Below are 72,089 nucleotides of genomic sequence, written 5' to 3'. Positions count from 1 at the left end.
CACCCAGTTCCTCAGGTCTCCTACTCAGCAGCTGCAGTACCACACTCCAGTCCGGCTGCCCACAGACTTTGGACTGGGCGCACAGCTCACCCCATCACCCCCAATTCTGTCCCCCTATACTGATCCCCGTGCAACTCCCCCAGTGTTCCAGCCGGCTGTGCACATTACCATGCCCCCTGTCCTCCTGCCCCAGACCAGTGTGCAAAGGCCCCCCACAGTCACCCTGCCACCTCAAAGCCCCCCATATCCCAACTTCCCAGAGACACAAGTCATACAGCAGCCCACCATGAACCAGCCAGCTGTCTCCCCTTATCCAACGCAAGTTTATCAGCCAAGCCCCCAGGTCCCCACCAGCGATACTGTTCCCTTACCTGCACCCCAAGCCCCCATGTTGAGTTTCCCAACACCACACACAATGAACACTATGAATAACCCCTCTACAGCTGAACAGACCTTCCAAGGCACAGACTATGGACAAATCCCCCAGTTGCACATGTCACAAGCTGCTGCACACCATGCTCAGATTCCCCTGCACTCATCTGCCACCAGTGCATGGGGCCCCACTTCAGCTGCGCCCACCTCTCTGAATGTTGCCCATGCTGCTTTCAACTACACATCTTCTCCCCACACCCAAGCCCCAGTATATCTACAGCCCCCTGCCTCAGTCCCTCAAGTCAGCATGTATCCAGATGCAGTCCCCCAACACGCCCTCCTGCCTCCATCTTCCATCCAGCACATGCTTGCACCTCTAAACGCCCCTGTCAGAGCCACAGCCACCCCAAGCCCCCCACCAGCAGCCTATGGCAGTTTCCTGCAGACTCATCAGGTGAAGAATGTCCAAGTCTTCACTGGTAACGCTGACAGCAAGATGCTTATAGAGGACTGGGTTCGTGACATGCAATATCTCCTGGAGGCAATAGAGCTCCCGCCCCATCTCCGCTTCTCCACTGTGGTACGTCACCTGAGTGGTGAGGCCAGGAAGCTGATCCTGAATCTACCCCCCCATAACCAAACCCCTGAGAAGGCATTTGAAGAGCTGAGGGCAGAGTACGGTGACACACAGGGCTCCCTGGACCCACTGGCCGACTTCTATGAACGTGGCCAGCGGCCAGGTGAGTCTGCCTGCTCTTATGCTATAGCACTAGAGGCAACACTGCGAGCTGTAGAAGAAACCCAAAGAGGGGGCAAGCTTTTCCCTGACCGTGACAGTAAACTCACCCGACAGTTTCTAAGAGGACTAAAGGAGGAGGAGGTGTACATGAGGATTGCTCCAATGAAACCTCGGCTTCTGAGCTTCCGGGAGCTGCAAGATGAGCTCAGAAATCTGGCAAAAGAGACAAAAAAGTTCCAGTCATTAAACAAGTCAAAGAAAACCTATGCACAGGTCCAGGTTGCATCAGAGTGTACTTTAAATATGAAGACAGACAAAGCTAAACATACATCAGAGTGGTCAGAGCTTACAGATCTCGTCAAGAAATTAGCCCTTTGTCAAGAGGAGCAGATGGCTAAGCTGACGCACCTTGAATCAAGAATGGCTGCTCCCTTCTCTGCCCCTGTCCCCCCACCAAGAGCCCGGCCGCCCCCCGGACCCACAACCCAGACTTCAGCTGTCACATGCTACCGTTGTGGGAAGCAAGGACATATAGCCCGGGTTTGCAGAGCAGTCTTCCCAGATCCCAATCAGATATGGGCCCAACAACCTCAGCCCATGACCCCTGCAGAAGAGACCACACCTCACCCCACTCTGCCTTTAAACGGCTAGAGCCCATGGTCACCGGGGCGACTATGGGCAAGCAGCAAGACCCCCCACTGCAGGTGAGCAAGACTGGTGATGGAGAAGAGGATACCCCTTTAGTGGGCCCCAGGAATGAGGGGGAGGTGGAAGTCAATGGAATGAAGTGCAGAGCGCTCATTGACTCAGGCTCTCAGATAACCAGTATTACACACCAATACTGGTGCAACCACCCCATCCTCCAGACACAAAAGCTCCAGCCCTCTAAAATTCCCATTGAAGGTGCAGCCGGTCAGAGTGTAACTTACCATGGTGTCCTGCGCATCAACTTGACTGTGTTGGGAAAAGAGTTCAAGAATGTGCCAGCTTTTGTTGTAACTGACTCTGAGTATCGCTCCTCTGTCCCTCTGCTTGTGGGAACTAATGTCCTCCGTGCCTCCAGAACCCATCTCCGAGCAACCTATGGCCAGCAGTTTCTCCACCAGGTCAAGCAGAGCCATCCAGAGTGGTACACTTCTCTGCTGGAGATTGGGGGCATAGAACATAATGATGTGGATGACGTGGTGGGCCCTGCTGTGTACACTGGCCGCAAGGTACACATTCCTGGGGGAAAAGAGATGGATTTAATGTGCAAGATAAAGGCTGGCCCACAAAGAAAGACTTACACTGCAATGATTGAAGGTCACTCCTGCCTGCAGCTCCCCCAAGACCTCTTACTCGCCAAAGTCCTCGCTGATGTAAAGAGAGGATGTGCCCCTGTCAGGGTAATGAACCTGTCCCAGCAGACTATTACCATCAAGCCTCACACACATCTGGCCAAAGTTTCCCTGGTGAACAGCGTGGTGGACTTTTCAGACAAAAAGCAGGGCCAATGTCACGAGAGCAAGAGCAAAGAGACGTGCATGAGTCTGGATCAAGTTGTGGCGAGCTGTGGAGTGGACTTGGGTGAAGCAGCAGTTGAGAATGAGCACCAGCGCTCCCTCCTTAAAGATCTTGTGGAGAGGAATGTAAGTGTGTTTTCCCAGCATCCCATGGATTATGGCCACACAAAGACAGTGCAGCACGACATCCCTCTAGTTGATTCCAAGCCTTTTCGGCTCCCTTATCGCAAGATTCCCCCAGCACAGTGGCAAGATGTGAGAAAGTTGTTGATTGAGATGGAGGCTACAGGAGTCATCAGGCCCAGTAAGAGTCCGTATGCTTCACCTGTAGTGCTTGTGACCAAGAAGGACGGCTCTTTAAGGTTGTGTATTGACTACAGAAAGTTAAACTCCTGCAGCACAAGAGACGCCTTCCCCCTGCCCAGAATAGAAGAGGCCCTGGAAGCTCTGGGGCAAGCAAAGTTCTTCTCTACACTGGACCTCACGTCGGGTTACTGGCAGGTGGAGGTGGCGGAGCATGACAAACACAAGACAGCATTCAGCACACCGATGGGGCTGTTTGAGGCCAACAGGATGCCCTTTGGACTGCAGAACGCCCCCTCCACCTTCCAGAGACTCATGACCTGCTGCTTCGGAGATCTGAACTTCACTCACCTGTTGATTTACCTTGATGACCTCATCATATTCTCCAAAACTTTTGATGAGCATCTGGAGAGGCTGCAGCTGGTGTTTGATCGGCTCCAGGAGCATGGCTTGAAGTTAAAACCCTCCAAATGCCAGCTGATGAGGCAGGAAGTGCAGTATCTGGGTCACTTGGTGTCTGCTGAGGGAGTCCGGACAGACCCAGAGAAGATCAACAGGGTTAAGGACTGGGTGAGACCCACAAACCGGAAGGAAGTGCTGCAATTCCTGGGGTTCGCTGGTTATTACCGCCGGTATGTGAGTGGATACTCCGCCCTAGCTGCTCCCTTGTACCGCCTCACTACTGGTGACCCAAGGAAGAAGAAAAGAGGCGGGAAGAAAAGTCTGGCACCTGACCCACCCTTCTTGTGGACTTGTGATTGTGAAGAGGCTTTCCAGACCCTGAAAGAAAGGCTGACGACCGCTCCAGTCCTGGGCTATCCTGATTACAGCCTGCCTTTTGTCCTTCAGACGGACGCCTCAGGGGAGGGGCTCGGCGCCGTCTTGGTGCAAGTTCAGAGTGGAGCAGAGAGGGTCATAGCATTCGCCAGCAGGGGTTTGAGTCCAGCTGAGACGAGGTATCCTGCACACAAACTCGAGTTCCTCGCTTTAAAATGGGCGGTGACAGACAAATTCTATGACCACCTCTATGGGCGTAGATTCTCAGTCCAGACAGACAATAACCCTCTTAAATATGTCATGTCCTCTGCAAAGCTAGATGCTACGGGCCAGCGGTGGGTGTCTCGGCTGGCTGCCTTTGACTTCGATGTCCAGTATAGGAGGGGCCAGAGCAACGCTAACGCGGATGCCCTCTCCCGTATGTCCAACCAGGAGGTCACCGAGGTCCTGCAAACGTGCCCCCAGCAGGTGAGGTCCAGTGAGCCCAGGCATGGTGTGGGACAGCCCACACAGGACCCAGTAAACCCCACAGCCAGGAGCACGTCTGCCTCAGAGAAACCCCAGTCTGAACCCCCCACACTTAATGAGCCCTACAGAGACATAGGAGTGGAGTCACTGCCTGCCATGACGAAACAGGAGATCCGCGCAGGGCAGAAAGAAGATCCTGTCATCGGCCCTGTCCTGCACTACAAGAGTCTCGACCAGAAGCCGAGCCGCAGCGAGAGGATCAGTTGTGGTGGGCAGGTGTGCCTTCTCTTAAAGGAGTGGAGGAGGTTAGTGATCAGAGATGGTATCATGTACCGCCGCATCCGAGACAGCCAAAGGGGAGCAGTGGAGCAGCTAGTACTGCCAGAGAAGCTGCGTGAATCAGTCAAGACGGCTCTTCACAATGACTCAGGGCACTTAGGTTTGGAGAGGACTGTGCAGATGATAAGAGAGAGATTTCATTGGCCACGCATGTTCCAGGAGATAAAGGCTTGGTGTGAGCAGTGTGAGAGGTGCTGCCTGAGAAAGACCCCAACTGCAGGAGTAAAGGCTCCCCTGGTCAGCATTCACAGCAGTGCCCCCATGGAGCTCGTATGTGTGGACTTTCTGACTCTGGAGAGGTCAAAGGGCGGCATAGAAAATGTTCTCATTGTCACTGACCACTTCTCACGCTACGCACAGGCGTACCCCACTAAAGACCAGAAGGCCAACACTGTTGCCAGAGTGCTGTGGAAAAACTTCTTCTGTCGGTTTGGTTTCCCTGCGAAATTGCATGCAGACCAGGGGCGCAATTTTGAAAGTGCTGTTGTGAAGGAGCTGTGTAAGTGTACTGGCATCACCAAGACCCACACAACCCCCTATCACCCCCAGGGCAACGGAACCACTGAAAGGTTTAACCGCACCCTCATGAACATGCTTGGGACACTGGAGCCTCACCTGAAGCCGCGGTGGCATGAATATGTGGATGCAATGACACACGCCTACAACTGCACACGCCATGACTCTACTGGTTACACGCCGTATTACCTGATGTTTGGCAGGCATCCCCGGCTCCCTGTCGACCTGATCTTCGGGCTGCAGACCACTAATGAGCCATGTGAGTATAGTGAGTATGTCCAGACTCTGCATGACTGTCTGTCACAAGCTTATGCCCAGGCTAATCAGACCTCTCACCAAGCCAAGGGACAACAGAAAAAATATTACGACCAGAGAGCAAAGAGTCAAGTCTTCAACCCAGGTGACAGAGTTCTGGTTAAAGTGTGTCATGTGGAGGGGCGGCAGAAACTCGGAGACAAGTGGGAGCCCCGGCCATACATTGTGGTGAAGAAGCAGCCCAGCATTCCTGTGTATGTGGTGCGCTCAGAAAATGGCAACACAGAGAGAGTGGTCCATCGCAATCTCCTCACACAGTGTATGTTTCTTCCAGTCGATCGGGCTGGTGGGATGACAAGAGGAGAGGTAGAACCGGACACAGAGGAGAACATGGAGGATACAGAGAACATGGAGATGGAGAATACAGAGGACATGGGAGAGCAAGCCGGAGAGGAGTCAGACAGAGTGGAGGACTTGGAAGTGGATAACCCGGAGGACAATGTGGAGAAGTGTGTACCTGGGACAATAAATGGACAGTGTGAACACACAGAACTGGAGGAAGTGGATACAGAGACGGGACGAGTGAGTGAAGGAGAGGAGGGACATTTAACAGCCAGGGGCACCAGCCTGCCTCCCAGGCCCAATGTTCCGAGGAGGAACGCGCCGAGAAATCGACGTCCCCCCAAAAAGCTGTCCTGTGAGCTACGAGTCGTGGAGTCAGAGGAGGATCGGCAGAAGATAGAGGGAGGATGGAAGTTGTGGCAGAGAGCCAAAGCAAGAAGAGCAGCAGGACACATGTAGCTTAACACAGCAAAAGCACCCACCTTAATGGGGGGGTACATGCACACATTTTCATCATAAAACACTGCACACCACACTTATTCATTCTTCACATGTTTATTTTGGCAGTTCTCTTTGTTTATGTTTAATAGGTGGTCCTTATTTTGCTTATTTTGTTATGATGACTGAGACGCCATCAATTAAAGAAGGGGTGGATGTAGGGTAGTTGCCTTTTCGCGACCATGGATGGCGCTGTTGTGTTGTTGTTGGTCCTCAGCGGTTTAGCGATTGTGGCCTTTTGGCCTTACAGGCCACCGTTTTGTTGCAGGGATTTGCCCGCGCAAGCGCCATTTTTGTCAGTTGTTTGTTTCTCTGCCGTAAGGTAAGCTGCATAAACGGTGCTCTGTGTAAATGTAAAGTACTTATGTTTTATCCGTATGTTTTGTGGTAGAATGCTAGCCGTAGGTGAATCCTTCTCTTCTTTCTTTTCTTTTTTATACTTATGTCAGTTGTTTGTTTCTCTGCCGTAAGGTTGAACGTTTGAGCTCTGAATGAGAGAAATAAACGGCGGCGTGGTCCGAGCCATAAATCAAGAAAACCATCCGTGTGTCCCTCCTTCCGCACCCCCCCCAACACCTACACCAAACACAACGCAGAGTCCGGGTGTGGAGTGGCGTGAGCTCGCACGGCCTGGGTTACATATGTAACAATTGAATCATGTTGAGAATACCGGACAATATTTTTAATTGTCAAACATTCCTAAATAATGCAAAATATACGACACTGCATGTGTGATATATTGCAAGCTACAGCCTTTGGTGGACGAAGTTGAATCGTATGGAGCCAGTATCCTTCCATAATTCAAACCTGAAAAAAAAAGTTTCAAAGGCTTGTAAGTCTGGGTTTGAAAACTCAACACCTTGTAAAAAAGGTTTTGCAACACTGAAAAAAGAGATTATAGCCGGAAAAAAAATTAAAACATCGGCAAACATGGTTTTGTGTTCTATTTTATCTTCATCATTTTCACCAACACATTTTCAAAGTTTCAAAAATGTCACCAGCGCATTTGCAGAGTTTCAAATCTGGCACTGTTCTAACAGTGTATTTCATTGTTTCCCGGTTTTGAAACCTTGTAAATGGGATTCTGCAAACAGGTGTTCATACATTGAGAAATAAGTTTTGAAAGGTTGAATATTTATTTTTAAAAACTTGTAAAGGTGTAAATTTACACCATTGCAATGTATTTAGCACTGACTTTTCAGAGATTTGACCACACAGGCGCAAGCTTTGAGTCACGTGATTATTGGCAGTGTTCTGTCGCGCATTCGTTTTGAAACTCCCTGACAGTCATAGGTCTGAAATCGTTGATCTGCAAAAAGAAAAAGAAAAACGTTCCTGGGGGCGGGACCATTTGGCTCTAAACCTATTGGTTGCTCTCTGCTGACGTACATTCCAATCACGTGTGCCGTTGACCGGGCTGTGCGTGATTGACAGTGCTCTGCCGATGACAAGAATAACAAGCGACCTTGCGTGGTTGATTTTGTTTTCCATTTTCTGGAACCATGGCTGGGTACGGAAAACCGTAAAGGGACACCGGGGAAAATAAATAAAAAATTAAAGTTTCTCGTGATTACCAGAAAGTGGGTCTGCTTATAGGTCGGAATATGGTTGGAATGAAGCGGCCACCGCTTCCTGACAAACTGGGAACTTGATTCTTACATACAACCGGACTCGTTCATTACTTCACTAAACTGACACGCACGCTTTCGCTCGCTCGTCCACCCCACACACACACACACACACACACACTGCCAGTGATATGCGCACGATAGTTCCCCGTGCTCATGAGATACTTTCTCGTGCTCACCAGTTACTTTCTCGTGCTCACGAGAAACGTTAATTTTTTATTTATTTTCCCCGGTGCCAATTACGGTTTCCGTACCCAGCCATGGTTCCAGAAAATGGAAAACAAAATCAACCGCGCAGGTCGCTTGTTATTCTTGTCATCGGCAGAGCACTGTCAATCACGCACAGCCCGGTCAACGGCACACGTGATTGGAATGTACGTCAATAGAGAGCAACCAATAGGTTAAGAGCCAAATGGTCCCGCCCCCAGGAACGTTATTTTTTTCCTTTTTGCAGATCAACGATTTCAGACCTTTGACTGTCAGGGAGTTTCAAAACGAATGCGCGACAGAACACTGCCAATAATCACGTGACTCAAAGCTTGCGCCTGTGTGGTCAAATCTCTGAAAAGTCAGTGCTAAATACATTGCAATGGTGTAAATTTACACCTTTACAAGTTTTTAAAAATAAATATTCAACCTTTCAAAACTTATTTCTCAATGTATGAACACCTGTTTGCAGAATCACATTTACAAGGTTTCAAAACCGGAAGCAATGAAATACACTTTTAGAACAGTGCCAGATTTGAAACTCTGCAAATGCGCTGGTGACATTTTTGAAACTTTGAAAATGTGTTGGTGAAAATGATGAAGAAGATAAAATAGAACACAAAATCATGTTTGCAGATGTTTTAATTTTTTTTTCAGGCTATAATCTCTTTTTTCAGTGTTGCAAAACCTTTTTTACAAGGTGTTGAGTTTTCAAACCCAGACTTACAAGCCTTTGAAACTTTTTTTTTCAGGTTTGAATTATGGCAGGACACTGCCTCCATAGAATCGAGGCACCAACCCTTCATTTACAAGGCTACTTACGACAAGCTAATATGGTATATTACAACAAACAATGGTTGTGTGTCCTGCTAGTCCACTACCCCAGGACGAATTTGAAATTCCGCCCGGACACATTTTTTTAAAAGTGTCTCAAAAAGAGGGCATGTCCGGGCAAAAGAGGACGTCTGGTTACCCTACGTACGGGGAACCCATTTGATTCCTACCTGTTCCACTGTTAAATAGCGGCGCAAATTGGTGGGCGCTATACTTTTAATTTCTCTGCGTGAGAAATACGAAGTGTGGCGTGTGAGCGTGTGCATGGGTTAAAGTCCATGTGTCTCACACCGAATGCGTGAGACTTGAGAGCCCTAACTCAGGGACTCATGCTGAAGAGTTGACTGTTTAATATTTCGGCTCCAAGCCATAAAAGGACATTGCATACTGAGCTATAACATGTGACTCCAACACCTAGGTCAATAACCTTTGCACTACATATCCAAGAGGCTGTAGCGCTCTCCAGTGGCTAACATAGAAACAGCCATATCAACTCACATCACAATTATTATTATTGTTGTAATTAATTACTGTATATTTGATACATATTACTTGCAAAATTATGACACCAAACAAAATAAATCAACATTCATATTCACCGTTCCATACATGCTTCACTTTTATATTTGTTAAGCATCTTATTTTTCAGTATTTTTTTAAGTCCTTGTACTGTGTTACACATTTTAAGGCATTCCACATGTTTACACCTTAATTTAAGTGTGTTTGAGTTTATAAATAATGTATTGGTTGGTTCAAGATATTCTGCTCTGTTAATGATTCTAATTGCCCTCTTTTGTAGAATAAATATAGGGTTTGTAACTGTTTTGTATGTGTTTCCCCAGATTTCCATTTCTGATGATGATGTGTGTGTGTGTTTGGGTGTTTGGCAAGGCGGTTGATGTGCTTGCTTGCATGTGTGTGTGTGTGTGTGTGGTTGTGGGTGTGTGTGTGTGTGTGTGTTTGTGTGTGTGAGTGCAGGGCCGGCGCTGGCCGTTTTGGTGCCCTAGGCGACTTGACATTAAATTGTGATAGGTTATACAATTAAGAATAAACAACGATGGGCATCTTCATAACTAATTTATATATTTTTGTAATTCAATAATGTAATTTTTTTTTTTTCTCGGAAACCTTAATTTTTGGTGCCCCCCCAGGTACTTGGTGCCCTACGCACTCTGCGTACTCTGCGTATAGGGAGCGGCGGGCCTGTGTGTGTGTGTGTGTGTGTGTGTGTGTGTGTGTGTGTGTGTGTGTGTCTGTGCCCCTGTGTGTGTTTGTGCGTGTGTTTCTGTCTGTGGGCTCCGTTGTTTAAAGGAAGTGATGAACCACACAGGGAAGTGGTTGATTACAATATACTGTAAATGTGTAATCTGTGTCATGTGTCAATTATTAGATGTTGGCATGTTTGTCTATTAGAGCCTGAGAAAATCATGGAGCAATCGCTCAGACAAGTCCATACAAGAAAACACTACCATGCAGTTTTCCATTGATATGTATACAAAATACTCTGCTTCCATTAAAGCAGTCAGTAAACATATGGATGTGCCATTCAAAATCTTTATAATGTAATGTTTGTATTTTATGTTATAAAAATATATTATGATAGTTCTATTTCAATATGTTGCTATATTTTGCAATATCCATATCAACTAATCCTGTGGACCATAACCCAGGCCTATAAAAGGTTGTAATGAATGTAATCTGGGATCAATTACAACTTGGGGAATGAATCTTGTTACTGTTGCTTCTCACAATATAAATACAGCTCTATATATGTGCTGAAGTTGGACGTAATACCTTGGCTGCCTGTGGGGCGAGTGGCAGCATGTCTATGGGCCGTCTTCCCAGAAATGATGCTAGCCTAAGGCTGCGGGGGAAAGCCACCGAGAATCACCACTCAGGCGGGGTGGGGGGGGGGGGGGTGGGGGGGGGTAAGCAGGAAAAGGGCTTGGCAAAAAGATATATGGGGTAAAGAAAAACAATAGCAAACAAAGGCAACTTAACATTACATTACCTCTGTCATTCAATACATGGCCGTCATCCAAAGCATCACTTGTAATCATGTTAATAATGTTTTTATATCACTTTACCATCACTTTTACATCACATGACACTTTCACATGCACGTGCCGTTTATGATACAAAAGTATAACCAGTTAATTTTATTTCAATAAAAAATTTTCAATTTTCTTCTGCATCGCTGCATTGCACTCTATAAGTCCATAAGTCACTCAATAACTTCATTTTTGAACAGCCACATAACATAACCAATATCCAATCATATAAACAAAATATATAACAATTGATTCATGTTGAGAATACCGGACAATATTTTTAATTGTCAAACATTCCTAAATAATGCAAAATATATGACACTGCATGTGTGTCATATGTTACCCTAACCCACGCAAAAAAGTCTCCTTTGTATCAGTATGTTTTGGGAATTTCCTCCTCCTTAGCCTAGCCCCTCCTACTTCCTCCACCGTAGGTTGTTTGCTCATCCAGTGACTCACTTTGGCTAGTTACTCAACACATCAGGGCCCGGCTGTGAAGGTATATAATGCCTGCCTGCGGTGCTCCAAACTCACAACTTAAGTCCTTCACAGCAAAACAACATGCGCGCTTTGAACCTGTGCATCTTCCTGAGCTTGACAGCGGCAGTGGTTTACTCCCTGCCCCTAGACAGAGAACAACCACCACAACAAATCACAGATAAAGATGAAAAATTTGCAGAAGTAAGTCCTTTTTATTTTTTACTTTGGCTTAGTTGGTATACTCTTAATTTTTACACATGGTATTGGTATCCACCAATTATCTTTTGAGGAAAAAAATGCTAACAGACAATGCTCTCTTTCAATCATAAAGGGTGAATAACTTTGAATTGGTTGTTGTTTTGCATGCATGTATACATGCTTAACAATCAATATATCATCCTAAACAGCCCATAAGTCTATAAATCCTAAGAAAATGTTCCTCAATGTCTGATCATTGTTTCACTATCTTCCACCAACCTTCCGCTCTCTCTCTCTCTCTCTCTCTCTCTCTCTCTCTCTCTCTCTCTCTCTCTCTCTCTCTCTAACAGAGCTACCTCAAGAGCTTCTTCAACCTCACCAAAGAGCGTAAGAGTTCTTTTGGTCGCCAGGGGGTCAACCCCATGGTTGAGAAGCTCAGGGACATGCAGCGCTTCTTTGGCCTGAATATCACTGGCTCAGTGGACGCTGACACCATGCAGATGATGAAGAAAGCCCGCTGCGGGGTCCCCGACACCCAAGTCGCCCGCTTCTCCACTTTCGAGGGGGACCAAAAGTGGCGAACAAAGGCCCTCACCTACAGGTAACAGGCACCAGAATGCATGCCATTGGGTGGATTCTGTTAAAACGTTTTCTAATACTGTGTCTTCACACAGACACAGACACAGACACATTATGTCAGTGCATACATTCTTAGCATGGTTGATCCCAGCAGGAATTGAACCCCCTGACCCTGGCAGCGCTCATAAGAGTGTCGCAAGAAAGGACTACCACCTTGTTTCTATCTGTGTGTTGGGGGTCTGGGGGTCTTGAGACAAGTGCGCCTGGGAATGATGTCTGATCAAACATCTACTTCTCTTTTTACCCTCACAGGATTCTGAACTACACTCCAGACATGAGCCGGGCAGAGGTAGACGAGTCCGTGGAAAAAGCATTGAATGTGTGGGCCAGGGTCACTCCCCTGACGTTTCGAAGGATCGAGCGTGGTACCGCTGACATCATGATCTCCTTTGCGAGCCGATGTAAGTGTGGACACCGGACTAGAGACTAACCCATCATTGTTAGATTCAACGTATGCGCCCTCTGGCTTTCTAGGGAATTAATGTCAGGTCAAACTATTCAAGAAAGAAAACAAAATACAGACCAACAACAAACCATATCGAAACATATATAGTATTAATATAATACTAATATATAATATATGATTTAATATCTAATCTTATCAAATAATAATATAGCAATGCAATTCTACAACATAACAAATAGTGCAAAAAGTGAGCTACCAAATTTGACTAAAATAGGCTGATAAATAGCTCATAGCATCATTAGGCTGACTGTCTTATTTCCACTGCCTCCCAAAACACAACAACCAATCCACTGCTGGCAGGCCAGCAGTGGACTGAGGATGTTCTTGCCAAGTTGCAAGTTGAAAGGATGTTGCGGAGATTCATCACAGGACTTCAATCATCTCCCTTTTTGTGCCATCTCTGTGTTTGGAATACCTGACATTAAAGTGCTTTTGACGTTGTGCCGACAGCGCATGGTGATTTCTACCCCTTCGACGGCCCCCAGGGCACTCTCGCCCATGCCTTCGCCCCGTCCACAGGGATCGGCGGCGACGCCCATTTTGATGAAGATGAGGATTTTACCTACCGCTCACGAAGAGGTGAGTTCGGCGCACAGAGAATCGCTGGAATATGAACCATTACCCGTTGAAAAACAGCACATATCAATATAGTGGGGCTCTCATGTTTCATGTTTGTGTTTGTGTATTTTTCAGGTTATGTTCTTTTCCTGGTTGCGGCCCATGAGTTTGGACATTCCCTGGGCTTGGGCCACTCCAGAGACCCCGGTGCGCTCATGTACCCAAATTACATCTACAAGAACCCTGACACGTTTCAGCTGCCCCGCGATGATGTCAACGGCATCCAGTCCCTTTATGGTCAGTGGATGGATTACTGACTTTAATATACTTTATTTTAGTGATACTTGCTTGCTAGGATAGCTTGCCCTACCTGTAATCCCAAACAAAAAGCTATCTAATGTAAGGAATAATGTTTAAGAATGTAGGTTATATTGATGCTGGAAGGGTTCGAAGACAGTTAAAGGTCAAAATGTTGGATGGCGGCGGGTGTTGTATCATTGCAGTCTTTCTTAAGCAAAGGAGATGCATTTCCAACCAATCACAGTTTTCAGGATTTGTCTGTGAACAGGTCTCGGAAACAATTTTATTCCTCGACTGATGATTTTCATTGAACCAGGTCCTAACGTGAACGTGAACGTAAATGACCCCACACCACCCACAACACCCAACTCCTGCGACGCAACCATGGTCCTCGACGCTGTGAGCACCCTGAGGGGCGAGATGCTCTTCTTCAAGGGCAGGTAGAGACCGTTCAAAACACGATTACCCTACACTACAATGACCTTTCATGGATTTATGATTTGCTGAATTCTCATACACTGTTTTATTGTTGTTGTCGTTGTCTTGCAGTTTCTTCTGGCGTAAGTACCCCCAGAGGCCCAGGCCCCGGCAGTCCCTCATCTCCAGCTTCTGGCCCAACGCCCCCGAAAAAGTCGATGCCGCTTTCGAGAGCCGCCAGACTGACCGAGTCTATCTATTCCAAGGTAAAGCAGCGCAGCGCAGCAATGAGCTGCTGTTGTTACACACTTTTTTACAAGATTTAACGAAAAATGGTAGAAAGGGCATGATGTTTTATAGCGCTTAAAAAAAAAGCAGTGTTACACAGAAAACATCTTTGCGGAAGAAAACTTTGCATACATGCTAATCCTGGTTCTCTTCCCGTGTCCCTCCAGGTCGTCAAGTCTGGGCCTTCTCCGGATATGATCTGGTGAGCGGCTTTCCCAGGAATATCAACTATTTCGGTCTGCCTAGGAGCGTAAACAAAATCAATGCTGCCTTGTACGATACCCATACGCGCAGGACCTTGTTCTTTGTGGGCGACCAGTACTATAGGTAAGAAAACTAACAAAAAACAATCACAACTACACTCCTGTCTACTGATAACTGACTCATTCAAAGGGGTCGATCGTTTCCGTCCGTGCCATTATACGAGCCTTGAGTCACAGTTTCACTCTTGTGTTTCCACAGTTATGATGAGGCAAGACGAACGATGGACACAGGATTCCCCAAGTCAATACAAACCCTCCTCCCAGGACACACCAGCAAGGTGACGGCTGGATTCCAGTACAGAGGTGAGTGATGACATGATGCCAATGGTTGTCAAAATAATGTTAACAGTTACGTGTTATATCACTAGACCCTTGAACTAGACCACTGCTGGAAAAGTTGTTGATCTAAACATATACTAGGAAGATTTTTAACTACAGCCGTCACAACTAAATGAATTAGATCAATTTAGCTGTTTTGGTTTTCTTGCACTCTTATTCGTTGAAATTATTTTGAATGAAAAGGACAATGCGGTTACGTTGTGCAAGGTTTAACATGTTCCTCCATCGTACCACCTGCAAACCCACTAACGCTGTGTTCTTCTCCCCTCAGGTTACACCTACATTTACAGCGGGTCCAACATGTTTGAGTACAGCCTGAGGACCGGAAGGCTGTTCCGTGTCCTCAGAAACAATTACTTTCTGCCATGCGCTAACTAGAAGAATCTGACCTCATATTGTGTTATAGCAACCAATGGCTGTCACATTGAACAACCCAGTGTACATTTCTTTATAATATATTTTACAAAGGTCTATTCATTTTGTAGCAGATATTTTTACATGTTTTTTATTATGAAAACATTTATTTTTTAATAAACATGATTTTTCATTCCTAATTTATTTTGTACTATGTATCGACAAAATATTTATTCAAACAATAAAGACATTTGAATGTAAAAACTTGTTTGTTATTAGTTTTTCAAAGTTGATATCAACAAGTGATATGCAAATAGCGATACTGGTTGGGATATCAAATCTCTTAATGCTGCTATAGGAAAGGATTTTAAAGAGAGAGAGTATAAATTATCAAAGGGAGCAAGATTTTGAAACCAAACAATCAAAAAGACGTCCCCTCCAAATGCTCCATATTGTGGCGACCCCTCTGGGGTCGCGCAGGGGATCCTGGGAGTTAAGTGTTTTCGGTTGATGAAGGGGGTTTTTGGGGTCTTTGTTTGTTGCTGGGTTGAGTGGGGTTGATGGGTTCGGGGTGTTGTTTGGTTGTGTGTTGTTCAATGTTTACATGTGTGTTTATTGTTGTCGCCACCATCACTGACTGTGCCATGTTTGTTCATTGGGTATGCTGTTTTCTCGTGCGTTTCTTTAGAAATACAAGTAGCCTGCAGTCGTGCGGTGTATGGGACGCAGTGCTTCGGTTGATTTAAAACCTGACTCCGTGTGCTTCTTGGTCGCCGTTACAATATGTATCTCCAACATTGAGAAAGTTGCCTGTGAAAAAATATCCAATCAAGGAAGAGATACTTTGATAGGTCGGAAACATGCTCATAAAGAGCCTGTTGCTGTGAACAAAATATTCACCCCTTGCAAGCACGTGACCATGACCACGTGACGACGCCATGACGGACGGCAAAATCACCTATAGTCACATATATATAGACAGGGTGCGATTTGTGAAAAAACCAGAGGGGGGGATAATTTTGAGAAACATTTTAAAATGTTTCAAAATGAAGACGGACCCTGTGTATTTTGGTTGTTATTTATTACGATGTAATGGTGAAAATACTTTGGGTGGGGGGGATAATTTTTATCCCCACCGAGGATAAAAATAATTCAGCAGAGGGTAGGACGTGTAAACCAGAGGGGGGGATAATCCCCACCATCCCCACCGGCAAATCGCACCCTGTATATAGATAGATATTTAAATAACACTGTTAAATACATTATTAATAATATTATTTATGGATTTTATCGTTGTTGTGCCGTTATCGTTGGAGGTAGGGCATCTGTTAGGTGCTCACAGAGATCGGTATTTAGACAAATTGAAGATCGCCGGAATAGATACAGACCCTTACCTTCTTCCTCCCTCCGCTTTCACGGACCTCATCCAATCGCCTAGCCTGCCCGACTTCAGTCCACACGACTTGTATCGCTATGTGGTAAACGGGGTATCCCCATACACTGGAGCTGATCTAAAGGCCTTTAAAAGTCTGGATGCCTACCAGTTCTTTGTAGCTGGCTGGGTTACAGCTACGCGATGCTACACTCACGGCAGGGGGAGGTACCTCATAATGGCAAAGGTAAGACATCAATCTAGGGTTTATTTTGTGTTGTCTATAACACGTAGTTTATGTTTTTAGAGGAAAGGGTCGGTCGAGGCTACCCACATACCGTTGTTCATTGCATTGTGCCAATGCAATGCAACTTTCTAATTGATGCCTAAACGCCTCCCAGCTCTGGGAAATGCAGTCATTAATTCTATCACACGTTGTGGGTATATGATCAGTAGTAACCACACATAGGCCTAATTGTAACTTCTAGCCATCTTCTTAACTGTGATTATTTTCGCTGTAGCCTATTAGATTTTAACACTTAGACACAGCATAGTAGTTAAGGCATTTATGGTGTCACTGCTGCAGTAAACAATATCACAATAACATTCAAGTAAAAATAATCTAATCTATAATAATCTAATAATCTCCACCTTGTAAAAAATGTTCGCTGCAAATCCTCGAGTACTTGGAGGGCTGCCAGTCCTTCCTGCTTATAGCAGCAACCCATCGCTGCCTTCTCTCCCCATCGAATGGTATCCGGTAAAACGAAACATTGTCTTTACCCTGCCTATTGGCACAGCCAACTGCACAACAAGAAATAACCATGGTACACGAACGAACGAACGAAGACGTACCAGAGAATGTCTATTTTGCTTGCCGTCCGCCGACTACAGCATAGCTTTTCCGATACTTCCGCCGTCCGTCATGGAGTTCATAATTCGCGCGAGTTTTGCGTGACGTCACTAGCAAGGGGTGAATAGCTAGGCTACTTCTAAGAAATAACACTCAAATAATAGCCGTCAAGGGCGTAGGAACCGGGGGGGACGGAGGGGACGTGTGCCCTCCAATATCGGAGACAGGCGCATTTGTCCCACCTAAAAATTATACCGGATCTGTCAGGTTTCCGATATGTGTCCCCCCCAATGTTAAACTCATTCCTACGCCCCTGATAGACGTTATAGTCATTTATGTCTGTGTGTGTGTGTGTGTGTTTATGTGCATGAGTGACTTGTCGAAGAGGAGCGGCTAATCACCACTGAACAGCTGAAGCCAAAGCGGTGTGTATAGCGCCACTGAGTGGATTTAAAAGCTTGTCGGAACTGCATATTGCAGCATTCTCAGACATTGGTTTTGTCGGCCTCAAGTTCTCTGTCAGTCCGCCTGTCTTGCCTTTTAGTTTGACTGTCAAAATGACCTACCCCCACCCTAGCCCTAACCCCTCCCTGACCCTTACCCTAACCCCGACCCTAATTCTAACCCTAACCTTGACCCCCAACAAAACAGGAGGGTTAAGCTGTGTGCGTGTGTGTGTGTGTGTGTGGACAGAGTACAACTGCATTCTCTAAGAAAGCGAATGCAGCGTGTTGTTTTTTTTAACAATAGTTGGCTGGACTGGAGCTGAGATACACGCGCACACACACACACACGTCTATAAATGTGTGTAACATGCAATTTATCAGTATAGAAGATATACACCGACAAATGCTTTTACCTTTAAATTGTACGCTATGTTATGTGATATTGCATATTGTGTTGTATACAATATCGAAATTAATTGAATATAAAAGAGCATATAAAAAGATGTATCTGATTCTGGAAAGTCGATCATTGATTTTTAAACTACAATACCCACAATACAACGCGATTCCAACGTGTCACTGAAACACAGCTCTACACACACCTCCTACTTTGATTGGACGACACACAGACCCCTCCCTTGTATGTCTGAAGGTGAAGCAGGCGGTGGAGAGGTGCCAAGTGAGACGAGAGCAGCAGACCTTTTTTATTAGCTTAAAGTATGTCATCCAGTGGACTTTTGACCATGCGTACTCAAATGTGCAAACGCCTGGTGAGTGAGTGTGACAACTACTGGAATCAGATCCATCCGTATCTATTTCTAAAGTTGTTTTGTCAGCCATCTTCATAACACATGCTACAGCTAGCTTCAGGCAGGTTACATATGGAGCCTGGGCTTGCTTATCGTCCTTGAGCAAAGTATAACTTTATCTTTAACTGATAACTGCTGCTTGATACTGAACCTCTATGTTTTACCAACTGCGAAATAAAAACATCATATATTCTAAGGCCTATAATGTGTATTTGGTGTGTATATGGGTTTGCGGACAATGACAACAACCCAAACAATACTATGTTGCCTGATTTTAATGTGTTTACTATTGTTATTGTTTTCAATTATGGAATCAACCTGTGACCATAGACTGTATAAAGCTTTTGACTCAGAGACGGAAGAGTATATAATACTACACGCAGAGTGATTTATGGGGTCATTGAAGGTTGCTGATTTACAAGCTATACGGTTCGAAAAAGGTCGTAAATGTGTTGCAAATGTTTTCTGCAAAGAATTTTGAGTCACAAAGATGTGAGTCACTTCTACAAATACAACCATGTGTTGTTAGGAGATATACGTATTAGATAGCCCACCAACTTCATTTATAGACACGTTGTGGTGATGCTGTGGAGGACCTGTTGTGATGGTGTGGAGGATGTGTGGATTCACAAAAGTGCATCTTGTTCAATCTTTACAGGCACACAAGTACCTGTCAAGGACCTACTCCTCTCGTCCCTCCCTTAATGTGAGTACTGAGTATCCTTGCTGAAACAGCACATTGTAGAAGCTCACTGCTGGCTTTAATCAGGTGTTTCCCCAATGCTCTCAGGAAGTTGTTATCGTCAGTGCGGTCCGCACCCCTATGGGCTCCTTTAGAGGAAGCCTGGCAGCAGTGCCAGCCACCAAACTGGGCTCCATCGCAATCAGAGGAGCCATCGATAAAGCAGGTACAGTGTTCAACAGAGCACTGCCATGTAGCCATGGTTAAGGCATTGTGCATGTTTATACTTGTCATACATGGCAACTGGTCACTTTTCCCTCTCTTCCGTTGATAACTGAATATATGAACTGCTTCTCTGTAGGTATCCCGGCGGAGGAGGTGAAGGAGGTGTACATGGGGAACGTCCTGCAGGCCGGAGAGGGTCAGGCCCCCACCAGACAGGCCTTGCTGGGAGCAGGTGCGAGCTACAATGCATGATGAAGGACCACATGCACAAACATAACAAACAAACAAACAGTAACCAGCTACGGCTCATTGCTGTCCTTCAGGTTGTACCCTGGGAACTCCAGCCACCACTATCAACAAAGTCTGTGCCTCTGGAATGAAGTCCATCATGCTGGCTGCCCAGAGCCTAATGTGCGGTCACCAGGTAACCGTCCTTCATCGGCGTTCAGCGTCCTTCATCGTCGTTCAGCGTCCTTCATATCATTGTAATGGGAGAGTTCATTCACAGAAGGTCACCTTTACCCCTTTGAAATGCCTTCATATGGACCACAGTTCTTGTCACAGCAGGGCCTTCATGGCCCCATGTAGCACAGGACCGACGGTTCCTGGGTTGAACCATTATATTCACATTTACATTAGGAAGAAATTGAAAACGATATATAGTTTTCGGTACAGTAGAGATATTCATAGAGCATTTTTCATTGCTAGGTTAAACCGTTCCCTGTAGACAACAAGATACAACAAGAACCAAGAAACGTCCCGTCTTTCTGTGTGTTCTCCCCCAGGACGTGATGGTGGCGGGGGGCATGGAGAGTATGTCCAACGTGCCCTACGTCATGACCAGGGACACGCCCTCCTACGGCGGGGTCCGCATGGAGGACCTCATCGTCAAGGACGGCCTCACCGACGTCTACAACAAGTTCCACATGGTGAGCTCTGGGCCGGTTACCCGCGGTTACCAGAAGGCGATTAAAATAGACACACAAGTCATGTTTCCATCTAAAGGTGAAGCGAATCTTTAGAAAGTTCGCAAAAAAGAAATTCGAATTAGGTGCGTTTCCATCAAGTGGTTGGAACGGGAAACTACACACACTCCAGGGCTTGTCGTATCCTTTTGATAACATGCTCTCTCTAACGTCCTGATACATGATGGAATTGCATTGTTGTTTTCCATCTAAAATAGCTGTAATGTTTTTTTCTTCGATGAGAGCAAGGAAAAGTTTTACCTCTTCAGCGGTCCACACACGTATCTATTATTCACATTGGCCATCTGTTCCATGGACGTATTTAAAGGATACATTGTACATATTTGTAATTCGTAATTCGTCCCAGCCTTTATTACTCAGATACTCTAGGGTCTAAAGCATATAACCGCATTGTCTGATAACAGTTTAATTCATTTTTCACAATTTACCAGGTTTAGTTTTGATGATTATTCACCACGCCATTCGTTTCAATGGGAATCGCGACGGTCTATATAATTTCAACATAAAGTGTACATATTTATAATTTGAAATTCGTCCCAGCCTTTATACCACAGATACTATAGGGTCTATAGCATATAACCACATTTTCTGATTACAGTTTAATGCATTTTTCACAATTTACCATCTCTCGTTTTGAAGGCTGAACAGACAATTTGACTGGAACTACTTAGTAGGTGTCCATATATCAGGGATAATGGACACGGTATAATTATGTATACAAACGCTTAAAAATATTTTTATATATTGACGCAACAAGTTGATGTCGGCAGGTTTGCTATGGCTGGTCGTTATGCGGAAATCGAAAAGACAATGTCAGTCCTGTGTGTTCAATGTTCGCTACGTCACAGCTCTTCCAAAAGGTGTGCTTCCATCTCCCATTTTGCACATTTGCTCTCTTTTGCATAAGTCAAAAACCACCTCAAGCGAGTGGAAAAACTTTTTGGCGAATTAGAGGATTTTTATGCGAATTTAGGTGTTTACATCACCGTTTACTGATTCGATTCTTCAAAATTTGCATAAAAGCAGGGGGATGGAAACGCAGCTACAGACACAGCTGCAAACGCGCTCACTCCCTGCTCCCAGGAGACATTGCTTCCTTTTGTTCGAGCAGAGCAAAGGATTATAGAGTCGGATTATGTCATACTCAAGGCTTTTTGGTGAATATAATTCATTTTTAAATATAATCTGTGTTTGGGTACATTAATATAGGGTAAAGATTGATTGATTCATCATGTATGCTATTATGCGTTGGATAACATTTAAGGAGTTTTCAGACACTGTTTTCAGTTTCGGTCATTTTATGTTTGATTGATTCGATGATACAGTAAACGGTTTAGCATGATTTAAAAACATTCAGAAGCACTACGTACAGTAAACAGAAATAAAGCTGACAATAATGTAATGTCGGCAACATTACACAAAATAAACCAATTTAAAAGGCCATAATCTGACTGTAAACTGGCTGTAAACCTTACAGACATTACAAATCTTCTTATAAAGAGCAATAATCGGACAATGGCAGTAAACCTTGAGCTATAAACAAGCATAAGCCTTTTGGGATTTCCTTATGTTGCATTGTTCAAAAGGTTGGCTGAAGGCTGTAGGGGGAGTTTTAGTTCAGGTGTAACCCTACACATCTTGTACCAGCCAGAGTTACATTTGGAAGGTGTCGCCACTCGTATATGTAATGCACATAAAGCAGTATTGTCTACGCGGAATCCCTAATTCCCAGATTGAAATGACAATGGGGATCTAACAACTGCTCACTCTCATCGCCTGCCATTGTCTCCCTTTTATGTTGTCTACTGAGTATGTAATCAAGTATTTAAAGTCACTCTAATATAAAACGATGAAATTATTAAGTCTTTACTCATCAATTATGTTGATGTGTCTCCAAAATCCCAAAACGCTTTTTTCTCTGTCCGTACCGTATTGCTTACCTTCTTGAAACCTACGGTACAATTCTTGGACGGGAACCGTTACACCCCTATTACACACTTATTATTTTTATATAAATATTTTTTATTATGGCAAAGCTGCAATATTGCAGTGTACAAATCCTAGTGGTCAATCTTGGATGCATAAAAATAAAGAAATTGACAACGATCCCATGAGAACCATTCATAGAATAGACCGGCCTTCCAGGATGGTCTCTTAAACAAACTCATTTCGACGACCCCCATTATTTCCCTCCCCTTCCGAATCACAGTATAATGTGTTTGTTTTGGCTGACCGTGCTGGTTGTCTGTGTGTGTGTGTGTGTGTGTGTGTGTGTGTGTGTGTGTGTGTGTGTTCTCGTTAACAGGGCAACTGCGCAGAAAACACGGCCAAGGTGGCTGGCATCAGCAGGGAGGAGCAGGACGCCTACGCCATCGGGTCCTACACGCGCAGCAAGGCGGCGTTCGAGGCCGGCGTCCTGGCCAAGGAGATCGTGCCCGTCAGCATCCCACAGAGAGGTGAGCGGCACACGTCTTCACTGCTCCAAAATGAAGGACCCCTACCCGAACGGACCCGAGAAATCCGTTCCGATATTATTTTTATTCCCTTTATTATTGACCATAATAAAATGTGATCCCTACCCTGAATGGGTCCTGGGTCAGGTCCCGTCTTGTAATGTTTGGGTAGATCTGTGAAGACCTCTAGTGAGCGTATAGGGGATGGGCAGCCATCGCAGTTGTATTTTGGTAGTTTCTAGTTATGTTTTTGAAGTATCCCTGTCTACCTGCCATACTACTATCTTTTGTGTGTGTGTGTGTGTGCGTGTGCGTGCGTGTCCAAAGGTAAGCCTGACGTGGTGGTGTCTGAGGACGAGGAGTGGAGGCGTGTGGACTTCAGCAAGGTCCCCAAGCTGCGGGCGGTGTTCCAAAAGGAGAACGGTAATGGCATGATCTCACCTGTACAGGTGCCCTCCGCCCCATCTCCCCCAGTCTGCACGACCTAGTGATACACACGAAATAAATGGCACTCATATACGCACATTCCTATTCCAGTCTGTGCATTTATCAGACTTGCTCTGTGTGGAGTTAATTAGTTCTTTCAAGGAGTGGTGTCGTAGTAAACTTGAGTAATAAAGTTTTGTTTGTCTTGTAGGCACTGTAACCGCGGCCAACGCCAGCACTTTGAACGATGGGGCTGCCGCTCTGGTCCTAATGACGGCCGACGCTGCCAAGCGGCTCAATGTCAAGCCCCTGGCCAGGATCGTCTGTAAGCTGTGCACACACGCAAACACACACAACACACACGCAGAGTATGTTCAATGTTTAGTTGTTTTTTTTTGCTTCTTCCTGTAGCGATGTAGTTGGGTATTTTCAAAACGAGAAGGAACAGGGTGTGTCCATAAAGATCTATATCTATATAAGTATCTACGGATTTTCGCCTTGAAAACATGGCTTTGGAACGTGTGTCGATGATGGCTGGTTGGATAGATCAGTCTATCAGCCTACCCAGTGGACTGTAGCAAACGTTGCTCGTCTATCCGTCACACATCTAGGGGGACACGCCCACTTGTGATCTCACAAGAGGCAGAGTTTCAACACGGCTTGTAACTGCTAATCATGCTCACACCTGGTGGTATAGTATATCACCTTTAACCCGAAACACACATTCAAGGAGGTCTCCTACGTTTGACTTATGGATCACAATGACATCGGGAAGTCATCTTGCCTATTCAACGTTGGGAGCTTGCCATTGTATTAAATAAGGTCCACAGCTGATGACCATTACACTGCCACAGGCTGTAAAGTTAGTTGATAATCTTTGGATGTGACAAATCATAAGTGAACCATTTGTAACAAACAAAAAGGATGGGGACTTCACTGAGTTGACGATAGTTTATTTGAACCCCGATAAAGTTTGAATTCATCTACATTTACATTTACATTTAGGGCATTTAGCAGACGCTTTTATCCAAAGCGACTTACAATAACTGCATTTGTTACAATAAGTACATTTGTCATAAGAAGTGAAACAATATATCGCTGTCGGTACAGTAAAGATGTTCATAGAACCAAGTGTTACAATCGCTAGGCTAACCCATTCCCCGTGTAAAGCAACGATAGCAGCTACTGTAGATGCTACACAATTAAGTACCTTGAATAAGTGCAATGTACAAGTGCCAGGACGTACAACATTCAATGGTGGCTGTGCATTGGTTTCTATGCAGAGTCGAGATGAACTCTGAACAGGTGAATTCAAAGGGTTAACTTATGTTGGCACAGCTAGAACACTGCAGGAAGAAGCCAAAAATGTACTGATAATGGGGTCTACAGTCTAGACTCATACTCATACTATACAATCAGTGGATACTCCCTTGGGTTGGCTTTTAAGACTCCGCCTTCAACTTGGGAGTGGTGACTTTGATTAAGCATTACACTTGAAGGGAATCATTCATTGCTAAGTTGTTTCCGCCATTTGTTGTTGTTTTCTCCCAGCTTTCGCCGATGCTGCCGTCGCTCCCATTGACTTCCCCATCGCTCCTGCGTTTGCTGTGCCCAAGGTTAGCAGCACACCATAAAATGGGAACACCATGAAAAAACATTTGGCAATTTTGAGTCCAGAAATTGATTGTTTATCACAATCAGGAATGTAGCTTAAATATGATAAAAATGCAATGACATTTTCTTGGGATGATCTGTCTGACTTTCACTACTTTGTGTGTGTGTGTGTGTGTGTGTGTGTGTGTGTGTGTGTGTGTGTGTGTGTGTGTGGTTAGACGCAATAAACACTATGTTTACAGTATGTATGTTTAACAACTTTATTCTACTGCAGTAAAGAACAGCTCACTCGCTCCCATTCCCACTGCCACACATGGAAGAAGCAACATAAAACACTGCGCATGCGTTCACGCGTTCCCAGGCTCAAGTAAGTTAACGTGTGTGTGTGCACCAGGTGCTGGAGGCGGCCGGCATCCAGAAGCAGGACGTGGCCATGTGGGAGCTGAACGAGGCGTTTAGTGTGGTGGCGCTGGCCAACGTAAAGATGCTTGACATCGACCCGGCCAAGGTCAACGTAAACGGGGGCGCGGTCTCACTGGGACACCCTATCGGGTAAATGACCCTCCCTCCCTGCCTGCCATTAACCTTAGCTCTCTGTTAACAATTAGTATTATATCATTACCTTATCGCCTTTTACAATATTTCAGAAAGCAGCAATATTCAGAATCCCGGAATTAGCAACCTTTGCACTTGTGTGGGATATCTTATAACGTACAATCACCCATCCACCTATTGCCAATCACCTGAGGGATTATGCATGTGAAGCACTGAACCCGAGTAAATAAATCACAAACATAGCATATCAACATTGCGGGTCCTTTTGTTGTTATTTTCAGGATGTCTGGAGCGAGAATCGTAGGCCACATGGCGAACAACCTGAAGGCAGGTGAATACGGGCTGGCCGGCATCTGCAATGGTGGTGGGGGCGCATCCGCCATCCTCATCCAGAAACTGTAGGAAACCTAAGCTAACTTTGAGGTCCTTCCACTCCATACGTGTGTTTTGTTGGATTACGCTGTGTGTCAGGTTACGATGCCCTCTCAATGACATGACTCCCATTGCTAGTTTTGATCTGTACGACTTTGAACACGCAGGCTGCCTTACTTGACGACGTCCCTGTACATGATTTGACTCTGTGACTCCAATGTTCAAGACACTCCTTAGATTGATGATGGTCTGTTGTGAAAAGTATTTAACTTGAAGAGTTTAATAAATAGTTTCTATGAAATGGATCCACGTGTTGTTTTACTTTTTATATTCTATTCTTTCACCATGGACGTGATTTGAGGCATGCTGGCCACTAGGTGGCGTGATCTCCCCTTTTTGAATGGTGGTGAAAGTTTTTTGCCTAGTGACAAATATTGGCCTAAGTTTCAAAGTCCTTAAGGCCTTTTTAGGTTTTTGCCGTGGAACATTTTCAAACAGGCTAGTGTGCACACATTGGCGTGGTGTATGGTGGAACGAGGAGCGCCTGGTTACTGATTAAGAGCTCTGAGGGGCTGAGGCAGTCCCAGGAAGGGAGAAGAGACGTAGAAAAGGTGAGGCTCCTGTCTTAACCCTGTCTCTCCTTCAATGTGTGTTTCCCGATGTAAGCCCCTCCTTGCTAGGGCTAATGAGCTGATACTGAGCCGCTATAGCTTGGTCATCGTTTGAATTGCAACCATAGGTTCTATTTACTTAAGCTATTAAAATAACGATTGACAATCTGAATTCATGTACATGTTGTCCTTCACACTTTTGACAGTGTATAGCTTATGACTGTTTGATAAGTTATATTACATAAGGTCATAAATGAAGGCGTACGTGATTCTTTACCTGGAAAAGCAAACAAGACAAGGTGTGTTAAGAGTGATTCTGTTACTGAAACAGTTTCCTGCTCTTGGAAAACCTTTTTTTGCTTGTATGATAACAGATGTTACGTTGAGGGAGTACCTAACAACTTCTTGTAATGTTTAAGGAGAACTTAACAAGCAGGTTTCTATAGCAGAGAAATCTTCTGTTTATGACTTCATCTGCTTTAGAGTGACATAAAAAAACATCACATATAAGAAAAATCAGCAAAGAGCGAATCAAGTTAGTCATTTCAAGGGTTACACACAAGTGGCCTCTTGCGTACAAACAACGAGTTGGAAGGAGTGGCCGTGGCTATTTATTACCTGAGCCAGTGGACGTGGTTTGACACTCACACACAACACAGTTAGACGCAGTCAGAACAGACGGGAAGGTAGGAAGGGAGAACGCAGAGACAAACCATAGCGGTGGAAAAGAACTGGGATAATCAAGGTAGGTTGTAGATTTTCTAAAGCAGGTTTTGTGAGTTTGATTATTAGAACATACAATTAAAATCTTGCATGACAGTTGGCGATGTTTTCTTTATTGTTTTCATTTAGGATGTAGGCTATTGTTTCTTTTTACAACCTTTTTACACCAGCAAATTTATTGAATATAATGGCTGGAATATGGACACTATTAGAAACCTCAAATGCCATATTTTTGTTACGTTGTTTTCTTTTTCTATCACTTAAGGCCGCCTTTCCAAAGCAAAAGGCTCAGAATGAATTCCACACAGGTAATGGAAATCTATTTGCATGTCCTGGTTTATCATTTCAACTTCGTTCCAATGTTAACTCAAACTGAAGCCTGAAACTCAAATATTTTTCACATCTTTAAATCCCCAACCCCCCCCCCCCCCCAGATTCAAGATTCAAGAATTGTGTCTATCAAATGCATGAAAAGTAGTTATGGTAATTCTTGGACTATTCACAGGTTAAACACCAGGTTAAAAAAAATAGACAGTGTACAAAAAAGAGTGTCAAAATTTGAATAAAATACAATGTCACCTCCCCTCTGCAGCCTACTGCGGCCCACCACAACAACGCAGGCTTCAGGGACGACAACGATAGACCTCCGTCCTATAACCAGTCCCAGGACCTGTACCCTACCGTCCCACAATGGTCACCGCAACCTGTCGTCATGACCAGCACCACTGTCCCACAGCCCGTTCGGAGGATAGGTAAAACACAAAGCATGCCATATCCACCCACCCACCCAACGGCCACCCACTCAGCACCCAATGTGATCACTGTTCTCTGATCCTTCTCAGGGTTTCGTCCATTGATGAAGTTTTGCCCTTCAGAGCCTCGCAGGGTTTTGGGAGTGAGAGACTGTCACCGTGAATTAAGCGCTGTATAAATACAATTGATATCGCCTTGATGCCCTGCACACAACAGAGCCTTCTGTCCGTTCTTTCCTTAAAAGCCCTGTACGTCCGTGAGGTCGGGGAAAGGGCTGTGCACCACCGCCCCACCCTAACCTGCCGTTGTCCCTCAAAGGGCATGTTTGCTCGATACATTGTCTGTAACAATGACCAGGTCTGCCCGCATTAGGTGGAAATTGTCTCATTGAGCCTTTATGTGGTGCCCTGTGGATGTCATATCCTCATCATTTACGTCGTTACATCATTGACATTGTTATATCATTCCATTTTTGGTTTTATTTTAATTGTATTGGTTTTATTGTAATTGTATTGCGTTATATACTGAAAACAGTGTCTGTTCCACTTCATGTTCTACTTTGGGGACATCAGAATAGTTATAAATAACTTTATTCTCAGTCTAAAGCCACAGGCTATAAATGTATTGGATCATAATATTTGCTCTTATCTAATCTATTTTAGAAAGTTAAACTTCCCTTTTAGATTCCTTTAATGGAACATGTCCAATTTTCTTTGCATGTTTCTATTCAGTGAATGGAATCGAAGGACCTCATTGCCCATCATTTGTATACATTTGAATGAAGGTTATGTTCGAGGACCTAACATTCTCTCTGTCTGTCTCGATCTCTTACAGAACCAAAGAGTAACAGGAAATGTGTGTTTTATGGACTTTTCGCCTTTGCGCTCATCGTGTTCATCGCATTACTGGGGGGAGTGTTGATCTGGTACTTCGGTAAGTCGTAACTATACGGTTTAAATTGTTGCCGTTTGGCAATAGCATAAGGGTGGCGGAATTAAATTATTTTTCAAGATAAAGATACGAAAATATGCCACATTTCTTATACTGCTTTTGTTTTATAAGAATAAAGATAATGATCTATAATTATTTGTGTTTAGATACTTTTCATATTTGTATATATTTATATATTTGTGTGTGTATGTTTGTAGCTTTCTTCCAGAGAGGGCTGTCATGTGAAGGTGGCATTGACCTAGGATCCCAGTGGTGTGACGGCGTCAGAGACTGTATAGGAGGAGAGGATGAGTCCCAGTGCCGTAAGATCTCCCAGCTACACACACACACACACACTCACTCACTCACTCACTCACTCACTCACTCACTCACTCACTCACTCACTCACTCACTCACTCACTCACTCACTCAGCCTCCCACACACACACACACACAGACACACACACACACACACACACACACACACACACACTCACTCAGAAGTGTCTCTCCCGGGTCCCAGTTCGCCTCCATGGGACCGACTTTGTGCTGCAGAGCTTCTCAGCCACCAGCCAGACCTGGCGGCCTGTGTGTGCGGATAGCTGGAGAGACGACTTGGGCAGAGCTTCCTGTAAACAGATAGGCTACTCAAGGTGAGTTTGTATCCCTGGATGGATGGCCACCACAACTACACGCAATAACAACAATGCATAACAACAACAATGTAGAGCAAATAGCGTAATTAATAATAACAACAATATTAATAAATCGTTAAGCAATCTGTATCTACATTTACATTTAGGGCATTTAGCAGACGCTTTTATCCAAAGCGACTTACAATAAGTGCATTTGTTATAATAAGTACATTTGTCATAAGAAGTGAAACAATACATCGCTGTCGGTACAGTAAAGATGTTCATAGAACCAAGTGCAAGTATTACAATCGCTAGGCTAACCCATTCCCCGTGTAAAGCAATGATAGCAGCTACTGTAGATGCTACACAATTAAGTACCTTGAATAAGTGCAATGTACAAGTGCCAGGACGTACAACATTCAATGGTGGCTGTGCATTGGTTTCTATGCAGAGTCGAGGTGAACTCTGAACAGGTAAGTTTTGAGTCTTTTGCGGAAGCTGGTGAGCGACCACTGAGGTCCCAAAACAGAGAAAAGTTTTGACTTCGCTGATCGACCTTTGCTTGCTCTTAGCGATGGCGGTACCAGACGTCCAGCTGAGGTAGTTGAGCGGAGGGATCGAGCTGGGGTGTGTGGCTTTACTAATGCTTGGAGGTAGGCAGGGGCAGTTCCATCGACTGCCTTGTATGCCAGTACCATCATCTTGAATCTGATGCGAGCTATTACAGGGAGCCAGTGGAGGTCTCGGAAGAGGGGGGTTACATGTGAGAACTTTGGTAGGTTGAACACGAGGCGCGCTGCCGCATTCTGGATGCGCTGCAAGGGTTTAATCGCAGAGGCAGGGAGTCCAGCCAGTGTGTATCTGCATCTGTATCTGTTTAACACCATCTAACAACACCACAACAACAGCGGCACAACCCACAATGACATAACCCCACATCCAAGTATAACCCCATCTAACCATGCACAACAACACCTAACAACGTAAAACAATCACAGTAACAGCAGCCTCCACAGCAACCATGATTGTAGTCATCGTGGAACCATGGTGACGGTTAAAGGTGGGACTCAAAGGGCCGTGGATGGTTGTGTGATTCAGCTTTGCCTGTACCTTGTTCGACAGTACCGAGTTTGTTTCGTACACCCAGACGGGTGCAGGCTCCCTGGGGACCGGAGGCTACAGCAAGCTGAAGCCAGAGTCCTACCAACCGGGGGACCAGATTCATTCGCACCTCAGAGACAGGTACTTCTGACACTCATCAGTAAGGCTGATTGCACAGTTTTACACATTACAGTTGAACTGCTTTTGTAAACGCACAGTCCCTGCTATGGAATTCATAGACGTTTTAAAGGTGCTGTATTTAGAATTTGATCGCAATTATTCCAGGGTAGATTGTTGTCAGCTATTAGTGGATAAAATGCTCTGTGAGAATTTCATTTTCAATTTCACAGCGTCTGCCTCTGTACGAGACCGTTTTGATTTAAGGTCCGCTCCTGGCTCATTTCTGACCAATCAGGTTATCGGAACGGGGAATCCATCTTGCTTGTCAATCAAAAATGCAGGACTGCAACACTTCTCAATGGTAGATAAACATAGGGGCGAGGGAGGCATGGGGAATTTTCTTGCTTAGTTGTAAAACCTTTGTCTCTTCTGCTCTTCTCTGCTCCATCTCTCTTAACAACCCCGACTCATACCTAAAGCAATTTTTAAATATAATGATGATTCAGTCACAACACCCTTGTTTCAATTAATTAGATTTTTCCCCCAATACAGCCAAACGTGTAATTCCAACAAAGTTGTCAGTCTGCACTGCATTGGTAAGCATCGCTTCCTTTATTTGGCTGCGACTCTCCAAAGCACCTCACAGTGAACTGAGATGCAAATAGTCAAGGAGCAGGAAGGCTCAAGTTTCTTGCTCAAGGATGCCTACAGGTTAGACAATGAAGACCAACCCCAATTAATAAGGGGAAAACATGCAAACTTTATCATCGTGTTATCGTATCGCCTCATCAAGTACACCTTAAATAAAAAAAAAATTCCTCTCTCTCTCTCCCTCCCTTCCTCCCCCTCCATCCCTCCCTCCCTCCCTCCCTCCCTTCCTCCCTCCCCCTCCATCCCTCCGTCCCACTCCCTCCCCCTCCCCCTCTCCCTCCCTCCCTCCCTCCTTCCCTCCCTCCCTCCCTTCTTCCCACCCTCGCTCTCTCTCTCCCTCCCCCGGCCCTCACCAGCATGCGGTGTCAGTAAGACGGGCCCCAGTGCACGCATCGTGGGCGGGACCCCTGCGGTGAAGAGTGCCTGGCCCTGGCAGGTCAGCCTGCAGTACTACGGCCAACATTTCTGCGGTGGCACCATCATTGGCAAATACTGGATCCTGACGGCCGCCCACTGCTTCCCATCCGAGTTAATATTATTATTAATTTTTTATTAATACAAACTTTCTCCTTATTCTTACTATTATTATAGGTTTAATTGAAGGACAAACAAAACAACCTGTATGCGCTAGCAACTATAACATAGTTACTCATAATGTGAGTTCTTCACAACTTCTGGTAGACCTTTATTTTTATTTAGGGGCAGGGCTATTTTCTGTTCAGATATTGGTTCTCTTGCTAAAGCCGCTTCCACTCGCTATGATCATATTGGGTGGGGGACGATAGCCAGAGTGTTTGGTTTACTACCTACATGAGTTACCATGAGTAACCAACCAATAGAAGGCCATTTGATTGGTATTAACTATTTATTCTAGATTTTACAAACCAAAGCATCGTAGTCTTGATTTAGACCAGGAGCCATCTGTCCACAGCCCTACTATGTAACGCACTACATTACTTTTCATCCAAAATAATTGGCTTAAGAGTTTCCCCTTCACTTCAAAACTCTTGTAGATGTGCTGCAAAGTGCTTAACATATTGAAACAAAAAACACTTCGGGTAAAAGTGAATAAACGAGTTCATCTCAATATATACCTCCCCAACACACTCCCTGTTTTTCATAATCCAAAAGGCCGTCTGATACGTCTAAATTGCGGGTGTACTACGGGGGCGTTCGCCTGAGTTGGATGTCTTTGTCCGGTGCGTCGGTGCGAAGAATCATCGTCCACGAGGACTACAACATCGAGCCCCAGGCCAACGACGTGGCTCTCCTGAGGCTCAGCCAGCCTCTGACCTTCACCCGTAAGACACGCCCCCCTCCCCGAGTCAGCCCCCGCAGCCCCGGTGGTGTGGAGGCCCTGATGAAGACAGAAACTAATCAATGTTTTTTTAGCTCCTTTTTTTTTAACTGTGTCTTTCCGCCCCAGAGGATGTGAAGCCGGCATGTTTGCCCAACATCGGTGTGAACCTGAACCCAGAGCGAAACGCCTGGACCACCGGTTGGGGAACTCTGAGCTCTGATGGTGATCCAAAAACAGCAACATCGCTCTCTCCCTCCCTCTCCCCCTCCCTCTCTCACTCCCTCCCTATCTCCTTCCCCTCTCTCTCTCTCTCTCTCTCTCTCTCCCTCTGTTTTAATATTTCATAAAGGGAATGGCAGTATGCTACATAGCTTGTCTCTTGAATGTGTTGAAAGCAGTTCATACTCAGTCCATCCAATAATAAGAAATATTCCCACCCAGGGGTCAGCCCGGATGAGTTGATGCAGGCCGAGGTGACCATTTACAGCAGGGACAGGTGCAACCAACAGCACATATTGAACCAACGAGTGACTGAAACCATGATCTGTGCTGGAAAGTTGGCTGGAGGAGTGGATTCATGTCAGGTTGGTCGGAATTGGCCCTTTCCTATATTTTTATGTTCATTCTTTGCCTTCACCTACCAACTCTTCCTCCTCCTCTGCCTATTTCTCCTTCTTCATCTTTCCTCCTTCTTCTCTCTCTCCTTCACCTGTTCCTTCTCCTTCCTCTGCTCCTCCTCCTTCCTCTGCTCCTTCTCCTTCATCTGCTTCTCCTAGTTCTTCTCCTTTCCTCCTCCTTTTCCTCCTCTCCTTCTTCTCTTCCTGCCTCTTCTTCCTCCTCCTCCTCCTTCCCCTTCTTCCCCCTCTCCTTCTCTTTCTCTGTCAGGTCTCTTGTCATATTTGTATCTCTTTTGATGAAGACAGCCACCGGCATCCACCACGTCTATAGTTTGACGCACCTTTTCTCTCTCTCTCTGTACGTCTTTCACTCATAAACGAAATAGAGAGAAACGAGACACCTGTAAAACATCTGTTTGGGTTTCCTCCAGGGGGACAGTGGGGGACCACTGGTGGCCAAGGAAGGTGGTGTCTGGTGGCTGGTTGGGGACACCAGCTGGGGCTTCGGATGTGCCTTACGGGACAAACCAGGGGTCTACGGCAACGTGACCTACTTTTCGGACTGGATCCATAAGCAAATGCAGGTATGTGAAGACATAATAAGGATGTTGATCCTTTGCATTTAACTATTCATTCTAGGTTTTACAAACCAAAGCAAAAATGTTGATCATTTGGATTGTGTTAAACGTATGATATGTAATTCCTTCCGCTAGTCTCTAAATTAAGACAATAACAAAAGTTGTTGTAGTTTGATGATGTCATTAAGTAGTGTGGGAGTAGTCTGCTTCACCACAATGCCAGTGGCAATCTATCGGACATGACTTAGGCCAAAATCATGTTCGAGTACGAGTTCATGTGTTAAAGTTGTATTCACTTTACGTTTAGTCACTTTCATTCACGTTACTCATGTCATTTCATTCTAATGAAACAGCCTTGCAGCTATTCCCCTAACATACCATTAACTTGCTAATTTACCATAAATGAGTCGACTACCATAACAGCTGAGGATAATGTAATGATGAATATCCAAGAGCTGATATTCATGGTCAAATCAATCATGCTAAAATAGCTTTGTCAGCAAGGTAATTGTTGCTGTAAATTTAGACTGTTGCCGCGCCCATTACAGAGTTTCCCACTTAATTAGATTCTGGATATTCAACAGATATTCACACTTTGAATAACCACAACAAAAGACGTTATCACAGGTCTATACCTGCCTAGCAGACAGGTTAGGAAGCAGCATTGCTCTCCATAGAGCCATCGTTTGGTCAAGATTTGTACACTGATTACGAAACGCTGATACCCTAAACAATAGACTACCTGAAACTAAATTAACGGTCTCACGGTTCAAAATGTAGGATTATAATCAATGTTTAACAGTAGAAAGGCATTAAAAAATGGTTAAAAGCGGAGCTCCGGTGTGGGTGTAACACACATAGACTGTGTATAACCTGTATACAGATGGAACTCAATAATCATAAACTGTTAAGCCTACAATACCATTTAAACAGACTTTCAAGGTGTGTAGATTGGTGGAAACTATCGCACTATTTTTACACCCAACAAAAAGTGTTGCTCCCGTGCATGATCAAGTTCGTGTGGGAAGTGAAGGTTCTGTTCACTGACCGTTGTCAGTGTTCTGGTGAAAGGAAGACAGCGAATATTTTTTTTGCGTGCAGCTCTACAATTAAATACGATTTTACCTAATTTTAAATAGTAAAAAATAGTCAAGGTAATGGAAACACTATCGATCGCAAATGCGTCATTATCTCTGAAGAATAAAAAATATATATTTTAAATGACCTGCCCAGGTAAAATCTGTGTGGAAAAAACTGCATTAGCCTGGTGGCAAGCATGAGCCACTAGCCATCGTAGTAAGCTAGATTGATATTGAAATATCATATCAATAAATGTTGTCTCTACTGGATTATCGTTGCCCTGAAAGTTAGGAGATAAAGTCAATATGAAAACATGTAACGGAGTGTTACCTTGAATAAAACTATGTTTTTATCTGGGTTTCAACATTTTTGGAAAACATTTGGATAATAAGTACACAACTCAACAAAATATATAACATAGGTCAAGTCATTTTAATGCGGAAATGTTAAAAGATATTATACCTTTAATGATAGATGTATTAATAAGCAAATCACATTTAGACACCAATGAAGATGTTATCAACGGTCAATTTAATTGAAAGTGTAGGTTAAGGATGTTGATGGATATGTAATTGTAACTAATTGTTAACTTTGCAGACTACTAAGATTTGCCTTGTTTTCTATTTTAACAGCTGGGCTATTGAAATCTCTTCATGACATATTTGAGTACATGTTTGTGTCATATGATTGTTTTAATTATTAGATTTCATCAATATACAGCTTTTTAGATTATTTATTTTTGATATGGCAAAGGGACTGACTACATTGATTGAAATTTGTGTTTATTCTTAAACAGATAGATGTTTTATATAGTTTTTGTTTGTGTTTTGCTACTGGTTATTCAACTTTTATGCAGCATCCAGATAATGGACACAGGCATGACAGAACTTGAAAACAGACACATACTCACTCTAGTACTGTATAGTACTAGACAGTAACAGTACTTTAATGTACTGTTGATGTGACAGCGCTTTCATCCAGCCGGAATGTCTTTTTCCAAGTTTTAAATGAATTACATTTTCTTTAAAGACAAAATGTGTAAGAATAAGACCCTCCCAGTTAGGAGTCGTTGGACTTTCAGCATTCTACAAGCTCAATGACAGTGTTCTGTCCACTATAACTGGCTGTGCAGCTGTGTGACGCAAGCTAGGGTAGCTCAGCTGGCTGGATGGCGTGAGTGGGGAGGACGTTGATGTAAGAATGAAAACAAAGTCAGAATTTGGGTGTGATTTAATATTATTGAAATCACTATGGATCAGACTATGAATCCAGGTAATTTCAAACAGCGAGCTAATTGAAATGTGACACATAGTGACTTAAAGTAGATTTTCAACACTCACTTTACACAGAACAATATAGAAACAATATATACTTATATATAGGGTTATATATACATAAATATATTTATAATGTAAATATGCCTATTTGTTTTGGTTTCATATTAACCAGAGGAACACATCGTTCACACATGTGTGAACGATTCAACACACACATATTAGTTACATACAACAAACAGACCTATAATAGGCTACTTAGCCATATTACTTGAAGAATTTAACTGTTTTTATTTCCACAATGAATGAAGAGTTAAGGATTGCAGTTGTTTTGGGGATGAACTATACAAAGTTATGTCGCACATGATGTCTAACTCAATAGTCTGAAGATTCCAGACCATTTCCATCAGCAGTTTGTATTATCCTGAAATTCCACAGGTAGCTGGATTTAGACGCACACTTACTCCTATTCAAGTGCCCACCTTGTGTATCGCAATACCATAAATGATGGTTTATGTCAAATAATTAAATGTTGACAAGAATAAAGATTTTTTTTCTTTGACTGTTTCGTTGCCAACTTTCAATTTCTCATGTGTAGTTATCTGAGGCAGTTTAATATTTTCTTTACCAATTTGCCATTTTTAATTCATAATTTTCCTGGCCAAAGCAACAGGTTGCTTTAACATACTTTCGTATTGATGTACCACACTTACGCCATCCCCTCACAATTCGAGTCTCTCTCTTTCACTGCTCTCTCTCTCTCTCTCCCTCCTCTCCATCATTTTTCTCCACTACCTTTATCTCGATTTTTTTTTCTGCCCATCATTTTCTATTCCTTCATTTTCCCAAAAAATATATTCTCGCCATAATTTTCCTATACCATATTTTCTCGACTTTCCTACACCCACTTTTTCTAAAAAATGTATTCTCTCCATTTTCTACACCTCCTTTTCCCAAAAAATATATTCCCTCCATGACTTTTTCTATCCCACCTTTTTCGCAAATTTTTATTCTCTCCATCATTTTCTATACCTCCTTTTAAAAAATAATCCCTCCATCATTGTATATACCCCCTTTTGCCAAAAGTATATTCTCTCCTTAATTTTTCTATACTTCTTTTTTCCAGTTTTTTTTTATTCTTTACATATTTTTTCTACACCCCCTTTTCCTTGATTTTTTATTCTCTCCATCATTTTCTCTACCTCCTCTTTCTCGATTTTCTCATTTTTTCAAGCCATCCCCAAGGATCTGCCTTTTAGCTTTCTTTTGGGTTTCCACTTCTTTTTTGGTTTCTAGTGGGATCCAAGTTGATCTCAGGCTGGTATGCTGAACACACACACACGCACACACACACACACACACACACACACACACACACACACACACACACACACACACACACACACACACACACACACAAACAGACAAACCTTCTCAGTCACAAGTCCCATTTAAATGTGCTCTCGTCAGTGACACTGGATGATTTGCATGACAGAGTTGATTTGCAAAGTTGTGAGCATTGGCAAGCATGTTGACTGGAGGTGTGTGTGTGTGTGTGTGTGTGTGTGTGTGTGTTTGTGTGTGTGTGTGTGTGCGTGCGTGCGTGTTGTGCGTGCGTGTTGTGCGTGCGTATGCTTGATAGGTGACCTTTGGAGTGACTATTGTCACGATCCTATTGATGGGTAACTTGCACTTGCACTTGGTTCTATGAACATCTTTACTGTACCGACAGCGATTGTTTCACTTCTTATGACAAATGTACTTATTGTAACAAATGCACTTATTGTAAGTCGCTTTGGATAAAAGCTTCTGCTAAATGCCCTAAATGTAAATGTAAATGTAAATGGGTAACGTTAAACTGGTGGGTAATTGGTTGTCAAGGTAACTGTGGGAGTGGCTCCCTTGATTGGCCTTGATTACGATCACCTGATGGATCCAAGATGGTGGACAGAAGCAAGATGGTGTCTGAATAGACAGCATGGTGCCCAGACTTGGGGCCTCTACGAATAGTCAAATCTCCTAACCTTTATGCGTCCTTTCCTTAACCTTTATGGAAAACGTCATTGGGTCAAGGAGAGATGAAAACGTGGTTCCGTTCGAACAAAGGAAAAGACAGCACTGTTTAAAATGAATTCGACACTTTTCCTAACCGCCGTCATTGCGCGACGGCGAGTATTGCTGAACTCTAGCGTCTCTAGCATGGAACTACCGTTTTCCGAAGTTGGGACTACAACAAGCGCTCTTTCGAGCCATGCGTTCTTGTAGTTTTGATTTCAATCAGGTTGTCGCCAACAGTGAGAATCACTTAGGTCGGACTTGGCCAACGGGAATATTTTGGGTGAAAAAAAAGAGGCTAAACTTATGTTGACGTTGAAATGAACTGCCTCCCAGTAGTCTTTTTTAAATGTGAAGTCGGCATTTTATTTTCTTACGGTGTATATTGTGTGCTTACAGTTTGTCTCAGTCGCTTTGGTACATTTCTCAGATCACAATTGAAATTCTCAAAAATACCTGTTCAATCTTCACATCATTGTGTCACTTGTGCACATCAAAAAGGCAGTTTCTCATTTATTTGGACAAGTTGCAAATGCTTTGGTACATTCATGCAAATGATTATGTACAATTCTCTGCTCCTTCCTACATTATCAATTGCTTATGTTATGTTGATCAAAATGTATTGTAATGGGTCTCTATTGAATAGTCTCACCCCCACAACATTTAGGCATTAGTTCATTGCATAAGTATTTACATGCAAAATGGTTGAACAAGTTGTCATACTATGTCAAGCATATACATTTCCATTAGACTTTTTTTCTAAATCTGTCCTGAAATGGTAAATTGCTACCAGGTGAATCTTGACTTTCTCTAAAGAAGGGAAATGTGTGAAGTGTTAGATCAACCAACAATCAACCAGTTTACTGAAATAGCTCAAAGGTGCATCTCATGAACCATGAACTGGCAAGTATACATATAGCTGGAGCACAACACAATGTTAAATTGTCTGACAATGGAAGGACAACGAATTGGACGAGGTCTAACAGCAGGAGAGAAGAAGAGGAGGAAGAGGAGTGAGGCTGCGTGAGAATGTGAATTTGTTGCCCAACAAACAGGAATGTCAGGAGGTGTAGGAAGACTGCACTGTAATTCCTACAGCAATGCATGTACAGTTTACCCTAAGGAGATTGTCCTATGTTCACATGTCTAGCAATGACATGGTCTGTCAACAAATTACAGTACAAACAGTCAAAGCGTAAATGTAAATCCTGTCCAGTCTCTTGCAATCAATCTCCCACATACACTAAGGCGTAACTTACAATTTACATTAATTGTCTTCAAAACTTTAGCCATAGTTTACATCAGAACATCCCTCCAGAGTACACTGTTATACGGACAACATGACTAAGTAATTTGACTGTCTTATCCGTACACAATGACACAAGGACTTGTCATTCTGATGGCACTGACATGTTCATTGGCACAGATCTTATCTTTTGAGAGACAAACTAAGGATTTTGAGCAAGAGACTGGCTTTTGCAGGTAATCCATGGTGTTTTGCTATTTGTACGAATTGTTTTGAGAAATGCATTTACTGTTCTTCAAATGTTGAGGATGATTCGAGAAATGTACCAAAGCGACTGAGGAAAACTGTAATAACCAGCAATGAATTAATTAATTTGTCGTCTATGTTTGTCAAGTGTTCGTCTATGTTATATGTCAAACAATAACTGAACGGGACAGGCTACCGTTGACCCCAACGATTGGGATATCCCTCAACAAGTGAAAAGGACCAGAGCTCGCCAGGAACCCAGGTGAGTCACTGCTCACGTGGCCGTAAGCTAGTCACCTGCCAGCTGTGGTTTGCTACCACTTATGTGTCCCGACTCCTGCTTACTAGACAGAGAGCCATTTTCAATATACTAGTGGGGTCGTGACACTATGCTTAGAAAATTCTATATCTAAAATGTCCATTTCCTCTATGAAGTGATATTAGACCCATCTTTTATATCTGTCTTATCGCACTAGAACAACATAGAGTAATGTTGCATATGTTTTAAACGGACATGCCTAGATGCCTGTTATCAAGTGATCAAGCAGAGAGGGGCTCAGCATCAGGAAGAAAATCAATAATTCAACAGTTCAAATAGTCAATGTTGTAGCCCATATCTGTGTCTTTAAATAGCTTGTGACTGCTGTTGCCACACCTTGGTAAGGCGGGCTGCTTAAGTCCATATGTAGATAATGTAATGGAGATGCTTGAGGCGCTTTAGGGGCAACTCAGCCAATTACAGAGGAGGTGTTGGTGAAGGATGAGACCCCTGGAGGACCTGAAATAACAATGTGACAACTTTGTAACTAGGGGCTAACTTCTACCCTGGGTGACGAAGAAGATATTTTCAGTAGAAGGGAAAGACAAAGTCAGATACTTCAGTAGAAGAAGAAAAATAACCTGCTGTTATTCTGCTTGTTTGAACTCTATTTTGTAAACGTCCACGTCTAAATGTGTGAGATGAAAATAGGCCTCCGAGAGAAAGAGCAGACACAATTCTGTCCTGTGTCTCTGTTGCCTCTCATGATGCCTCAGTACTTTAACGTGCGCGTATATGTAGACTCAACAATCACGCATCGTTTAATGCGAGGGGATGCTAAATCATCACGCAGGGGCCAATGAGGAGCTAGTGCTTGTTACCGGGCAGTGATGACCCTGTTGTTTTTATTTTTTTCGATCACACACACACACACAGACACACACACACACACACACACACACACACACACACACACACACACACACACACACACACACACAGAAACACACACACACACACACACACACACACACACACACACACACACACACACACACACACGCTTCGTGTGTCAAGCTTCGTCGACTCTTATCAAGAGCGAGAGTCTTTACGACACTCCGGGGTTCTGCTGCTGCGGTTGTGGTGAGCATCAGCACTCTCGCGTGGTTTTGTAGGTCAGCCCAGAATCCAGAGCTACGGTGCATATACACAGCTGCGAACTCAACACATGCAACAACATCGCCAACTGGTTTTAACACGAGGTACCCGCCTATAGCACAGAGAGCAAAAGGTCATTTAACAAATAATTTAAGTGAGGATCTTTAAGTTTCCCCTGATTTGCTTCAAAATAACCCAGAGCCTGCAAGCCAGCCCACTGCAGTTCACGCATTATATTCATTAGATACATGGGCGTCAGTTTGGTTTGAAATGTGCTGGGGACAAAGAGCATTCGGAAGTGCATTTTCAGAAGTGCTGGGTACAATGAGGATGCACTCTTTTTTCTCTCTTTAGGGCCAGTAATGAAAGGTTCTGAAAGACGCATACCCATGTAGCTAATTACTAAGGAATAAAATGTATACAAAATCTGTCTGGCACGTTTTATGAAGAAAACGTTTCCAAAAAGCATCGGACATATGACCCATTATGTTCTGCTCCATGTATCCAATGTTGACAACGTGACATGATATGGCTAAGCTAACAACATAAACAAGAGCACGTCATGAGCTGGCTGTTCTCAATTCACAACACGCATTCCATCAAAACTAGCCTACATCAAGCATTCTGACCAAAACTCATGCACTCCCCCACACAATTATTCCAGAATTCAAGCAAAGCAAGAATGACCAAATATCACTTTGTGTCAACAAGAGACTGACTCCACCGACTATCAATTGCAAGTTAAAACAGCCGACCACTTCAGTGCAAAAAAACCAAAAGACCTCGCCACAGCACCAGCAAATCTTAAGCATAAATATCGCGTCTTAACTTTATTTATGTGGCAGTGGTCTGCAGATGCATCCCGTGGTGTAGCCTACCACATCCATTTAGTTCAACAGGTTATCGTTCTCTGAGAAGACCCGTGTAATAATCCATAATAATTCAACTCGATTTTTATTTGTTTTTTTTTACAAGTGGTGGGTACAAAATGAATCTTGACGAAATCTAGTGGGGACGCGTCCACGGCGTCCCCGGCGTCCCCGGCGTAATTGACGCCTATGATTAGATGTTGTTGCTATTTTTTACCGTCAAACACTTTTGATGGATCAATTGTAAAGTAAAAATATTAGGACAAGTTATGGCAAATTTCGGATGTTATCCCCCTTTCGGTTGGATAGGCTTATAGTCTGAGTTGAAAGTAGTAGTCCTACGAAACAAAAAAAAATCCTTGTCATGAACTTCAACGACAAAACTGCCCGATCAATCTGACTTGGCATGATCTATAATTTACTTTAGTTGCACTTCCACTGATGGCCACTCGATGGCGCCACGTTTCACTGACGCAGCGTCCTGGAACGGCACCTTCCATGAGCTGCTGGTTAAAGATAAATCCAATCTACTGGGAAGGTTAAGGCTGGGAAGGATCTCTGATCGTTGATGACGTCATCAGTAATCTCAAAACCATACCTCAATAAGAATACGGGGATAGCATCTGTCTTGGATTAATACACCCATAAACAAAGAAATAGATTAGTATTATAAGTAACAGGGCTAGTTTCAGTCTTTGCCTCGTCTTTTTATTAATAAAAAGAAAAAAGTACTACCTACAAAAATACTAAAATATAAAAACACCAACCTTGTCTCCCAGTTGGAATAGAACTATATTAGCAGGGTTAAATTATTGTTTCCCAAATACACCCTTTCAGTTGGTCATTGTAGGCCTATTGCTGTTGACAATTTAGTATTTAGGTCAGTGTGCCCCCCTCCGGCTCTGACAAACCACTTTCTCCCTGAGTCTCCATGATTGACACATTCCCTTACAACGGGTGAAGTCCAGGGGTCCTCCTGTTTTGAATTCTTGATGAGTAACATGTTCATCAAATGCTACACTGAAGCCTGTTGTTGCTGCGTTGCCGGTACTTCTGTTCAATGCTAAATACATTGTTATTTGGATTTCCGACATTTTATACAGTTCTGCTAATGGTTATTGTGCAATAATGTCATCTAAACGTATCTTTTGGATATCGATAGTTATCCCTGAATAGTCTAGCCTCAGCCCTAGAACCAACCCATAGAAACATTAATCCTATCAGTCGCTCAAAGGCTCAGCAAACACAGAGACGTTGACGTCTTGTTTTGCTCCGACCCCCCCCCCCCCCCCCCCCCCCAACTGCACACGGACCTTCCTGGTGGTGGTTTATTGTAATGCTCTCCGCGACAATGCTACAATAACCAGCAGCCCTGGCAAAAAGCATGGATACCTGCAGTGCATGCTCTAAGAACATAATGCCCATCTTAGACCGCGGGCATCTGTTGGCATGTCCTTGTGATACTGGATAGTGTGTAATTAAAGGCTGAGGGGTGGGGCCGTGGAAAAGGAGGGGTGGGATTATGTGTGTGGATGTGTGTGTGTGTGTGTGTGTGTGTGTGTGTGTGTGTGTGTGGGCGGGGGGGTAGGTTTGTGTACATGTGCAGGAGGTTAGGGGGTTGATCAGACCACATGGTCCTAGCCGTAAAGCTCAGTGCAGCTTTTCCTGTTGTGTTGTCTCGCTGCCCTGCGACAGTCACTCCAGGTCGCACCTAGAAGCTACACTCTCAGACATACACACAAACAGACAGACAGACAGACAGACAGATAAACAGACAGACAGACAGACACACACACACACACACACACACACACACACACACACACATACCCGAGGTGTGCTATAAAACCTTGCTCAAGGGGGGGTTGAGGTCTGAAAATTCTGCTGCTTGTCACATCCAGAGACAAGGAGGCCTACAAAGCTGATTTTTAAATGCTGTCCTTTGTTTTTTTTGGTCTAAAATATAGATAGTACAAACGAGAATCAAACTTTTCAAAGTTTTACCGTTGCGAACGGCACACCGAGGAAGGACAGAGCCATCCGTGATGGCGACTTCCAATCTGCGCGGTACATTTTGACGCGGGGCACGGAGGCCCCTTGAATGTTACGGCCGCTTAATAATTCCACTTGGGCATTCTCAAGCGTCCAAACTGTCAGTTGGAATTAGGGCCAGACGGCAGCACAGCGTTTTGATGCAATCCCCCCTCTCTCTCTCTCCATCTCTGTCCATCTCGCTCTCCATCTCTCGCTCTCTCAATCTCTCTCTCCGTGTCTCTCTCTCTCCATCTCTGTCCATCTCTCTCTCTCTACGTCTCTCCGTCTCTCTCTCTCTCTCTCTCTCTCTCTCAAGCTCTCTCTCTCTCCGTGTCTCTCTCTCTCCATCTCTCTCTCTCTCCATCTCTGTCCATCTCTCTCTCTCTCTCTCACTCACTCACTCACTCACCCCCCCCCCTCTCTCTCTCTCTCTCACTCACTCACTCACTCACTCACTCACCCCCCCCCCCCCTCTCTCTCTCTCTCTCTCTCTCTCTCTCTCTCTCTCTCTCTCTCTCCCACCTCACTCTCCCCCCGCCCATCGCCCGTCCCCCTGCCTCCCTTCTCCCCTCCCAGGACCGCGGCGTCGGGCGATGAAAGCACCGCCCTGAGAGTACAGCGTTTTGCACAAGGTGACTTCCCTCTTGACAGGCATTTCTGCGGGCTAAACACTGCCGATGCCCCCAGGGCAGCGTGCCAGCCATGGGGGGGCGCAGGGTAAGGGGGCGGGTGGGTGTGTGCCAGATGGGAGCCCTCTTCCCTACCTGCCATCCACCCTGCTACCCCACACATACACAGACGCAGACGCACACACACGCAGACACACATGCGCTCACGCACACTCACCGCGGATTCGATGATACTGCCTTGACACTGGTGCTGCCATCTGCGCCGACCTGCCCCCTAGCTGTCTGTAGAGTTCACCAAGAGGGGTGTGTGCATGGTATGCATATATGTATGTGTGGGTGTGTGTCTGTGTGTGTGTGGATAAACACTCCCATATGTGATCATGAGTTTATCCTCTGTGTGTGGCAGATGACAACACAGCTGTGCAGATGTTGTTTCGTCTCAAGTGTGTGTGTGTGTGTGTGTGTGTGTGTGTGTGTGTGTGTGTGTGTGTGTGTGTGTGTGTATGGCGCACAAGTGCTTACATCTGGGCTCCCTATGGGGACATGGGAGCACACTGCAGTAAAAGCCGGTTGCTGTGATACGATGTTGTCACAAGGCGTGGGGGGTGGTGTTTGGGGGGAGGGGGGTGGTGTTTGGGGGGAGGGGGTGGTGGAGTGTTGGGGTGGCCGAGTCTTGCCTGTCCTCTTGGTCTGTGAGGACACGTCTTGAGTGCAGTTGGATGGAAATCTGCAATTTATGAACAATCCCTTATGGATCCTGCATTTTCATCAAACATCCTCCTGCATGTGTTATTTCACACACACACACACACACACACACACACACACACACACACACGCACAAACACACACACGCACGCACGCACACACACACACACACACACACACACACACACACACACACACACACACACATAGGCATGCACGCTGGACCCTAAATGGGTGTTGCTGACCACTTTTAACAGGACAGGCTGTTAGGTGAGTGCGACTTATTGCTGTCCAATTTTAGTTATGAGATGGAGGGATTGGAATGCACTACTAGAAAAAAAAAACACATCCAAGAGACAGTTACACATACAGCTATGCAACACTTTATTAACTGTGTGAATACAATCTGAGGATTTAGCCCAGATTAAGTTCCATATTTGATGTTGTTTGAAATTTAAAGATCAGGAGATCAGTAAAGGAGATCATAAACCTATGGTAATCGCATCAAACATCGTACGCCAGGGTATTAAATAAGTGACCATGTGACATCGTGCTCCTAAATCTCTAAAATCCCAAATCCTTTTAGTGCAGTACATTGTGTTATTTTCTAATCTCAAAGGTGTTTACATATACTTGGGGTTTAAATCGTCATCGACATGGGCATGGCCGTTGGGCACCACTGTCTATCACTGATATGGTGCTGTTGGTCAGGAAGTCCCTCTTCATCATCCAATTTACCGTATGGCTTTGCACATAAATTCACTCCCCTTCACACTTAATCAGCTTGTTTTTTAATAAAAGATGCTCAAACATACACATGCATTAAAAGTAGTTACAGGAAAGACAGTAGGTAGAAAGACAAAGATGATTGTGAAAAACAATGAGAGAGAGAGAGAGAGAGAGAGAGAGAGAGAGAGAAAGAGAAAGAAGAAGAAGAAGACAGAGACAGAGAGAGAGCACTTCATACATTTTCATAACTAAAGCGATAAGGTCAATATGTGCCACGGTTACTAGGCAACACTGTCACCCCATCTTGGACAGTTACGGATCATCATACTCATCATACTCAACGGTGTTGACTACAGCTGGGAGAATGACATCCCAGCAGTGGGAGGATGACAACCAGTGGGCCTGACCCCTAACACACCACCAACATTTCATACATTTGATGAATGCCACCGTATTGAGGAATATCATGTGTCTCAAAAAAAAAAAGATATGCATATGGATGACAGACATTTGCATTGGTATTCACTAAGCAGACTCTTTGATTGCATTCAAGTGCTTCAGCACTAGGTTTTTCAAACTCAACCAGCTGTAGCGAGCAGACCCACGCATAACCATCCAAGTGTCTTTTTCCTTGAAATCCGTATTATGTTAAAAAGCACTCTAGATCTCACAATGTAATCAAATGTTGACTCTATTGTTTGTTCATTATAAATGTGCAATATCTTATACTTTTTCAGTTATAAGCTATACTATACTATATATACCATAATACTCATTTTATTTATTTGGTCATTTAAAAGTGTTCCAAAAATGCCACGAAATCAATGAAATATAATTTGCGTTCCCTGATTATTCACAAAATGACCGCCCACATTCATTAAACTAATCTGTGATACATTCAACTATAGGGAGAACCAGTGCAGATGAAACATGACTGAAATCAACGATGCAGTAAAAAAAGGTATAAAATCCTGTTCCTCTTAAATCAACACCATATCATAGTTACTAGTACAATGCCCCCCCACCTACCTCCCACATTGTTATGATCCTAGAGAACACCACATTTACTCCATTATCTATTGAAATTAAACTGGCTGAAACCCCCAGGATTACCTCTGAATGACCCGGCTCCCCACTCCATCAGGCCTGGACAGGAAGGTATTGAGCCGTGAGATGCAAAGTAGTCAATGAGTGGAATCAATTTAAGGATCCAGTAAGGGGCCCAATCACGGAGCTCTTCTCTGTCCACTCAATTGCCTCACAACCTTTCCACGGGCAAGGGAGTCTATGGACCTATAGCATGAAGGACAAGGCCTTTTACCACATCTTATTGGCCTTTGCTCTGTGAATGATCAGTTATCATGTACTGCACTGTGCACTCAAGCTGCCCTAGTATAGTGTTCTTTCAAGCTGTATTAGTTGAATACTCCTTTTGTTTTAGAAATACTTGGCGTCTTTGAATCTAATGGGCAACTCTTCCATGGTATACAGAATAGGCTGATGTGTTGAATATTCACTCTTTCCTAAAAATCGAATTGTTGAAGTCACAGGCTACTGTTTTAGCCTTTGCCAATCCCGTCCTGAAGGACAATCACTGAAGGACACGTTTATTTTTTTTCAATTCATCATTCTCCCTTTTACTATTCAAATGTCGCCACATTTTTCAAGGCTTTTACTTCTTTTACTTCTTCATTGTTGGAGCCGTTAAAAAAGTCAGATTGAATAATTTGCACATGGATTTACAGGAGATAGAAAACCCTGCCAGAGTTCATAGCTCTTTCCCAAACTGACACGCGGTTCTCCTGGTTTCTGGAAGAGTGCAGAATGGGTGTCAGTTGGAACACGGTTTCCCCATCCTATTCAGAAAAACATGTCCCCTCATTAAAGATGAATCAGGAATTTCTTCTTTTCCCACTGCGTCTCATCAGTATTTATGAGATGAGATCCGAAGAACGATTTGGTCAAATGCAGAGGGTTCAGGATATACATTTAGGCCAGTGTTTTTCCCACACATAATTCAATTTAAATAATGTAACACTCTTAACTTAGCTGCAGCTATTTGGGATCTTTAAGGCACTGAAACCATAAATTGACTCAATTTGTATAAACTCGTCCAAAAGCGAGACGGATGTCTTTATTTTTAATGGATGGCTTGAATGAGGTGAACTTCATACGTGTGACTTGAGTCGAGAAACCCCAAGGTTAAGAAGCTTCTCTGTTCGCATAGTCGAGCACATAGGCAGCAGTGGAATGAATGGTGAGCACTATAAAGGGACGGTTACAGTTTAAAAACATGTTTTTGGAATACAAAGTGACTTGTACAATGTGTTCCAAATTCTCGGAAGCCAGACACAAAAAAAAACGAATGTGGGGAAGTAAAAGGTTTAAGGATGTCCGCTACAATGCTTGGGTTGCACTGTTCTTTCCTGACAGATGATTGACAGTGTTGGATCCCTCTCAGTTATTTAAAGCTCTCTCTGTCTCACTCCCAGTTTAACAATGAGTTAATGCTGGCTGCTGTACTCAAATATACTTCCTGTACTGTAATGGTGGAACTGACCTCTCATCACTTATCGCTCTCAGTCTGCCACTGGAAAGCAGGCCTATTGGGACAGGGTGTAGGTAAACATAGTGGTCACATAGGGGGTTTGAGTCCCAGCCAAAATGTGTTGGGTTCAAACCACAATCCTTGGATTCCATTTGCAGCCATCCTGAAGAAAGATGCCTGCTCATTAATGTCTCAAAAACAAACATACACTGTGATTCACTTGAGATAAAAGTGTGGTCAATAAATTGCAGTCAATAGGTTGGGCATATAGGTGTAGAGGTGAGGCAATTTTGCTTGCAAATGCTACCAAGCCCATTCTGGCCTCTTGGCATTGTGGGACATTACCATCCATTATGACCCAGAAGGGGGTTGTAGGATCAGCTTTCTTCTGTTTCTGATGTAAACTAGACTGTAGGCAACACACTGGATCTTTATAATAACAATTTGTCTCTTGAGCGGTGTTCAGTGTAAGAGCAAATGACCAGACCGTATACTTGTACATTGGTCTGCGTTTCATGACTTCTTCTCTAGGTTAAACACATGATATTGCCTGTACAATCTTTAATAGGCTGATAAGGGTTGACCAGGTCACCTGCCAATTAAGCGTTAATGTGTCAACTGTCCTCGGCTTATTGAGACTGAATGAACAGGGCGTTTACAGGGGAGCCGGTGTTGCTGATGAACAGACTTGAAACACGAACAGGGAATCGTGGTAATTCAACTGTAGACCACACCAGGAGCCCATCGGCTGGCCTCATGATTAAATTTACAGACATCTGCTCCTATATACACTTCCAGCGATAAAAACAATGGAGCACCTCACACACAAAAAGGTTTCAACGATAATACTTGATCACATCTTCCCTCACGCCATATCATGGCGGCAAACTAGGGATTACAGAAGAGGGGATTTGACCCAATGTAACCATGGAACGATTTAAAGCTGATCTCCTTATTGACAGTTCTCTGGGATAAGGCTTCAATATAAAATATACCATATGGCTCAATCCTTCCTCATGAGAAACAAGGTGTAAACAAGAGGAGAATGGGTGTTATCTCCATAAATCCTTTATCTGGTATTATTTGCAACCTGATGGATTTGTTGACTCGTTGGTTTGGTCAATGTGTATTTAAAAACCGTGTGTGTGTGTGTGTGTGTGTGTGTGTGTGTGTGTGTGTTGTCAACAAAAACATATTTGCTTCCATGTTGTTCTGTATTGTGCTAAGATAAGATGGCCTGGCACATTGAGGGTCTCACTAAACACCATGTGTCTCAAAAATACATTGTTTTGTTCGAAATAATAACAAAACACAAAAATAAATACTTTCAAGCTTTTACGATGGAGATTTGGGTGACTAAACTGCAGCATCTGCTACTGTACTGTACTGTACTTCTGCTGATCTATATACTGTACTGTTTTGTTATGTAGTGCATTAACTGGCAGTGTAAAATACTGGTACACATTCTTGATGTTTAATGCTCTGTTGATTAGAAGAGTTTGGTAACCATTAATGATTACACTAAGACATTATTTCTTATATATTCTATGATCATATTTTTTTAATTTATTTTTTGCCTTTGTAGTAGCTTAACCAAACCCAGTGAAAATAAATAGTCCACTGGGGGTGTGGGAAGCCTCTGAGCGTCTCGACAACGACAACGTGCAAAGCAGAACTCGCTCCGCACGCACATCCCCATGCAGTGCGCAACTGAGGGAAATATATCGTAACAGGGACAGATATTATAAATAACTAAAAACTAAAAAAGAAGAAAGCATTGCTGCAAACAATGTGTGAGAAGTAGCGTGTGTTTTAACCTGCCATCCTCACTTTGGAGAGTTTGGATCTGTGGTTTTATTTGGAGCCCGGTGGTGCTTGAGGGAGCCAGACAGACTGAGGCCGGAACCGTGGTTCCCATGCAGGTCTCAGGCGGATGCTGAGTCCACCCGACAGGAGACTCTGGGTGCAGGGGCTTGGGCTCGCCTAACCCCGATACTCCATCATAAATGGGCCATTCTGTGTCAAATCAAATCAAGCGCTTGCCGGTGAATCCGTACCAGTTTAGTAACCAAACATATTTGGTTTGCTGAATCATAATAATTATATTGATGTATGAATGCATCCTATAGGCTGTGCAACAGGGCTATGTGGATATGACTCAAGCTTATATGCGTGAGAGAAAGCTTAAGTATTTAAATAGCAATCACCCAAATAAAATGTGGTTTATTAAAATTTTATAGACAATAACAAGGCTGTTTACCCCAAATTATGCCAGTGCAATTGCTTTCGTTGGTATATCCTTTATTTATTCATTTCTCAGTGCTTGGTAGAGGAGGTGTGTGTGTGCGTGTGTGTTTTGGGGGTGGGGGGGCACTGCTTGTATTTGTCAAGGTCAATTAATGAATGAGGGTTTACGGCCGACCTAATCCCTACATACCCCTGGGACTCATAAATTATGGAAAAAGCTAAAGGGGATCTGATCAACCCCAATCAAGGCAATTTGTTGTATTCAATAAAACGCTTCACATTAAAGTGTAATGTTTACCATCTGACTTCACCGTAAATCTTTCTCTATACCATCTGATTGTAGTATCCCAATGCCACATCATTGACAATAACACAACATAATACAATTACAGCTTAAAAAAACACAGGTTTGAATCTTAGAAACCCTGCATATTTGAATTACTTATGACTTCTGCTATATGCATGGTAATTTAGTTTGTTGAACCCCAATGCCTAGTCTATATGTATAAGTATCCTTGAACAAAATGCCCAATACCTATGTTTGCAGAATGTCTACAATATTTAAATGAGATGAGTCATTGTTTATGTAGCCATTATGGTGTCCCCATTTGATGATATTCTGACCTTTGAATTGACTCCAACCTTTGGCCTCACAACAACTCCTAGGCCAAGTACCCTCCTTTTCCTTTAGCTCTATATATTTTGCGTCCTATACAGCTCCGTCTAGAAGCCAGAGCGGTGTTAGCCATCCACGAATTACATCACCATTGTGGACAGCTCCTATGTACTGATAATACAAGGACTTTTTTTTTTATCTTGGGTGATGAAATCTGCTATGGCAAGTCTTTTCAAACAACACAACACAACATATAACGCGACGTAACATGAAAAACAAACAACAATTTTTTCCTTTCCTCAAGCCATCTTCTTCTTCTGTTCGGTTTTATGGCGTCTGGCACCCATTCGATTTGCATTACTGCCATCTGCTGGTGTCTCCCATGGCCCATCTATTCCAGGATTCCTATGCTATGTTTGAAAGGGCGCAAGATGGAAATGTTTAAAAATGCAGTGTGTGTGAATAAGGAAAAACACTAGAGGTGCTTTCAGTCATCTCCCAGGAACAATGTGTGAAAGAGCCTTACCAAAACACACCACTGTGTGTTGCTTTAAGATTAGTGTAGTGCATCTAAACATGTAGATAACACAAGTTTAGGATGTGAATTGACAGCCTACAGACCAGTGAGGTACCAAAGGTTACCTCCCTAATGTGGTTTGAGGAGGCAGAGATGTTCAGTGCCAAAACCTTGAGCACTGGTGAAGGCATTGTCGAAGACGCATTGTTTCAGCTGTGAGGTCTGTGTTCCCAGGACTCAGGAGATATGGGTCTCCATGACAGATGGACGGATCGGTCACTGAATGTCTGAAGTCATGTTTTCTGGCCATCTTTTTATATAGGTATGCAGGGCTCTTCCAGACACTGGTTGCTGATGTTGAAAAGCGGTTCGATTGTAGAGTTTGAAGACAATGACGCCTGAAGGTGGTGATCCATGATGTATGGAAGAGATCCTTACCCAAGGGTGTGTGGTGATGGCTGGTTTAACCTGTGCACATTGATTGCTCAATGCACAACAGACAAAAAATCAAATACATAAACTGGACTAATAAAAGGGTGTCATACCTAAACAAGCGGACCATGAATACAAGCAGACTCTTTCCAGTTACCGTACCTAAAATAGAAAAACACCTCAGTGTGACCCACCGACCCACCCTCAACCTCCATCCTGGAGACCAGGGCTGGGCTGCTGACTGGCTTGGCGGAGGCACCACCAGACGGGGCCGCTGCAGGGCTGTCTGGACGGGCTGTTAGAGGCGCAATAGCTGGGTTGCGATGGTAGCTCCCTGGAGGGCCCGGAACAGGGTTAGGGTAGGGCCAACCTCTCCCAGGGCCACAGGGCCTTTCCCCAACTCTCTTGTGGGGCCTGGGCCCCCTTGGGCTCATGCGCTGGCTGGCAGAGGTGGGGCCGGCCAAGGCTGCTACGGGCTGCATGCGGGGGCGGCTAGCCGCAGACGGTTGCCTGTGGCAGTGTCTGTGCTGCCTCCCCCGTCTTCCGCTGGGCTCCACCATGCTGTCTGGGAACGGCCTGGTGCTGGGCGGGGGCTGTCTGGTGATCTGTTCGACTTCTGACGGCCCTTCTGTGTCCCCTTCCTAGTCTGGAGAGCCCCCCCCCCCTCCCATTGGGTGCCAGTGAAACAATGTTTGTTGGGGTTGGCCTAGCTCAGGAGCTAGAGCGGGTTAACTTGTAATTGTAGGGTTGCTAGTTTGGTCCCCAGCCCCTCCTAGCTGTGCCTCGTCCCTGACGTCAAATGTCCCTGACGAAGACACCTAACCTTAACTGCTCCTGACGAGCTGGCTGTCAGCTTGCATGGCTGGCTCCGCCGTCAGTGTGTGTACGAACCGTAAGTCGCTTTGGATAGAAGCGTCTGCTAAATGCCCTGAAGGTAAATGTTGCTAAATGCCACCTAGGTGGCGGCCTTTTGTGGGCTCATCCATGACCAAAACACAGGGTGATGATGAAAAGCGGTTAGTCATGCTGCCATGTAGGGGATCCTTTCCGGACTGTGTGATGAGGATGGCTGTTTTAACCTCTGTACATTGATTGCTCAATGCGCAACAGGTGTGACGCCCCACCCCAGCCCAACCCCGGGGCTGCTTAAACCAGCCATCTTCCACACACACCCATAAATATTCTATTCATACAACCTAATGTCCGATACCATATACATGTACACTATATTCTATCCATACCTCCTAAAGTCTGATATCATATATGTATACGCCATTCATAGATACACCAATATGATACAGGTCAATACAGAGCAATCTTTTTAATTAATTTCTATTTATTACGTGTAGTTATAGTATAGTTTCGGCTGCTCTTTTACATCCTAGTTCAATGTTTTTAACACTTGGTTGATGTATTTCCCTTTCAATCGCTTTGCCATATCACCTATTTCATGATCCTCCCGCTCCTTGCAACCCTGGTTTTTAAATGGCGTACACCACACCCCATTAAGTGACATCACAACCACATAATACCACTTTCTATTTTAACCCTTCAGATCCCAATGACAAATTGCTTTTTTTTTTGTATACACACATGAGAAAATATGATGGTCAAGCTCAGGGGCATAGGAATGAGTTTATCATTGGGGGGGACACTTATTGGAAACCTGACAGATCCGTCAATGGTTTGAACAGAAATATGTCATAAATTAACTACACTGAAAAAATTCACAAATATATTTTATTCTACTAAAAAGATACATTTGTAAATGTAAAGGAAAACACATTTTGAATGGCAGTAATGAACTGATAAATATCAAATCAATTCTTTAATTGCTCAATCATCCAGTTTTTTGGAATAAGAAGCGGTGACAAGACGCTGTGTTGCGCTTTCAAAATAAAATAAAATATTTTTCTCCACCCGGTATAATTTTTAGGTGGGACAAATGCGCCTGTCTCCAATATTGGAGGGGATACGTCCCCTCCGTCCCCCCCGGTTCCTACGCCCTTGGTCAAGCTTATCCAACCCAGTCCTCCACCTTTTCCTCCCTCTAGCGTTCACCACACCCACCCTGCTACCCACCACACCAGTGGTGGTTAAACATAAAATAATATCATAGACCCATCCCTCTGGACATATGTGAATCCACACATTGTCCGAGCATCACTGAACGAACACCATTTTGCCGGCTTTTGTGTTTTTTTCCCCTTCATTTTATGAAAACAGGTTTGTTGCGGTCTCGCGCGCGGCGGCATAGAACGCGTGGCCGCGCGGAGCTGCGCCTGTCGCTGCACCTTTAAGGCAATGGAGCAGAAAAGCGGCTGCAGAGGAGGAGGCGAGGGTTACTCCATAATGCTCGGTGGCAGGGAAGGTTAGCCAGGGACCAGAGTGATTTGTACGGCTGCGGGAAGATGCGTGTGCTTGTTGCTTGTTCGATGGAGAGAGGTGGCGAAAGAATGAGTTCCCACTACAGCTAACGTTTCAAACCAATCTTCTTCTTTTTTTCTTTTTTTTAATTTTTACAAACCAACTTTTTACGCGTACGCATTAAAACTGAACTTTTCTCCGGGTTCGAATTATCTAAGCGCAGCCACGTTAATTGGCGCTTTATTATGATTACCACGCGCACGCCAATTAGGATATAATCTGTTATTTTGCGCGTCGTTTCCTTTATTTATTTATATATATATATGTATATATATATATATATATATATATATATATTGCATTTATCCAGGAGTTGTGCACATTTAAAGTAGTCCTGCGTATTGCGTCTCCATCCTCCGGTCTCCACTCTGACTCAGCAGCAGCCCTAGCAGCAGCCAGCAGCAGCAGCAGGAGCAGGACTCACCTGGACCAGAGCGCAAGGACCCCAGTCTCCTCCATGCAACCTGCACAGCGTCGCGCATAGACGCGGGGAAGGCTGCGCCAAAGCACGGTGTGGCTCTTTCTAAAGGAGCCGTATACGCTCGGATCAGAGCTCTGTGCAAGGATACAGCCACCAGGAGCCATACCCCATCATCCCCAAACGTAAAGGATTCAGAGAGAGAGAGACAGAGAGAGAGAAGGAGCGCGCACCAGAGAGAGAGAGGGATCCGGAGAGAGAGATTTTTTTTATTTTTATGAACCATCTCTTTCCGTTGCATTTGACTTGTTTCAGCAAAACAAGGGGGATTTCAGGAAGAAAGCGTGGAGTGAAAAGAAGAAGACAAATCATAGCTTGGATATTGACCGGAGCGGGGCATGTGGATATTGGCTTTTATCTTTTCCCAGTGCATCTTGAATGGTAGGTCATTAATATATGCAAATGAGCTTCAAGTTATCTTAAACTATCTAAAAGGCAGGAGCGTGCCACCAACAGGCTGTAGGCCTACCTATGTGCTGGGTTTGGTGAATAATGACTTCATATTTGGATAAAAGCTATTTGTCCCTTAATGTGCCCTAACAACCAATGGGTCGTCGCATTGAGGTTGTTTGCGTATGCAGCTTTTTTGTATTGACGTTTATCAATTAGTTTAACATGTTTTACATTCCAATGTTCTTGTTTCGTATTTGTTCTAAAGAGAGAGGGAGAGATGGGGAAAGAAAAGGGGGGTTAAAGCGAGTGGAGAGAAGGATTGTGTGAAAAATACGCATAAAGCCAAATGTAGGTTATTTGCAATTATATATTTTCGATCTACCAATTATATTTATAAAGAACAGCCTACATCATAACTAAATGAAATAATTCTGAATATTTTTGATTGATTACTACAGCAGTAATACATGCCTCTCTCATCTTCCTTATTGTGCTGGGCCTAAGCCTGAGCTAAATTTGTTTTGATTATATTCTCAAATGTCTAATAGCAATTCATAATCACAGTTTTATTCTATGTCTTTTGTAAGATATAGATATTTCCCCCAAAAAAATCATGTTTATTTGCATGTTTAATACAATTGACAATTTATGCTAAACTGTCTCTAGAATTAAGAGGGATTCATAATCATTTAACCAATGAATTGCAATCAAATAATGATAGCTTCCTATATGCATCTTAGCATTAAAAATATAAGTTGAATAGTTCTGAATGCCCAAAAAAAAACATGGTGCAGAATCTACACAAGACACACACTATATCAACAAACTGCATATTAAGACATATGACAATCAAGAATGCAGTGTACAATCCAATATTCCTTTGCTCTGCACAGTATTGAAATAGAAATTCTGCTCTGTCTTGACCAATGTTTCAGGCATCTTCTCAAAAGGGATTAAAGCGCCTGGCAGGTTTTTTTTTCTTCTGTTGCATTGCAAGCGCCATGTTAGAAGCACAGACAGATTTTGGTTGGGGGTACAAAACCTTCCTCACAAGTCAACCATTTCCAGACTAAAGCCCGGCGCCCCCCTTTGGTCCGTGCACAGTAAATAATAAGATATCATACGGAACAAAAGGGTCCTTTTGGGCTAGGATGGAGCGGTTTTACACCGAATACACGAAGGGTGTGTGAGGAAGTGGAGGAGCAGGGGTGGGGATGGGTGGGGGTGCATTGAGGAGGGCTGTGGTTGGTGGGGGGGGGGGGGGGGGGGGGGAGGGGGGGACACGAAGGAAAATTGGGGCATTTAGAAGATTGTAAAAAAAAAAAAAATAGATTGGCGAACAGAGAGGTTCCTTTCTATGAAATAAAAAACATGGACATGTGCAGTTGAGACTGGAGGTTGGGGGGTGGGGGAGAGAGGGGCGCTGGGGGTTTGTGGTAGGTAGAGTGTGATGCGTCAACCAGAGATGACAGGAAAACCATTTTGTTGCCATGCTATAGGGCTGTGTGAAGGCAGCATTGTTTATGGAAGAGAATAGAGTATTTAAAAAAAACAAAAAAAACACAGTGATGGTGGCGCTATGCAAAAAAAGGCTTTTCTCTCTCCTCTGCTGTTTCGGCCATGACTGTGTCCGAATACAGACCAGCAGACCTGTTCATGCAGGCGGGCATGCCCGTTGCAGATATCACCCAGTAGTACTGAATAGTGCTTGTCTGAGCACATTCTTGTTGTTTTTTTTCTTGTATGTGTGTGTGTTCCTTTGGTCCAGGCAATAGTGTTGCAAAATGGCTGCTACTACAGGAGGCTTCGGCATGGAAACTTTGAATGACCACCCTTAGCCCTGTTAATTCAGAGACAATCTTCATTCGCTGCACATCGCAAACCCTATAGCCATGGCCATACAGACACAAATTGAATGGAAATCTTAATTCTGAGATGTTTTACATTGACAGTTTCGGGTGTTGCAACCTATTTCATTGTGCCGACCACAATCCTCAACACAATTGTAGTGGATTCGAAGAGGATTTATTTTTATTTACAGAAATAGTGTCGACCATGCTGCATAATGTGAAAGTCCTCCATTTTGCATTTTGCCTCCCTAATCTCTCCACAACACACAATCAATAAAAGGATCTACGTCATTGAAAGACCCAAAGCAAATCGGTGGATTCAAATGATGAAAACAGCCAATGGGCTTTTTCTCCTAAACTCCATTCCTACTCGATCGCCTGGCCTTGAAAACAATTATTCTGCATTCTTGTGAATGCAGGTGCTTCATGGCGTAGAGAACGACGGCTTTTAGGGGCTCTGGTCTCCACCAGTATGTCCTTCTGCCACTGGTCTCTGCATGGAGACGTGGATAACCAGGGTTGTCGCAGTGTGGGCTAGGAGGTACGAAGCACGGCTGCACTCTGACCCCGGAAGTCCTCCCCTCGTCTGATACACCAACCTGCCTCACCCCCACTCCTCTACGAGGTTATGCAATGAGAGAACTCTGGGAAAAAAAGACTTCACTACTGTTTTTAATCCACTCCAATTTATTCTTTTTGGTTTAAGTTGCAGTTTGGAAACAGGTTATTATTTATGCGATACATTGATGGATAAATGGGTATATAGAGAATAATGTTGAATAATATATTCATATAACCTATATCTGTAATTATATCCTATCTATCTATTTACCTATCTATCTATCTTTCTATCTATCTGTGTTTATCTGTCTACTTATAAATCTATCTGTCTATCTATCTATCTATCTATCTATCTATCTATCTATCTATCTATCTATCTATCTATCTATCTATCTATTTATCTGTCTGTCTATCTATCTATCTATCTATCTATCTATCTATCTATCTATCTATCTATCTATCTATCTATCTGTCTGTCTGTCTGTCTGTCTGTCTGTCTGTCTGTCTGTCTGTCTGTCTGTCTGTCTGTCTGTCTGTCTGTCTGTCTGTCTACCTGTATGAACTATTTGCAATAATAGTTAATAATAGTTTATTTCTATGGCACTTAGTATTTATGCACTGTATGTCAGTTAAAACCCTAAATCGACCATTCAGCATTCACCAGCAACTGATGTGGGCAAGCAGATTATGCATTTTGTCTTATCTTAGCTATAGAGAGGGTAGAGGGATAGTCATCGTATGCTCAATTGGTCTCTAATAAGCAATGTAAATACTGTAAAGCCTCAACAGGCACTTAGCATTGCACCGTGTACATCTGCATGTGTTTTCTATTGCTCTGCATGGCTCCTGGAAACCAAAGGCACAGAAGAACGCACATTAGAATGAAAAAAATCCCAAGGCTTGAATTAATCTTGACTACTCTATGTGTGAAAAAAAAGCAATGAAATGTTGTTTTACAAATGTACGTTAGCGTGTAGCTCAGGGCCGCTCGCTCTCTCCTACCGGGGGGGAGGGGCTGAAGCGAGCCTGGTTTGGAAGATTAAAGCATATCCGAGGGCCCCTGCATCTGAATACCTGTCAGCAACACTTACACTTCTCATTTAGATACGCACTAGCCCAGGGAACTCAGGTATGAGATTAACCCCGATAAAGCTGTCATCAGCTCAGAGATCGTAATCAAGCCCGGCTCCGGTGACAAGGTGGGGTGGGATTCTGGAAATGTTGACTTAATTCCTCCACTGTCCTTTGATGGATAGAGTGGACTAATAAAAATGGCGGTTTGAATTTGACTTTGTATTTACATGCAAGAGGGGGCATGGATAATCATTTTAATAGCTCTTTTGCACTACAGCTCAGAAGTTTTGATGAGTGAATGTCTTTGTTGACCCATCTTCTCTTCTTAGATAAAGGCATAGATGTTCCATTTCACATTAATAATGACAATTTATCTAACGCCGCCATTTAGCTAAATCTGTATGGATGCTTTATAGTATATTGATGTATGTGGTTCCATCAACATGGTGGAAATTTTGGCAGGATAGAAACTAGGTCTGTAGGCTTTTGTCAAACTCGCACAGAGAGCACATTATCAGAATGTGTTATTATTTAGATTGGGAGAAAAATAAGTGCAGCAAATATATTTGAGGAAGACATTACAGGTCCTATTAATGTATAATCTTTTATATTGATAAACGGTTGTGTCAAAGGACAATAAAAGGTGTGTTTGGAATATTTCCTCTAAATAAGTGTTATAAATTTAAGATGCTGACAACCGTTTTCATGAAAGTGTGATGATCTATCTTTCACAGCTTGAATGCTGTGTAAGTTCTACTCTAGCAGTGCATCAGTTACAATCACATACGGCATAGTAACTTCACTGTCTATGAGGGTTTACCTCAAAACCTGAATTGGAATAATCCATGATGTTCTTCTCCAGTTTAAGATTATTGTTTTTTTATGGATGAAAGCGGTAACAAAATGCATCAAATTCATCAACTGGGAATTAGGCCCCTCCACCCGCCCCCTTCCCCTTGGGTTTATGTTTGTGTTTACACCAGCACCTCGACTTGGCTGTAAAGCGGAGAACAGACTCCAGCATATGTTAATGGCTGCACACTGAACTGTTAACGGTCCCATTTAACCCAGACTAGAATGCTTAAGGAGACGATGATGGCGGCTGCTGAGGCAGAAAAAGAGGCAGGGGGAGGAGGGGGTTTAAGGGGGGAAATAGGGAGAGGGTGGGGGTGGGTAGGGGGGGGGGACTTGTGCTGCGTTCTTGTGGTATCTACTGCTCAAAGATTTCATATCGAATTAGGCCATTTCTCTTTTGCCGAGACAAAAGCCTGGCCTATTTTTAGGCAGCCATCGCCTCTGTAATGTAGCGCTTGATTTGAATATTATATATATATATATATATATATATATATATATATATATATATATATATCTTTATGTAAATGTGATATACATTTGTACATGGGCACAGTACTTCTTTGCAGTAATGACTATGTATTGTTCTATAATTATTATTCTAAACCTCCACACACATTTTCCATTATTTATTGTAATCTTCAAATCCAGATTTCATTATAACTAATACATATACATCTTATTCATCTGTACCTGCCAAAATACATTTTATATATGTACATATTTGGCCACTAATAGATATTAACATGGAGGTCTCACTTTCAGGTGGAGTAATGATTGTGCAAGGACCTGTATTAATTTATTGAATTCAACAATTCCTGTTCTAAAGCTCCTCATTGGTTGATGAGCATGGCTTATTCCTTTTGACATGCATAGCCAGGTAGCTTGCAAACTGACACTCCATTGTATTTTCGCAATTTAACATAGTGCAAGAAAATGTACTTGCATGAAGCAACAAATTGTATCGTGGAAGAAGAAGAAAAAAACCCTGAAAAGTAGTTGGAGGTTTGCTTTTGTTGGACCTTTCTAAAGAGTTCAGGCTTGGATAAAGACCATAAAACAACAAGGAACCGTCACAGGGATCAGTCAAGTCCCATGTATGTTATCCTTCACCACTAGCAGTTATAAGTCCACCATTGTAAAGTAGGCCAGAATGCTTGCCTTGATCACCCTGCTGTCTGTACCACCTTATTGCTGAACAGGATTAGAAGCTTGTGCTGAATCCATACAGTCCTCATTGGTCTTGGTATGATTAAAGGGCGGGTTGTAGGTCTACCTTTTTAGGCTAACAAACCTCAGTAAAGGCCAGCTGTGGCCTGTACTGAGCAAGGGAGAGCTAGACATCGTGGCATTCAGCAGAGGTTACGTATCGTGACACAAGCTTCTCTGACACCACAGCAGTTCCACGTTGTTATGTATTATATGAGAAGCAGTTAGTTATTAGCAGCATACGCCAGAACAAATATTAGCCTGTCTTTTAGTTGTGTTTTGCCAAGCCACCACCAAGCCAACTCAGAGACAATAGGTTAACACTGTCGCATTGTAGTCTTGTTGGTATTCGCAGGTCAAAGTAAAAACAGGTTTGTTTTTTTACCTACGTCAGATGGGCATTCAATGAATAGCACTAGGCAAATAAACTTTATACCAACATACTCGGGAGCTATTGGATGAGTCAAGTTGTCTAGGTTTTCGCCAAATGGCCCTGAGCGAAATGGTTTTCTTCACGCTATTCCTGGATGTAGACACAAATGTTGTAGACATTTTTCCCCCACCATCCGATAAACAGTTTGAGTTCAGTTCAAAATTCATTGGTATGTGTATGTTGATGTAGCATTTCAGACGGCTCATCTAAAATGGAAATATAAACAAACATTGAATAATTCCCCACTCATAAACTTTGAAAACCCTTTTGCTTACCCACATTTTAAACAATATCATTTATGATTTCACTGGAGATGGGGAATCGTCAACCCCATCAGGACATGAAATGGTGTTGGTGAGACTGATGAATCAGTTGGCGATTTGCACAGATTTCCACTAAGCAATGTTTGGATAGAGCAGCTCAACACACATCTCCCTCCATATGGTGAACTGTGTTCACACGAGCCACTGATTAGCATTGGAAAATGTGCAACAATTTCAAAGACCCTGGCATTTAAAAGCCCAGTTCCTCTCCTCCCTCCTCTCCCTCCTCCCCTCTTCCCCCCCCCCCCCCCGGTCCATTCCGCCTCAGTCGCCCCTCTATCAGGCCTCCACCAGACATGATTATGTTAATTGGTGTTTGATCAGATGATTAAATTATAATTTGATTAATCCCGACCACTAAACGCTCTCTTTCCCCTCATACGTTTATGTGTACTTTGCCCGCCCGGCCATGTTTGCAAAAGCCCCCTCCTCGCTCATCCCTCTTGCAGAGCAGACGTGAAGGATGTGCGAGAGGGTGAGGATAACAGATTGAAACACACAGTATCCAGCTACTTTATGGAGCGGGACAATATGTATCTGGGTAGGATTAAGAGATGATCCCAAGGGTCACGGCGTGGCATTATACTGGCAGTTAACCAAAACACGCCTTTTCTTTTTTTTTTGACACCTCTGAAGAGAGTGTTTTGTGGTGGGTTGGTGTGATGATGATGGATGAAGAAACATCCTACGTAGATTCAAATCGCTTCCCTGGTATTACTGCAGTTATTTTCCCACCCCAATGGACCATGGGGCTTATCCCATTGAATCGAAGGCGCAGGGATGGATGCATTAGCATCTATGTTCCATATAATGCCCCTAATGTAGAGTTCATACCACACAGTGTAATGGATAGTTTCACTTATACACTTTCACGTGAGAAATTCAAATTCCTTTTTCGTTAAACACAAAAAATATGGACTCGAAAATGGCCTGATGGAAGTGCGTTGTAAACAGAAAGGACTGCCTTGCAGCCATCTTTAGTGATGAAGATGAAATAGCCTTTTCCTTCCAGGCAAATGGAGGATTGCGGAGGAGGGGGATGGGGTGACAGGGATAGAGGGAAGTCGGGGGCGGGGGGGGGGGGGGGGGGTTGGGCTTACAGAGGATGTCTGTAGGATGGATAAGAGCAAGATGGCAGCCATGTCTAGTCAACTGACCCACACTCCCCTTTAACCGCAGGACTTCGGCCCCTCTCGACCCACCGCCAAGACAATCCCGGTCCCTTTGCTTCTGCCTCTCCCCCTGGAGTCTTTCAAAATGATTGATGATTAAGATAGTCCACTCATTTTTACACCTTTAAAATATTATTGGTTGGACGTCATAGCGAGGTGTACTGTGTTGTACTGTACCTATTACCCATTTTGAGGCATTCCCGTCAGATTCAAAGGAGAGGAAGGATGTTCTACAATACTGCTGCACGCCACTGTCCCAACCAAAGACCTGAGATGCAAAGTCATAATTATTTCTTGACATATTATGTCACTAACATTTCCTTTATCAAACCATGCTGATTATTATCATGTCAACTATTTTAGAGTGCTAAACGAAAAAGTATAGAGAATGTTTTGACATACAGCTAATGTTGATGTCCTTTCAAAACAAATATCCTCCAATACATTTCTTTCATTAGAACATTAGAACACTGACAAAACGCTCTCCCAAGATAAAGTTGAAAAATAGGTTAATAATGCTCTGGGTAGCTTTGAGTTTGAACGTAACCATTCAAACTCCTATTTGGGTGCTGTGTACAGTCGGCTCGCCTGGCAATCTCCAAAGCTGTGTAAAACTCTCTGAGATAAACCACACATCAACAACACACCTTGGGATTTAATCTTCGATCATGGTGTAAACAATTAACAGAAACTAGCCTGAACCCACTTTAATTTCAACACCATTTCACTAAGGAAGGCTCATCAGCGCATTTTGAAACCGCTGTTAAGTTAATTTTATTAAAGGTGGCTTTCCTTCTCCCACTATATTAATCTTGCTTAGAAAAACAATCTTCATTCTCTCTTCGATTTCTTTCTGCGGTCTCTATCTGTCTCTGCCTCTCTAATCTCCTATTGGCTACTGTACATTTCCGCAGCTCCGTCTCTGCGCTCTGCCACTCATTTAAGTCTTGGTGGGGGGGAACATCACTGTGACTTTCACCCTCGCGACTTCTTTCGGCTCCAAACGAGCGTTCCAGGTTCGCATATGCATCAGCAAAGCCATCCTCTGCATGCACACAACCCTCCTCCTCCTCCTCCTGCTCCTGCTGCTCCCCCTCTGCTCCCAGCCTCTGGAGAGTGCACATCAGAGGAGGATAATATCTGTGTTCTTTTTTTTTTTTTGCATAGCCACCGCACAGTGCCGAGTGTGCATCTCTAACATTATTAATGAGAGCAAATTGGGGGCCGCTTATGCAGGCAAGCAAAGCCAGTCCCCCCCCCCATCCCCACCCCCACCTCACCCTCCCTCCCTCCCTCCCTCCCTCCCTCCCTCCCTCCCTCCTCCACTCCTCCCCCCCCCTCCCTGTCCCCCAGCTTGTGGCTGCTGCGTCTCAGCACACAGTGCAGGCCTGCGCTGCGCAGCCCCCTTGTAGCCCTAAGGGCAAGGCAGAGGGGGTGGCAAATTAAAGAAGGGGGTAGGGCCGACCGTATCCTATTCTACACTCCTGTCCGTTCCCTGAATACCCCCCCACCGCCTCAGTCTCACCCCCATTTACCTCCGCTCCTCTGGACTTCACAACTTCCCCCTGAAATAAATAAAAAAAGCCCCACACTCGGGTCTCCTTGGGCGGGCTCTGCAGCCTTAATTACCTGCAGCAGCACGTGCCCCAATCTGTCAGAGTAGCTTCAGCTGGTCAGACACACCCTCCTCGCCACAACCCACACCCCATCCTCCACAAGTTCACCCATTTTTTCAGAAGTTCTCTCTGACATATCTTACTATGCTGTATTTCACCAGGAATAAATCTTTGACTCTTGCAAGGAAGAGCCATAGAATAACTAGAGAGCAGTTAATATTACTACTAAATTCTGCCCAGTGTGATAAAACCATCAGAGGGACTGTTGCATTGTATTAACGTAAACAGTAGCAGCACCGTGAGTGGTGAGTATCACAACAGAACCGGGCGCATCCCGCACTATTAAAGGAATATCTTTTCAGCTCACACGTTTAGAGAATATGAAAAAAGCGAGTTAATCAACCATACAGCCCATAGTGACAGATTCAACCGCGGTGTATGTTTGATTAATGGTGCTTTTGTTGAGGTACACAGGGGCCAGCAAAAAGCTCCTGACACATCGGAGGGCTAATGCATGTGATAATGCAGAGCCCTCTTTATGTTGCGTGTTTAGCCAGCTGTGTATTGATCAGATGCTTACTCTAATAAATTGCCTTTTTTTTTAAAGCAGGCACTTTAAGGACTTCCGTCCGGGGCCTTGACTTATAGATGTCAAATGTATGGAACCCTTCAAAGGCTTACTCTTGAGACTCAAAAGGAAAATGAATGGAACTCATAAACAAAGTTGTGCTATTAAGAATATTCTTAATTAATACATACAGTTGCATGTTGTTTCTTATTTCTTTAGCGAAGATGTTCATGTGGGTCGATGTAATATACTCTGTAGGTCAAGGCTGGATCTCCTTCACATGTGGTGTCTGAGATGGCAGGCGAAAATAACGCTGACGTGATATATTAGGACATCCACTCGTGAAGCGTGCAGGCGCGGGTGCTTGCACACACACCCACACACACACCCCCCCACACACACACACACCAACACGTACTCTCAGGCACACAGACACACACACACACTTTCAGGCACACACAGACACACACGCACATAGACACACACACACACATGCACAGACACACAGACACACACACTCAAGGCTTGCAGAGACATAAACACATCCACACACACACACATGCAAAGACACACAAACACATACAAACACACAAGCACACAAGGCACACACGCACCAATGAACGGTCCTTCTCTCAATCACACAAGCACACGCAAGCACGTGCACCTCCGGTCCTTCCGACATGCCCACGTGCACGCTCTTTGACCGAGATGTGTCTCTTGCCCTTGAGCTGTCAAGGTCCTGAGCTCTGTACATGGAAATGGCGTGAGTGTGCAAATGTTTGTGTGTGTGTGTGTGTGTGTGTGTGTGTGTGTGTGTGTGTGTGTGTGTGTGTGTGTGTGTGTGTGTGTGTGTGTGTGTGTGTGTGAGGGCAGGGGGTTGCCTGCATCTGAATGGGGTAGGACAGGCGAAGTGCATTAGGAGTCACCTGCAAGTGGGGATTAGCTGGCTTCAGCCATGGCTGCCACCAATAGCTCCTGACACCAACAGCCACTGCAGCGGGCATTATTTCACCAGCCATGAACACACAGGAGCTTCCCCTAACCCTCGTTAGCCCCTACCACACCCTTATTTCTCTCTCTTCTATCTCTCTCTCTCTCTCTCTCACTCTCTCTCCCTCTCTCCCTCCACCAGCAAAACAACTGCAGGCACCATTCATTATAAATGTGTTGGATCCATTATTGAACTATTGCACTTTTTCCCCACTATGTGTTTGGGTTTATACGATTAAAAACAATAAACAATACTGCTGAATCGTAGAGCCTGGTTACCGGTGTGTGGTTATACGGGATGTGTATTGCACAAAACTCAATTACCCATATAACAATAACAAACACACAGTAAAATGCAATATCCAGGATGCATATATAAACTAAATACAATAAATAACTATAGAAGTTCTGGTATTATTTTTGACTTAAAGATGCGTTTTTTATAAACAGGCCTAAAAAAAGATGCTTTGTATACGTTCAATAGACAGAAACAAAGAGAGACAGACAGACACAGGTAGAGAGAGAGAGAGAGAGAGAAGAGAGAGAGAGAGAGAGAGAGAGAGAGAGAGAGAGCGAGAGAGAGAGAAATGAAAAGGTTAGGACCAATGTGCTACAGGACACAAACCTCCTCTTCGACGCAGGTCGACGGTGGACCGCGCATTGATGGAATCTCCATTAATCTTTCATTCTATTTCAGTTTTAAAATTCCGATGGGTGGGTCTGATCCCCCATGGGCCAACACCACCACCCCTCCCTATCCAGGGTTCTACCTACAGGGCTTTATCGGTGTATCATAGTGACAGTCGTGTTGCTCCCTTGCATCGCAATTACAAGACGCTTGATACTTGTGGGGACACCCGTTTGTATGTGTTACATTTCACTTTTGGACGACGTCGTTAAAGAGATTATTATTTAAGCTTGCGATACACAAACACACTCTCTGCGACAGCCAACACTCGCCCACACACAGTCTCAATCGAAGCGAGGTGGTACAGGCCGGTTTTTAATATCGTTTTCTTTACTGTGTTCGGTAGAGGCAGGTAGAGGCAACCACACATGGGGCAAAAGTGAATACAATAGCGGCTCAGCAATCTGGGTTAGGATGTGATAGTGTAAAAGAGTGTTACAATGACACCGTTGTACTGCACTTTAGTGAACCAAATAACATTTCATTTCCTATTTCTATCGGCTCCATTTTCTATTTTGTTCGTTATTTCCTATTTTTGCAGATGTGCTTTAACTTAAATGTCTCATGTGCCAAGGTGATATTAAAGATGGAGAGAAGAGAACTAATAAATAAGTAATATCAAAGATAGAGATTCGAGAAATAATAACCAAGGTTTCATGGTAAGGTCCTTGTATTCCAACATGCCTCGCACAAGGTCATAGAACAGTGTTAAACCTATGAACACACACACACACACACACACACACAAACACACACACACACACACACACACACACACACACACACACACACACACACACACACAAACACACCTGCAACCTTCTGCAGAGGTCGACTAAGGGCCAGGGTCAGAGGAGGATGAAGATCAGATGAAGGTTATTAAAATGGGGAGGACAGGAAGGGGGGGGGGGGGGTTGGATACAAGGAGATGAGAGTGGAGGGGGGAGAGAGGATGAGGAGAAGGGGTAGAGGTGATTAGAGGATGGGATGGGAATGTGGAGAGAGGACGAGGGGAGGTGGGAGGGGGGAAGAGAGGAGGGGAAGGGGGAGTCAAGGATGAGAGGGGTGAGAGGGGGGAGGGGTAGGGGAGAGACGACAAGGAGAGCGGCTGAGTGAGGAGGGGAGGAGGGTGAGGAGAAGACAGAATGGGAGATAACAGGAAATGAGATGACAGAAGATAAGAGAATGTTGGAGAAGAGGGGATGAGAGGCTAGAAGATGAAATAACCTGGTTTGAGGAAGTGATTGAAATTGAAAGAAGTTGGAGACCATGTTTGGCCCTTCTGATGTGCTCAGTTCTCTATCACTCTGTTGGTCTTCCCATCCTTACACGTTTATTCTGTCCCGCTGTTAATGGTTGCCTATGTGTAAATGTCTGAGTGCCTCCATTCCCTCACCTTTCCATCGAGGTTTGCCCCTGATAACAGTGAGAAGTAAATGTATATCCACACTGCATCTGTGGGTCAACCACCAGGCTCAGAAAGGAAGTCTCTCTCTCTCTCTGTCTCTCTTACTCTCCCTATCTCTGTCTCTCTCTCTGTAACACATAATTAGTCAGCCATTAATTATCACCCTGATTGATCACCACGACTGGTGATTTCTAAGATAAGATACAAAGACCAGCCTCCAGATAATATCCCAACAATACGAGAACAGCCTACATTCTTACGAAGGACAGGCCCATTCATTCATTAATTTCCCATACATATTAACACACTAAAAAAAATCCCAAGAAAGGAACTCCCAAAAGGAAACCAGCCGAAACTCCCTGTGACTCCCATTAGACCACTTGAAAGGAAAGACAGTGGAAGGGCTCCGGAAGGTCTCTAGTCGCTGACGGCTACATCCGTTCTGGTTTTCAACACCTTCGACTTCTCCTCTGTGTCATGTCTGTGAGAAGTGAGTGCAGCTAAAAAAAAAAAGTGCGGAAACACGTGTTCGCGGGAGTGTTTGTTTGTCGTAACGGGTCGAACGGCCGTTGGGTTGGAAGCTGCCGGTGATTTGAGTGCGCTCATTAGGAATTTATGAAGCGCTAAAATGTTTGGTCCCGGTGGAGCTCGCGGGATTGGCAGCTGTCGCACTGGCACGGGCCGGCGACCGCGAAAGAGAGAGAGAGTGAGTGAGAAAGAGAGAGAGAGAGAGAGAGAGAACATGATGCTAGCGGGCCCACTGGTTGTTATCACTGTTTGTTGCGGGATTTGAAAGGAATATCAGGCAATTTTGCTTAGATTGAGTTATATATTGACGCTCTTATAGTTACCTTCATCATAAAGTTTATTAACGCTCACTTTCTCTTGACAAATACAGACTTGCCATGAAGCATGATTGCAAACGCCGGTTCCTAGAGCTTGCGCTGTAACTTCGCTAGCCGTGACACAGGTGTAGAATACCTGTGTCTTGAGGCTGGTCTTTGTATCTTATCTTAGAAATTGCCAGTCTTGGTGATCAATCTATCTGGGACAGATTTGGCATCTGTCCCAGCATACTATGCTGTTTAGACAGTTTATTAAAACACATTATAAATATAAAAAATAAGTTTGTTTTATGTAAAACATGGCAAACTGAAGACAAGAAGTTCTCCTGACCAAAGGTTATCAGATATGGGTGCAACCATTTCTTTTGTATTTATGTCTGGTATGCTGTCTGACGGCTTATAATAATTTACATTATTATAGGCCTATTACTAGTTCTGCATGTTCAATTTGAGGATCTGTTTGAAGTATCGCCTCTCCTCAGAGAACAAAAGACACCAGCGCTCCAAACGCTATCCACGCCACTGAAGACGGCCCGCAGCGGCTGCTACAACTACAACAAAACAGAAATAATGCACAGAGTACGGTGGAATAATGGACAGGCAGCTGTAAAAAAAGAAACATCATTAGTTTGGTTATGGAAACGCGTGAATAATAGTTTATCTCAAGGCACATTTAGAGACCCAAGATGATTTGTTGGTTGTCGCAATGCAAAAGACAACGCAAGTTTATACTAAACATAAAGCTTTTGCTTGGGGTGAAACGCATTGTATTTTAACATCAACGTACATCATATTTCCCGAAGGACCATAATGTGTTTTTCTAATTGTATTCCTCCCAGTTTATCTTTAAATCCATGGGCCTTACTAACCCAACCACTATTTATCTTCATAGAAACAAAGCAAAAACACACACAAGTTACAACTCATCCCAATCTCACACGCCCTCTCTTCCTCTCTCCCCTTCTCCGTGCAGTTTTCGGTGAAGATTTACGTTCCAGCTTATATTTTGTCAATGCATCTGTGCAAGAGGTAGTGTTCGCCAGCACCACAGGGACCGCGGTGCCCTGTCTCGCCACCGGCGCGCCGCCCATCTCCCTGCGCTGGTACCTGGCCACCGGCGAGGAGATCTACGACGTGCCGGGGATCCGCCATGTGCACGCCAACGGCACGCTCCAGATCTTCCACATCCCCCCGTCCAGCTTCTCCAAGCTCATCCACGACAACAGCTACTACTGCACGGCCGAGAACCCCTCAGGACGGATCCGCAGTCAGGATGTCCACATCAAGGCTGGTCAGTGGCGTTTTTACTCTGTCACCGTTCCCCCCACACAACCCACTGGCGTTACTCTGGTTTTTTATTTTGTTTTATCTTTATTGGAACAGGAGATCTTTTACGAGAGAGCCCTGTGTAACTTTATTGAAAGCAGAAAATACTAGCCACATACACTAAGAACACAGATATGAAAACACCTACTTACGACTAAATACAAACAGCAGAATTCATTCAGTATACAGCTTAGACAAGGAAGTTATATTGAAACTCCTATGAATCATGAAGAAATGTGAAAAAATATAAGACTAATAACATTAATAATAAGATTAATAGCAACAAACTCATGTTTGAGTTTGTTGCTAACAAATACCACTTAATCATCAGTGAGTAAGTGAAACACAGTCCAATGGAAACGTATAAATACATGATCCACATGTTCTCCTTCGAACATGTATCAGACTCTATCAGTGTTTATAATGTGTATGCATTGACAAAGCCCTCCTCTCCTGCTCCAGTCCTACGGGAGCCCTACACGGTCCGCGTGGAGGACCAGAAGGCCATGAGAGGCAATGTGGCCGTCTTCAAGTGCATTATCCCCACCTCGGTGGAGGCCTACATCACTGTGGTGTCATGGGAGAAGGACACCATGTCAATCAACGCAGAGAGTGAGTCCAGCATTCATATTTCTCTGTACTACACTGTGCGGTGCATGCATTCGCTCAAACCTATCTACATGCATGTATGAATACTCAGTTGGTGTACATTAAGTACCTTACATAGGTACATTGATTATGTACATGAATTTACTATGTAACTCAAATACATTTACATACTGCACATACACTTGAACGCATACACAGACATAGACACAGACACTGACACACACACACACACACACAAACACACACACACACATGCACACACACACACACACACACACACATAAACACACACACACACATGCATACAGACACACTCAGACACACACACACACACACACACACACACACATACACACACACACACACACACACACACACACACACACAAACACACACAGACACACTCATTGGTAACATGGGACCGACAAGACTACCAGTCTGGCTGGTCGATGCAAGGTTGATGTCTTTGGAAGTGGCCCTAGGTCTGTGTGTGTCTATGTATGCGTCTGTGTGTGTGTGTGTGTGTGTGTTTGTGTGTGTGTGTGTGTGCGTGCGTGAGTGTGCACTTGTAAGACCAGTGTGGCTACTCATTCACTTGATTGTTCAGTGTGTACTTCTGGTGTGTCTGGGTGTGTGTGTCTGTATGACCCCGGTCTGTCTGACCTAATGACA

At 44.0% G+C, this 72,089-nt stretch overlaps 4 protein-coding genes across 5 annotated transcripts in view; all 4 read left to right on the top strand.

Annotated features, from left to right (window-relative positions):
- The first annotated feature begins 11,377 nt into the window (after positions 1-11,377).
- Positions 11,378-15,397, top strand: LOC307077486 (collagenase 3-like). Its single transcript, XM_079738915.1, has 10 exons — positions 11,378-11,512; positions 11,860-12,110; positions 12,401-12,549; positions 13,065-13,193; positions 13,308-13,469; positions 13,789-13,912; positions 14,022-14,155; positions 14,345-14,504; positions 14,640-14,743; positions 15,051-15,397. Exons 1-10 carry the CDS (start codon positions 11,393-11,395, stop codon positions 15,155-15,157), a joined length of 1,440 nt encoding a protein of 479 aa, XP_079595041.1. The 5' UTR covers positions 11,378-11,392; the 3' UTR covers positions 15,158-15,397.
- Positions 15,398-18,443: 3,046 nt separating this feature from the next.
- On the top strand, positions 18,444-26,204 carry acat1 (acetyl-CoA acetyltransferase 1). Its single transcript, XM_079738887.1, has 12 exons — positions 18,444-18,574; positions 19,272-19,319; positions 19,404-19,521; positions 19,657-19,752; positions 19,844-19,944; positions 20,306-20,449; positions 22,812-22,962; positions 23,287-23,382; positions 23,597-23,710; positions 24,937-25,001; positions 25,394-25,551; positions 25,836-26,204. Exons 1-12 carry the CDS (start codon positions 18,524-18,526, stop codon positions 25,954-25,956), a joined length of 1,263 nt encoding a protein of 420 aa, XP_079595013.1. The 5' UTR covers positions 18,444-18,523; the 3' UTR covers positions 25,957-26,204.
- Positions 26,048-36,787, top strand: tmprss2 (transmembrane serine protease 2; the record flags this gene model as incomplete). The annotated part of the gene is made up of 14 exons (XM_079739044.1): positions 26,048-26,073; positions 27,526-27,568; positions 27,853-28,012; positions 28,848-28,946; positions 29,162-29,266; positions 29,467-29,596; positions 30,701-30,820; positions 31,352-31,395; positions 31,807-31,978; positions 32,582-32,751; positions 32,877-32,972; positions 33,192-33,334; positions 33,799-33,951; positions 35,658-36,787. The coding sequence occupies 14 exons, from the start codon at positions 26,048-26,050 to the stop codon at positions 35,667-35,669; spliced, it is 1,473 nt and encodes a 490-aa protein (XP_079595170.1). The 3' UTR covers positions 35,670-36,787.
- Positions 36,788-55,793: 19,006 nt separating this feature from the next.
- Positions 55,794-72,089, top strand: part of dscama (Down syndrome cell adhesion molecule a) — a gene marked incomplete at its 3' end in the record, with an annotated part of 85,955 nt that continues 69,659 nt past the window's right edge. For both annotated transcript variants that reach the window (XM_079738616.1, XM_079738615.1), the window contains exons 1-3: positions 55,794-55,878; positions 70,456-70,773; positions 71,271-71,420. In XM_079738616.1, the coding sequence (XP_079594742.1) occupies positions 55,836-55,878; positions 70,456-70,773; positions 71,271-71,420 (511 nt within the window). In that variant the 5' untranslated portion in view covers positions 55,794-55,835. The remainder of the gene's footprint in view (positions 55,879-70,455; positions 70,774-71,270; positions 71,421-72,089) is intronic.

This window comes from Pollachius pollachius (genome assembly GCF_949987615.1).
Source record: "Pollachius pollachius genome assembly, chromosome: 6".
NCBI classification, from domain to species: Eukaryota; Metazoa; Chordata; class Actinopteri; order Gadiformes; family Gadidae; genus Pollachius; species Pollachius pollachius.
Note: the sequence above shows the minus strand (reverse complement) of the source record. Positions and strands in the feature narration are given on the sequence as shown.

Excerpts from the sequence above, each read along its gene's own strand:
- LOC307077486 (XM_079738915.1), top strand. The coding sequence starts at position 11,393 with ATGCGCGCTTTGAACCTGTGCATCTTCCTGAGCTTGACAGCGGCAGTG. Across the intron at positions 12,550-13,064 it reads GATCTCCTTTGCGAGCCGAT|CGCATGGTGATTTCTACCCC; the intron begins GTAAGTGTGGAC and ends TTGTGCCGACAG. Across the intron at positions 14,744-15,050 it reads GGCTGGATTCCAGTACAGAG|GTTACACCTACATTTACAGC; the intron begins GTGAGTGATGAC and ends TTCTCCCCTCAG.
- acat1 (XM_079738887.1), top strand. The coding sequence starts at position 18,524 with ATGTCATCCAGTGGACTTTTGACCATGCGTACTCAAATGTGCAAACGC. Across the intron at positions 18,575-19,271 it reads CTCAAATGTGCAAACGCCTG|GCACACAAGTACCTGTCAAG; the intron begins GTGAGTGAGTGT and ends CAATCTTTACAG. Across the intron at positions 22,963-23,286 it reads CGTCAGCATCCCACAGAGAG|GTAAGCCTGACGTGGTGGTG; the intron begins GTGAGCGGCACA and ends GCGTGTCCAAAG.